Source organism: Homo sapiens, chromosome 4 (assembly GCF_000001405.40).
Source record: "Homo sapiens chromosome 4, GRCh38.p14 Primary Assembly".
Lineage (NCBI taxonomy): Eukaryota > Metazoa > Chordata > Mammalia > Primates > Hominidae > Homo > Homo sapiens.
The window spans coordinates 51,590,592-51,662,680 of NC_000004.12; the positions used below are offsets into that span (position 1 = coordinate 51,590,592).

Below are 72,089 nucleotides of genomic sequence, written 5' to 3' on the forward strand. Positions count from 1 at the left end.
TTTGGAAACATTCCTTTAGTAGAATCTGCAAGTTGATATTTAGATAGCTTTGAAGATTTCGTTGGAAACGGGAATATCTTCATAAAAAATCTAGACGGAAGCATTGTCAGAAACTGCTTTGTGATGTTTGCATTCAAGTCACAGAGTTAAATAATCTTTTACAGAGCAGGTTCGAAACACTATTTCTGCACTCCCTGGAAGTGGAGATTTCGAGCGCTTTGAGGCCTATGGTGAAAAAGGAAATATCTTCCCATAAAAACTAGATGGAAGCATTCTCAGAAACTTGTTTGTGATGTGTGTATTCAACTAACAGAGTTGAACTTTTGTTTTTACAGAGCCGTTTTAAAACACTCTTTTTGTGGAATCAGAAAGTGGATATTCGGATGGCTCTGAGGATTTCGTTGGAAGCGGGATTACGTATAAAATCTAGAGAGAAGCATTCTCAGGAACTACTTTGTGATGTTTGCATTGAAGTCACAGAATTGAACATTCACTTTGATAGAGCATGTTTGAAACACTCATTCTGTATTATCTGGAAGTGGACATTTCAAGCGCTTTCAGGCCTATGGTGAGAAAGGAAATATCTTCAAATTAAAACTAGACAGAAGCATCCTCAGAAACTTATTTGTGATGTGTGTCCTCAACTAACAGAGTTGAAACTTTGTTTTGATACAGCATTTTGGAAACACTCTTTTTGTAGAATCTGCAGGTGGATATTTGGATAGCTTAGAGGGATTCGTTGGAAAGGGGATATCTTCATATAAAATCTAGACAGAAGCATTCTCAGAAACTTATTTGTGATGTGTGTCCTCAACTAACAGAGTTGAACTTTGGTTTTGATACAGCATTTTGGAAACACTCCTTTTGTAGAATCTGCAGGTGGATATGTGGATAGCTCTGAAGATTTCGTTGGAAACGGGAATTTCTTCATATAAAATCAAACAGAAGCATTCTCAGAAACTTCTCAGTGATGTTTGCATTCAGTTCATGGAGTTGAACACTTCCCTTCATAGAGCCGGTTTGAAACACTCTTTCTGCACTACCTGGAAGAGGACATTTCGAGCGCTTTGAGTCCTATGGTGAAAAAGGAAATATCTTCTCATAGAAACCAGAAAGAAGCATTCTCAGAAACTTCTTTGTGTTGTGTGTACTCATGTAACAGTGTTGAACCATCCTTTTGACAGAGCAGTTTTGAAACACTCTTTTTGTAGAATCTGCAAGTGGATATTTGGATAGCTTTGAGGATTTCGTTGGAAACGGGATGACATATAATATCTAGAGAGAAGCATTCTCAGGAACTTCTTTGTGATGTTTGCATTCAAGTCACAGAATTGAACATTCCCTTTCATAGAGCAGGTTTGAAACACTCTTTCTCTAGTATCTGGAAGTGGGCATTTCAAGCGCTTTCAGGCCTATGGAGAGAAAGGAAATACCTTCAAATAAAAACTAGACAGAAGCATTCTCAGAAACTTATTTGTGATGTGTGTCCTCAACTAACAGAGTTGAACCTTTGTTTTGATACAGCATTTTGGAAACACTCCTTTTGTAGAATCTGCAGGTGGATATTTGGATAGCTTTGAAGATTTCGTTGGAAACCGGAATATCTTCATATAAAATCAAGACAGAAGCATTCTCAGGAACTTCTCTGTGATGTTTGCATTCAGCTCATGGAGTTGAACACTTCCTTTCATAGAGCAGGTTTGAAACACTCTTTCTGCACTACCTGGAAGTGGACATTTCGAGCGCTTTGAGGCCTATGGTGAAAAAGGAAATATCTTCTCATAAAAACCAGAAAGAAGCGTTCTCAGAAACTTCTTTGTGTTGTGTGTACTCATGTAACAGTGTTGAACCATCCTTTTGACAGAGCAGTTTTGAAACACTCTTTTTGTAGAATCTGCAAGTGGATATTTGGATAGCTTTGAGGATTTCGTTGGAAACGGGTTATCTTCATATTAAATCTAGACAGAAGCATTCTCAGGAACTTCTTTGTGATGTTTGCATTCAAGTCACAGAATTGAACATTCCCTTTCATAGAGCAGGTTTGAAACACTCTTTCTCTAGTATCTGGAAGTGGGCATTTCAAGCGCTTTCAGGCCTATGGAGAGAAAGGAAATACCTTCAAATAAAAACTAGACAGAAGCATTCTCAGAAACTTATTTGTGATGTGTGTCCTCAACTAACAGAGTTGAACCTTTGTTTTGATACAGCATTTTGGAAACACTCCTTTTGTAGAATCTGCAGGTGGATATGTGGATAGCTTTGAAGATTTCGTTGGAAACCGGAATATCTTCCTATAAAATCAAGACAGAAGCATTCTCGGAAACATCTCTGTGATGTTTGCATTCAACTCAGTAGAGTTGAACACTTCCTTTCATAGAGGAGGTTTGAAACACTCTTTCTGCACTACCTGGAAGCGGACATTTCGAGCGCTTTGAGGCCTATGGTGAAAAAGGAAATATCTTCTCATAAAAACCAGAAAGAAGCATTCTCAGAAACTTCTTTGTGTTGTGTGTACTCAAGTAACAGTGTTGAACCTTCCTTTTGACAGAGCAGTTTTGAAACACTCTTTTGGTAGAATCTGCAAGTGGATATTTGGAGAGCTTTGAGGATTTCGTTGGAAACGTGTTATCTTCATATAAAATCCAGACAGGAGCATTCTCAGAAACTTCTTTGTGCTGTATGTCCTCAATTCACAGAGCTGAACCTTTGTTTGGATACAGCATTTTGGAGACATTCCTTTAGTAGAATCTGCAAGTTGATATTTAGATAGCTTTGAAGATTTCGTTGGAAACGGGAATATCTTCATAGAAAATCTAGACGGAAGCATTCTCAGAAACTGCTTTGTGATGTTTGCATTCAAGTCACAGAGTTGAATATTCCCTTTTATAGAGTAGGTTTGAAACACTCTTTCGGCACTACCTGGAAGTGGATATTTCGAGCTCTTTGAGGCCTATGGTTAAAAGGAAATATCTTCCCATAAAAACTAGACAGAAGCCGTCTCAGAAACTTGTTTGTGATGTGTGTATTCAACTACCAGAGTTGAACATTTCTGTTACAGAGCAATTTTAAAACACTCTTTTTGTGGAATCTGAAAGTGGATAATTGGATAGCTTTGTGGATTTCGTTGGAAACGGGATGACGTATAAAATCTAGAGAGAAGCATTCTCAGGAACTTCTTTCTGATGTTTGCATTCAAGTCACAGAATTGAACATTCCTTTTCAGAGTGCAGGTTTGAAACACTCTTTCTGTAGTATCTGGAAGTGGACATTTCAAGCGCTTTCAGGCCTACGGGGAGAAAGGAAATATCTTCAAATAAAAACTAGACAGAAGGATTCTCAGAAACTTATTTGTGATGTGTGTCCTAAACGAACACAGTTGAACCTTTGTTTTGATACAGCATTTTGGAAACACTCCTTTTGTAGGATCTGCAGGTGGATATTTGGATAGATTTTAAGATTTCGTTGGAAACGGGAATTTCTTCATAGAAGCTCAAGACAGATGCATTCTCAGAAACTTCTCTGTGATGTTTGCATTCCACTCATAGAGTTGAAAACTTCCTTTCATAGAGCAGGTTTGAAACACTCTTTTTGTAATATTTGGAAGTGGACATTTGCAGCGCTTTGAGGCCTATGGTGAAAAAGGAAATATCTTCTCATAAAAACCAGAAACAAGCATTCTCAGAAACTTCTTTTTGATGTGTGTACTCAAGTAACAGAGTTGAACCTTCCTTTTGACACAGCAGTTTTGAAACAATCTTTTTGTAGAATCTGCAAGTGGATATTTGGATAGCTTTGAGGATTTCGTTGGAAACGGGATATCTTCATATAAAATCTAGACAGAAGCATTCTCAGAAACTTCTTTGTGCTGTATGTCCTCAATTAACAGAGTTGAACCATTGCCTGGATACAGCATTTTGGAAACATTCCTTGAGTAGAATCTGCAAGTTGATATTTAGATAGATTTGAAGATTTCGTTGGAAAAGGGAATATCTCCATATAAAATCTAGAGGGAAGCATTGTCAGAAACTGCTTTGTGATGTTTGCATTCAAGTCACAGAGTTAAATAGTCTTTTATAGAGCAGGTTTGAAACACTCTTTCTGCACTACCTGGAAGTGGAGATTTCGAGCGCTTTGAGGCCTATGGTGAAAAAGGAAATATCTTCCCATAAAAACTAGACGGAAGCCGTCTCAGAAACTTGTTTGTGATGTGTGCATTCAACTAACAGAGCTGAACATTTCTGTTACAGAGCAGTTTTAAAACACTCTTTTTGTGGAATCTGAAAGTGGATAATTGGGTAGCTTTGTGGATTCCATTGGAAAAGGGATGACGTATAAAATCTAGAGAGAAGCATTCTCAGGAACTTCTTTCTGATGTTTGCAATCAAGTCACAGAATTGAACATTCCTTTTCATAGTGCAGGTTTGAAACACTCTTTCTGTAGTATCTGGAAGTGGACATTTCAAGCGCTTTCAGGCCTATGGGGAGAAAGGAAATATATTCAAATTTAAAACTAGACAGAAGGATTCTCAGAAACTTATTTGTGATGTGTGTCCTAAACGAACACAGTTGAACCTTTGTTTTGATACAGCATTTTGGAAACACTCCTTTTGTAGAATCTGCAGGTGGATATTTGGATAGATTTTAAGATTTCGTTGGAAACGGGAATTTCTTCATAGAAACTCAAGACAGATGCATTCTCAGAAACTTCTCTGTGATGTTTGCATTCCACTCATAGAGTTGAAAACTTCCTTTCATAGAGCAGGTTTGAAACACTCTTTTTGTAATATTTGGAAGTGGACATTTGCAGCGCTTTGAGGCCTATGGTGAAAAAGGAAATATCTTCTCATAAAAACCAGAAACAAGCATTCTCAGAAACTTCTTTTTGATGTGTGTACTCAAGTAACAGAGTTGAACCTTCCTTTTGACACAGCAGTTTTGAAACAATCTTTTTGTAGAATCTGCAAGTGGATATTTGGATAGCTTTGAGGATTTCGTTGGAAACGGGATATCTTCATATAAAATCTAGACAGAAGCATTCTCAGAAACTTCTTTGTGCTGTATGTCCTCAATTAACAGAGTTGAACCATTGCTTGGATACAGCATTTTGGAAACATTCCTTGAGTAGAATCTGCAAGTTGATATTTAGATAGATTTGAAGATTTCGTTGGAAAAGGGAATATCTCCATATAAAATCTAGAGGGAAGCATTGTCAGAAACTGCTTTGTGATGTTTGCATTCAAGTCACAGAGTTAAATATTCTTTTACAGAGCAGGTTTGAAACACTCTTTCTGCACTCCCTGGAAGTGGAGATTTCGAGCGCTTTGAGGCCTATGGTGAAAAAGGAAATATCTTCCCATAAAAACTAGACGGAAGCCTTCTCAGAAACTTGTTTGAGATGTGTGTATTCAACTAAGAGCGTTGAACATTTCTTTTTACAGAGCAGTTTTAAAACACTCTTTTTGTGGAATCTGAAAGTGGATAATTGGATAGCTTTGTGGATTTCGTTGGAAACGTGATGACGTATAAAATCTAGAGAGAAGCATTCTCAGGAACTTCTTTCTGATGTTTGCATTCAAGTCACAGAATTGAACATTCCTTTTCATAGTGCAGGTTTGAAACACTCTTTCTGTAGTATCTGGAAGTGGACATTTCAAGCGCTTTCAGGCCTATGGGGAGAAAGGAAATATCTTCAAATAAAAACTAGACAGAAGGATTCTCAGAAACTTTTTGGTGATGTGTGTCCTAAACGAACGCAGTTGAACCTTTGTTTTGATACAGCGTTTTGGAAACACTCCTTTTGTAGAATCTGCAGGTGGATATTTGGATAGATTTTAAGATTTCGTTGGAAACGGGAATTTCTTCATATAAACTCAAGACAGATGCATTCTCAGAAACTTCTCTGTGATGTTTGCATTCCACTCATAGAGTTGAAAACTTCCTTTCATAGAGCAGGTTTGAAACACTCTTTTTGTAATATGTGGAAGTGGACATTTGCAGCGCTTTGAGGCCTATGGTGAAAAAGGAAATATCTTCTCATAAAAACCAGAAACAAGCATTCTCAGAAACTTCTTTTTGATGTGTGTACTCAAATATCAGAGTTGAACCTTCCTTTTGACACAGCAGTTTTGAAACAATCTTTTTGTAGAATCTGCAAGTGGACATTTGGATAGCTTTGATGATTTCGTTGGAAACGGGATATCTTCATATAAAATCTAGACAGAAGCATTCTCAGAAACTTCTTTGTGCTGTATGTCCTCAATTAACAGAGTTGAACCATTGCCTGGATACAGCATTTTGGAAACATTCCTTGAGTAGAATCTGCAAGTTGATATTTAGATAGATTTGAAGATTTCGTTGGAAAAGGGAATATCTCCATATAAAATCTAGAGGGAAGCATTCTCAGAAACTGCTTTGTGATGTTTCCATTCAAGTCACAGAGTTGAATATTCCCTTTTATAGAGCACGTTTGAAACACTCTTTCTGCACTATCTGGAAGTGGACATTTCGAGCGCTTTGAGGCCTATGGTGAAAAAGGAAATATCTTCCCATAAAAACTAGACAGAAGCATTCTCAGAAACTTGTTTATGATGTGTGTCTTCAACTAACAGACTTGAACATTTGTTTTTACAAAGCAGTTTTAAGACAATCTTTTTGTGGAATCAGAAAGTGGATATTCGGATGGCTTTGAGGACTTCGTTGGAAGCGGGATTACATATAAAATCTAGAGAGAAGCATTCTCAGGAACTACTTTGTGATGTTTGCATTGAAGTCACAGAATTGAACATTCACTTTGATAGAGCAGGTTTGAAACACTCATGCTGTAGTATCTGGAAGTGGACATTTCAAGCGCTTTCAGGCCTATGGGGAGAAAGGAAATATCTTCAAATTAAAACTAGACAGAAGCATCCTCAAACTTATTTGTGATGTGTGTCCTCAACTAACAGAGTTGAAACTTTGTTTTGATACAGCATTTTGGAAACACTCTTTTTGTAGAATCTGCAGGTGGATATTTGGATAGCTTAGAGGGATTCGTTGGAAAGGGGATATCTTCATATAAAATCTAGACAGAAGCATTCTCAGAAACTTATTTGTGATGTGTGTCCTCAACTAACAGAGTTGAACCTTGGTTTTGATACAGCATTTTGGAAACACTCCTTTTGTAGAATCTGCAGGTGGATAGGTGGATAGCTCTGAAGATTTCGTTGGAAACGGGAATTTCTTCATATAAAATCAAACAGAAGCATTCTCAGAAACTTCTCAGTGATGTTTGCATTCAGCTCATGGAGTTGTACACTTCCTTTCATAGAGCAGGTTTGAAACACTCTTTCGGCACTACCTGGAAGAGGACATTTCGAGCGCTTTGAGTCCTATGGTGAAAAAGGAAATATCTTCTCATAGAAACCAGAAAGAAGCATTCTCAGAAACTTCTTTGTGCTGTGTGTACTCATGTAACAGTGTTGAACCATCCTTTTGACAGAGCAGTTTTGAAACACTCTTTTTGTAGAATCTGCAAGTGGATATTTGGATAGCTTTGAGGATTTCGTTGGAAACGGGATGACATATAATATCTAGAGAGAAGCATTCTCAGGAACTTCTTTGTGATGTTTGCATTCAAGTCACAGAATTGAACATTCCCTTTCATAGAGCAGGTTTGAAACACTCTTTCTCTAGTATCTGGAAGTGGGCATTTCAAGCGCTTTCAGGCCTATGGAGAGAAAGGAAATACCTTCAAATAAAAACTAGACAGAAGCATTCTCAGAAACTTATTTGTGATGTGTGTCCTCAACTAACAGAGTTGAACCTTTGTTTTGATACAGCATTTTGGAAACACTCCTTTTGTAGAATCTGCAGGTGGATATTTGGATAGCTTTGAAGATTTCGTTGGAAACCGGAATATCTTCATATAAAATCAAGACAGAAGCATTCTCGGAAACATCTCTGTGATGTTTGCATTCAACTCAGTAGAGTTGAACACTTCCTTTCATAGAGCAGGTTTGAAACACTCTTTCTGCACTACCTGGAAGCGGACATTTCGAGCGCTTTGAGGCCTATGGTGAAAAAGGAAATATCTTCTCATAAAAACCAGAAAGAAGCATTCTCAGAAACTTCTTTGTGTTGTGTGTACTCAAGTAACAGTGTTGAACCTTCCTTTTGACAGAGCAGTTTTGAAACACTCTTTTGGTAGAATCTGCAAGTGGATATTTGGAGAGCTTTGAGGATTTCGTTGGAAACGGGTTATCTTCCTATAAAATCCAGACAGGAGCATTCTCAGAAACTTCTTTGTGCTGTATGTCCTCAATTCACAGAGTTGAACCTTTGTTTGGATACAGCATTTTAGAAACATTCCTTTAGTAGAATCTGCAAGTTGATATTTAGATAGCTTTGAAGATTTCGTTGGAAACGGGAATATCTTCATAAAAAATCTAGACGGAAGCATTGTCAGAAACTGCTCTGTGATGTTTGCATTCAAGTCACAGAGTTAAATATTCTTTTATAGAGCAGGTTTGAAACACTCTTTCTGCACTCCCTGGAAGTGGAGATTTCGAGCGCTTTGAGGCCTATGGTGAAAAAGGAAATATCTTCCTGTAAAAACTAGACGGAAGCCTTCTCAGAAACTTGTTTGAGATGTGTGTATTCAACTAAGAGCGTTGAACATTTCTTTTTACAGAGCAGTTTTAAAACACTCTTTTGGTGCAATCTGAAAGTGGATAATTGGATAGCTTTGTGGATTTCGTTGGAAACGGGATTACGTTTAAAATCTAGAGAGAAGCATTCTCAGGAACTTCTTTCTGATGTTTGCATTCAAGTCACAGAATTGAACATTCCTTTTCAGAGTGCAGGTTTGAAACACTCTTTCTGTAGTATCTGGAAGTGGACATTTCAAGCGCTTTCAGGCCTACGGGGAGAAAGGAAATATCTTCAAATAAAAACTAGACAGAAGGATTCTCAGAAACTTATTTGTGATGTGTGTCCTAAACGAACACAGTTGAACCTTTGTTTTGATACAGCATTTTGGAAACACTCCTTTTGTAGGATCTGCAGGTGGATATTTGGATAGATTTTAAGATTTCGTTGGAAACGGGAATTTCTGCATATAAACTCAAGACAGATGCATTCTCAGAAACTTCTCTGTGATGTTTGCATTCCACTCATAGAGTTGAAAACTTCCTTTCATAGAGCAGGTTTGAAACACTCTTTTTGTAATATTTGGAAGTGGACATTTGCAGCGCTTTGAGGCCTATGGTGAAAAAGGAAATATCTTCTCATAAAAACCAGAAACAAGCATTCTCAGAAACTTCTTTTTGATGTGTGTACTCAAGTAACAGAGTTGAACCTTCCTTTTGACACAGCAGTTTTGAAACAATCTTTTTGTAGAATCTGCAAGTGGATATTTGGATAGCTTTGAGGATTTCGTTGGAAACGGGATATCTTCATATAAAATCTAGACAGAAGCATTCTCAGAAACTTCTTTGTGCTGTATGTCCTCAATTAACAGAGTTGAACCATTGCCTGGATACAGCATTTTGGAAACATTCCTTGAGTAGAATCTGCAAGTTGATATTTAGATAGATTTGAAGATTTCGTTGGAAAAGGGAATATCTCCATATAAAATCTAGAGGGAAGCATTCTCAGAAACTGCTTTGTGATGTTTCCATTCAAGTCACAGAGTTGAATATTCCCTTTTATAGAGCACGTTTGAAACACTCTTTCTGCACTATCTGGAAGTGGACATTTCGAGCGCTTTGAGGCCTATGGTGAAAAAGGAAATATCTTCCCATAAAAACTAGACAGAAGCATTCTCAGAAACTTGTTTGTGATGTGTGTATTCAACTAACAGAGTTGAACTTTTGTTTTTACAGAGCCGTTTTAAAACACTCTTTTTGTGGAATCAGAAAGTGGATATTCGGATGGCTCTGAGGATTTCGTTGGAAGCGGGATTACGTATAAAATCTAGAGAGAAGCATTCTCAGGAACTTCTTTGTGATGTTTGCATTGAAGTCACAGAATTGAACATTCACTTTGATAGAGCAGGTTTGAAACACTCATTCTGTAGGATCTGGAAGTGGACATTTCAAGCGCTTTCAGGCCTATGGTGAGAAAGGAAATATCTTCGAATAAAAACTAGACAGAAGCATCCTCAAACTTATTTGTGATGTGTGTCCTCAACTAACAGAGTTGAAACTTTGTTTTGATACAGCATTTTGGAAACACTCTTTTTGTAGAATCTGCAGGTGGATATTTGGATAGCTTAGAGGGATTCGTTGGAAAGGGGATATCTTCATATAAAATCTAGACAGAAGCTTTCTCAGAAACTTATTTGTGATGTGTGTCCTCAACTAACAGAGTTGAACCTTGGTTTTGATACAGCATTTTGGAAACACTCCTTTTGAAGAATCTGCAGGTGGATATGTGGATAGCTTTGAAGATTTCGTTGGAAACGGGAATTTCTTCATATAAAATCAAACAGAAGCATTCTCAGAAACTTCTCTGTGATGTTTGCATTCAGCTCATGGAGTTGAACACTTCCTTTCATAGAGCAGGTTTGAAACACTCTTTCTGCACTACCTGGAAGTGGACCTTTCGAGCGCTTTGAGGCCTATGGTGAAAAAGGAAATATCTTCTCATAAAAACCGGAAAGAAGCGTTCTCAGAAACTTCTTTGTGTTGTGTGTACTCATGTAACAGTGTTGAACCATCCTTTTGACAGAGCAGTTTTGAAACACTCTTTTTGTAGAATCTGCAAGTGCATATTTGGATAGCTTTGAGGTTTTCGTTGGAAACGGGTTATCTTCATATTAAATCTGGACAGAAGCATTCTCAGAAACTTCTTTGTGCTGTATGTCCTCAATTCACAGAGTTGAACCTTTGTTTGGATACAGCATTTTGGAAACATTCCTTTAGTAGAATCTGCAAGTTGATATTTAGATAGCTTTGAAGATTTCGTTGGAAACGGGAATATCTTCATAAAAAATCTAGACGGAAGCATTGTCAGAAACTGCTTTGTGATGTTTGCATTCAAGTCACAGAGTTAAATATTCTTTTACAGAGCAGGTTTGAAACACTCTTTCTGCACTCCCTGGAAGTGGAGATTTCGAGCGCTTTGAGGCCTTTGGTGAAAAAGGAAATATCTTCCCATAAAAACTAGACGGAAGCCTTCTCAGAAACTTGTTTGAGATGTGTGTATTCAACTAAGAGCTTTGAACATTTCCTTCTACACAGCAGTTTTAAAACACTCTTTTTGTGGAATCTGAAAGTGGATAATTGGATAGCTTTGTGGATTTCGTTGGAAACGGGATTACGTATAAAATCTAGAGAGAAGCATTCTCAGAAACTTCTTTCTGATGTTTGCATTCAAGTCACAGAATTGAACATTCCTTTTCATAGTGCAGGTTTGAAACACTCTTTCTGTACTATCTGGAAGTGGACATTTCAAGCGCTTTCAGGCCTATGGGGAGAAAGGAAATATCTTCAAATTAAAAACTAGACAGAAGGATTCTCAGAAACTTATTTGTGATGTGTGTCCTAAACGAACAGAGTTGAACCTTTGTTTTGATACAGCATTTTGGAAACACTCCTTTTGTGGAATCTGCAGGTGGATATTTGGATAGATTTTAAGATTTCGTTGGAAACGGGAATTTCCTCATATAAAATCAAGACAGATGCATTCTCAGAAACTTCTCCGTGATGTTTGCATTCCACTCATAGAGTTGAAAACTTCCTTTCATAGAGCACGTTTGAAACACTCTTTTTGTAATATTTGGAAGTGGACATTTGCAGCGCTTTGAGGCCTATGGTGAAAAAGGAAATATCTTCTCATAAAAACCAGAAACAAGCATTCTCAGAAACTTCTTTTTGATGTGTGTACTCAAGTAACAGAGTTGAACCTTCCTTTTGACACAGCAGTTTTGAAACAATCTTTTTGTAGAATCTGCAAGTGGATATTTGGATAGCTTTGAGGATTTCGTTGCAAACGGGGTATCTTCATATAAAATCTAGACAGAATCATTCTCAGAAACTTCTTTGTGCTGTATGTCCTCAATTAACAGAGTTGAACCATTGCTTGGATACAGCATTTTGGAGACATTCCTTTAGTAGAATCTGCAAGTTGATATTTAGATACATTTGAAGATTTCGTTGGAAACGGGAATATCTTCATATAAAATCTAGACGGAAGCATTCTCAGAAACTGCTTTGTGATGTTTCCATTCAAGTCACAGGGTTGAATATTCTCTTTTATAGAGCACGTTTGAAACACTCTTTCTGCACTATCTGGAAGTGGACATTTCGAGCGCTTTGAGGCCTATGGTGAAAAAGGAAATATCTTCCCATAAAAACTAGACAGAAGCATTCTCAGAAACTTGTTTGTGATGTGTGTATTCAACTAACAGAGTTGAACTTTTGTTTTTACAGAGCAGTTTTAAAACACTCTTTTTGTGGAATCAGAAAGTGGATATTCGGATGGCTCTGAGGATTTCGTTGGAAGCGGGATTACATATAAAATCTAGAGAGAAGCATTCTCAGGAACTTCTTTGTGATGTTTGCATTGAAGTCACAGAATTGAACATTCACTTTGATAGAGCAGGTTTGAAACACTCATTCTGTAGTATCTGGATGTGGACATTTCAAGCGCTTTCAGGCCTATGGTGAGAAAGGAAATATCTTCGAATAAAAACTAGACAGAAGCATCCTCAAACTTATTTGTGATGTGTGTCCTCAACTAACAGAGTTGAAACTTTGTTTTGATACAGCATTTTGGAAACACTCTTTTTGTAGAATCTGCAGGTGGATATTTGGATAGCTTAGAGGGATTCGTTGGAAAGGGGATATCTTCATATAGAATCTAGACAGAAGCATTCTCAGAAACTTATTTGTGATGTGTGTCCTCAACTAACAGAGTTGAACTTTGGTTTTGATACAGCATTTTGGAAACACTCCTTTTGTAGAATCTGCAGGTGGATATGTGGATAGCTCTGAAGATTTCGTTGGAAACGGGAATTTCTTCATATAAAATCAAACAGAAGCATTCTCAGGAACTTCTCTGTGATGTTTGCATTCAGCTCATGGAGTTGAACACTTCCTTTCATAGAGCAGGTTTGAAACACTCTTTCTGCACTACCTGGAAGTGGACATTTCGAGCGCTTTGAGGCCTATGGTGAAAAAGGAAATATCCTCTCATAAAAACCAGAAAGAAGCGTTCTCAGAAACTTCTTTGTGTTGTGTGTACTCATGTAACAGTGTTGAACCATCCTTTTGACAGAGCAGTTTTGAAACACTCTTTTTGTAGAATCTGCCAGTGGATATTTGGATAGCTTTGAGGATTTCGTTGGAAACGGGTTATCTTCATATTAAATCTAGACAGAAGCATTCTCAGGAACTTCTTTGTGATGTTTGCATTCAAGTCACAGAATTGAACATTCCCTTTCATAGAGCAGGTTTGAAACACTCTTTCTCTAGTATCTGGAAGTGGGCATTTCAAGCGCTTTCAGGCCTATGGAGAGAAAGGAAATACCTTCAAATAAAAACTAGACAGAAGCATTCTCAGAAACTTATTTGTGATGTGTGTCCTCAACTAACAGAGTTGAACCTTTGTTTTGATACAGCATTTTGGAAACACTCCTTTTGTAGAATCTGCAGGTGGATATGTGGATAGCTTTGAAGATTTCGTTGGAAACCGGAATATCTTCCTATAAAATCAAGACAGAAGCATTCTCGGAAACATCTCTGTGATGTTTGCATTCAACTCAGTAGAGTTGAACACTTCCTTTCATAGAGCAGGTTTGAAACACTCTTTCTGCACTACCTGGAAGCGGACATTTCGAGCGCTTTGAGGCCTATGGTGAAAAAGGAAATATCTTCTCATAAAAACCAGAAAGAAGCATTCTCAGAAACTTCTTTGTGTTGTGTGTACTCAAGTAACAGTGTTGAACCTTCCTTTTGACAGAGTAGTTTTGAAACACTCTTTTGGTAGAATCTGCAAGTGGATATTTGGATAGCTTTGAGGATTTCGTTGGAAACGGGTTATCTTCCTATAAAATCCAGACAGGAGCATTCTCAGAAACTTCTTTGTGCTGTATGTCCTCAATTCACAGAGCTGAACCTTTGTTTGGATACAGCATTTTGGAGACATTCCTTTAGTAGAATCTGCAAGTTGATATTTAGATAGCTTTGAAGATTTCGTTGGAAACGGGAATATCTTCATAGAAAATCTAGACGGAAGCATTCTCAGAAACTGCTTTGTGATGTTTGCATTCAAGTCACAGAGTTGAATATTCCCTTTTATAGAGTAGGTTTGAAACACTCTTTCGGCACTACCTGGAAGTGGATATTTCGAGCTCTTTGAGGCCTATGGTTAAAAGGAAATATCTTCCCATAAAAACTAGACAGAAGCCGTCTCAGAAACTTGTTTGTGATGTGTGTATTCATCTAACAGAGTTGAACATTTCTGTTACAGAGCAATTTGAAAACACTCTTTTTGTGGAATCTGAAAGTGGATAATTGGATAGCTTTGTGGATTTCGTTGGAAACGGGATGACGTATAAAATCTAGAGAGAAGCATTCTCAGGAACTTCTTTCTGATGTTTGCATTCAAGTCACAGAATTGAACATTCCTTTTCATAGTGCAGGTTTGAAACACTCTTTCTGTAGTATCTGGAAGTGGACATTTCAAGCGCTTTCAGGCCTACGGGGAGAAAGGAAATATCTTCAAATAAAAACTAGACAGAAGGATTCTCAGAAACTTATTTGTGATGTGTGTCCTAAACGAACACAGTTGAACCTTTGTTTTGATACAGCATTTTGGAAACACTCCTTTTGTAGGATCTGCAGGTGGATATTTGGATAGATTTTAAGATTTCGTTGGAAACGGGAATTTCTTCATAGAAGCTCAAGACAGATGCATTCTCCGAAACTTCTCTGTGATGTTTGCATTCCACTCATAGAGTTGAAAACTTCCTTTCATAGAGCAGGTTTGAAACACTCTTTTTGTAATATTTGGAAGTGGACATTTGCAGCGCTTTGAGGCCTATGGTGAAAAAGGAAATATCTTCTCATAAAAACCAGAAACAAGCATTCTCAGAAACTTCTTTTTGATGTGTGTACTCAAGTAACAGAGTTGAACCTTCCTTTTGACACAGCAGTTTTGAAACAATCTTTTTGTAGAATCTGCAAGTGGATATTTGGATAGCTTTGAGGATTTCGTTGGAAACGGGATATCTTCATATAAAATCTAGACAGAAGCATTCTCAGAAACTTCTTTGTGCTGTATGTCCTCAATTAACAGAGTTGAACCATTGCCTGGATACAGCATTTTGGAAACATTCCTTGAGTAGAATCTGCAAGTTGATATTTAGATAGATTTGAAGATTTCGTTGGAAAAGGGAATATCTCCATATAAAATCTAGAGGGAAGCATTGTCAGAAACTGCTTTGTGATGTTTGCATTCAAGTCACAGAGTTAAATATTCTTTTACAGAGCAGGTTTGAAACACTCTTTCTGCACTCCCTGGAAGTGGAGATTTCAAGCGCTTTGAGGCCTATGGTGAAAAAGGAAATATCTTCCCATAAAAACTAGACGGAAGCATTCTCAGAAACTTGTTTGTGATGTGTGTATTCAACTAACAGACTTGAACTTTTGTTTTTACAGAGCAGTTTTAAGACAATCCTTTTGTGGAATCAGAAAGTGGATATTCGGATGGCTTTGAGGATTTCGTTGGAAGCGGGATTACATATAAAATCTAGAGAGAAGCATTCTCAGGAACTACTTTGTGATGTTTGCATTGAAGTCACAGAATTGAACATTCACTTTGATAGAGCAGGTTTGAAACACTCATTCTGTAGTATCTGGAAGTGGACAATTCAAGCGCTTTCAGGCCTATGGGGAGAAAGGAAATATCTTCAAATAAAAACTAGACAGAAGCATCCTCAGAAACTTATTTGTGATGTGTGTCCTCAACTAACAGAGTTGAAACTTTGTTTTGATACAGCATTTTGGAAACACTCTTTTTGTAGAATCTGCAGGTGGATATTTGGATAGCTTAGAGGGATTCGTTGGAAAGGGGATATCTTCATATAAAATCTAGACAGAAGCATTCTCAGAAACTTATTTGTGATGTGTGTCCTCAACTAACAGAGTTGAACCTTGGTTTTGATACAGCATTTTGGAAACACTCCTTTTGTAGAATCTGCAGGTGGATATGTGGATAGCTCTGAAGATTTCGTTGGAAACGGGAATTTCTTCATATAAAATCAAACAGAAGCATTCTCAGAAACTTCTCTGTGATGTTTGCATTCAGCTCATGGAGTTGAACACTTCCTTTCATAGAGCAGGTTTGAAAAACTCTTTCTGCACTACCTGGAAGTGGACATTTCGAGCGCTTTGAGGCCTATGGTGAAAAAGGAAATATCTTCTCATAAAAACCAGAAGGAAGCATTCTCAGAAACTTCTTTGTGTTGTGTGTACTCATGTAACAGTGTTGAACCATCCTTTTGACAGAGCAGTTTTGAAACAGTCTTTTTGTAGAATCTGCAAGTGGATATTTGGATAGCTTTGAGGATTTCGTTGGAAACGGGTTATCTTCATATTAAATCTAGACAGAAGCATTCTGAGAAACTTCTTTGTGCTGTATGTCCTCAATTCACAGAGTTGAACCTTTGTTTGGATACAGCATTTTGGAAACATTCCTTTAGTAGGATCTGCAAGTGGATATTTAGATAGCTTTGAAGATTTCGTTGGAAACGGGAATATCTTCATAAAAAATCTAGACGGAAGCATTGTCAGAAACTGCTTTGTGATGTTTGCATTCAAGTCACTGAGTTAAATAGTCTTTTATAGAGCAGGTTTGAAACACTCTTTCTACACTACCTGGAAGTGGAGATTTCGAGCGCTTTGAGGCCTATGGTGAAAAAGGAAATATCTTCCCATAAAAACTAGACGGAAGCATTCTCAGAAACTTGTTTGTGATGTGTGTATTCAACTAACAGAGTTGAACTTTTGTTTTTACAGAGCCGTTTTAAAACACTCTTTTTGTGGAATCAGAAAGTGGATATTCGGATGGCTCTGAGGATTTCGTTGGAAGCGGGATTACGTATAAAATCTAGAGAGAAGCATTCTCAGAAACTTCTTTCTGATGTTTGCATTGAAGTCACAGAATTGAACATTCACTTTGATAGAGCAGGTTTGAAACACTCATTCTGTAGTATCTGGAAGTGGACATTTCAAGCGCTTTCAGGCCTATGGTGAGAAAGGAAATATCTTCGAATAAAAACTAGACAGAAGCATCCTCAGAAACTTATTTGTGATGTGTGTCCTCAACTAACAGAGTTGAAACTTTGTTTTGATACAGCATTTTGGAAACACTCTTTTTGTAGAATCTGCAGGTGGATATTTGGATAGCTTAGTGGGATTCGTTGGAAAGGGGATATCTTCATATAAAATCTAGACAGAAGCATTCTCAGAAACTTATTTGTGATGTGTGTCCTCAACTAACAGAGTTGAACCTTGGTTTTGATACAGCATTTTGGAAACACTCCTTTTGTAGAATCTGCAGGTGGATATGTGGATAGCTCTGAAGATTTCGTTGGAAACGGGAATTTCTTCATATAAAATCAAACAGAAGCATTCTCAGAAACTTCTCAGTGATGTTTGCATTCAGCTCATGGAGTTGTACACTTCCTTTCATAGAGCAGGTTTGAAACACTCTTTCTGCACTACCTGGAAGAGGACATTTCGAGCGCTTTGAGTCCTATGGTGAAAAAGGAAATATCTTCTCATAGAAACCAGAAAGAAGCGTTCTCAGAAACTTCTTTGTGTTGTGTGTACTCATGTAACAGTGTTGAACCATCCTTTTGACAGAGCAGTTTTGAAACACTCTTTTTGTAGAATCTGCCAGTGGATATTTGGATAGCTTTGAGGATTTCGTTGGAAACGGGTTATCTTCATATTAAATCTAGACAGAAGCATTCTCAGGAACTTCTTTGTGATGTTTGCATTCAAGTCACAGAATTGAACATTCCCTTTCATAGAGCAGGTTTGAAACACTCTTTCTCTAGTATCTGGAAGTGGGCATTTCAAGCGCTTTCAGGCCTATGGAGAGAAAGGAAATACCTTCAAATAAAAACTAGACAGAAGCATTCTCAGAAACTTATTTGTGATGTGTGTCCTCAACTAACAGAGTTGAACCTTTGTTTTGATACAGCATTTTGGAAACACTCCTTTTGTAGAATCTGCAGGTGGATATTTGGATAGCTTTGAAGATTTCGTTGGAAACCGGAATATCTTCATATAAAATCAAGACAGAAGCATTCTCGGAAACATCTCTGTGATGTTTGCATTCAACTCAGTAGAGTTGAACACTTCCTTTCATAGAGCAGGTTTGAAACACTCTTTCTGCACTACCTGGAAGCGGACATTTCGAGCGCTTTGAGGCCTATGGTGAAAAAGGAAATATCTTCTCATAAAAACCAGAAAGAAGCATTCTCAGAAACTTCTTTGTGTTGTGTGTACTCAAGTAACAGTGTTGAACCTTCCTTTTGACAGAGCAGTTTTGAAACACTCTTTTGGTAGAATCTGCAAGTGGATATTTGGATAGCTTTGAGGATTTCGTTGGAAACGGGTTATCTTCATATAAAATCCAGACAGGAGCATTCTCAGAAACTTCTTTGTGCTGTATGTCCTCAATTCACAGAGCTGAACCTTTGTTTGGATACAGCATTTTGGAGACATTCCTTTAGTAGAATCTGCAAGTTGATATTTAGATAGCTTTGAAGATTTCGTTGGAAACGGGAATATCTTCATAGAAAATCTAGACGGAAGCATTCTCATAAACTGCTTTGTGATGTTTGCATTCAAGTCACAGAGTTGAATATTCCCTTTTATAGAGTAGGTTTGAAACACTCTTTCGGCACTACCTGGAAGTGGATATTTCGAGCTCTTTGAGGCCTATGCTTAAAAGGAAATATCTTCCCATAAAAACTAGACAGAAGCCTTCTCAGAAACTTGTTTGAGATGTGTGTATTCAACTAAGAGCGTTGAACATTTCTTTTTACAGAGCAGTTTTAAAACACTCTTTTGGTGCAATCTGAAAGTGGATAATTGGATAGCTTTGTGGATTTCGTTGGAAACGGGATTACGTTTAAAATCTAGAGAGAAGCATTCTCAGGAACTTCTTTCTGATGTTTGCATTCAAGTCACAGAATTGAACATTCCTTTTCAGAGTGCAGGTTTGAAACACTCTTTCTGTAGTATCTGGAAGTGGACATTTCAAGCGCTTTCAGGCCTACGGGGAGAAAGGAAATATCTTCAAATAAAAACTAGACAGAAGGATTCTCAGAAACTTATTGGTGATGTGTGTCCTAAACGAACACAGTTGAACCTTTGTTTTGATACAGCATTTTGGAAACACTCCCTTTGTAGAATCTGCAGGTGGATATTTGGATAGATTTTAAGATTTCGTTGGAAACGGGAATTTCTTCATATAAACTCAAGACAGATGCATTCTCAGAAACTTCTCTGTGATGTTTGCATTCCACTCATAGAGTTGAAAACTTCCTTTCATAGAGCAGGTTTGAAACACTCTTTTTGTAATATTTGGAAGTGGACATTTGCAGCGCTTTGAGGCCTATGGTGAAAAAGGAAATATCTTCTCATAAAAACCAGAAACAAGCATTCTCAGAAACTTCTTTTTGATGTGTGTACTCAAGTAACAGAGTTGAACCTTCCCTTTTGACACAGCAGTTTTGAAACAATCTTTTTGTAGAATCTGCAAGTGGATATTTGGATAGCTTTGAGGATTTCGTTGGAAACGGGATATCTTCATATAAAATCTAGACAGAAGCATTCTCAGAAACTTCTTTGTGCTGTATGACCTCAATTAACAGAGTTGAACCATTGCTTGCATACAGCATTTTGGAAACATTCCTTGAGTAGAATCTGCAAGTTGATATTTAGATAGATTTGAAGATTTCGTTCGAAAACGGAATATCTCCATATAAAATCTAGAGGGAAGCATTGTCAGAAACTGCTCTGTGATGTTTGCATTCAAGTCACAGAGTTAAATATTCTTTTATAGAGCAGGTTTGAAACACTCTTTCTGCACTCCCTGGAAGTGGAGATTTCGAGCGCTTTGAGGCCTATGGTGAAAAAGGAAATATCTTCCCATAAAAACTAGACGGAAGCATTCTCAGAAACTTGTTTGTGATGTGTGTATTCAACTAACAGAGTTGAACTTTTGTTTTTACAGAGCCGTTTTAAAACACTCTTTTTGTGGAATCAGAAAGTGGATATTCGGATGGCTCTGAGGATTTCGTTGGAAGCGGGATTACATATAAAATCTAGAGAGAAGCATTCTCAGGAACTACTTTGTGATGTTTGTATTGAAGTCACAGAATTGAACATTCACTTTGATAGAGCAGGTTTGAAACACTCATTCTGTAGTATCTGGAAGCGGACAATTCAAGCGCTTTCAGGCCTATGGGGAGAAAGGAAATATCTTCAAATAAAAACTAGAGAGAAGCATCCTCAGAAACTTATTTGTGATGTGTGTCCTCAAGTAACAGAGTTGAAACTTTGTTTTGATACAGCATTTTGGAAACACTCTTTTTGTAGAATCTGCAGGTGGATATTTGGATAGCTTAGAGGGATTCGTTGGAAAGGGGATATCTTCATATAAAATCTAGACAGAAGCATTCTCAGAAACTTATTTGTGATGTGTGTCCTCAACTAACAGAGTGGAACCTTGGTTTTGATACAGCATTTTGGAAACACTCCTTTTGTGGAATCTGCAGGTGGATATGTGGATAGCTTTGAAGATTTCGTTGGAAACGGGAATTTCTTCATACAAAATCAAACAGAAGCATTCTCAGAAACTTCTCTGTGATGTTTGCATTCAGCTCATGGAGTTGAACACTTCCTTTCATAGAGCAGCTTTGAAACACTCTTTCTGCACTACCAGGAAGTGGACATTTCGAGCACTTTGAGGCCTATGGTGAAAAAGGAAATATCTTCTCATAAAAACCAGAAAGAAGCATTCTCAGAAACTTCTTTGTGTTGTGTGTACTCATGTAACAGTGTTGAACCATCCTTTTGACAGAGCAGTTTTGAAACACTCTTTTTGTAGAATCTGCAAGTGGATATTTGGATAGCTTTGAGGATTTCGTTGGAAACGGGATGACATATAATATCTAGAGAGAAGCATTCTCAGGAACTTCTTTGTGATGTTTGCATTCAAGTCACAGAATTGAACATTCCGTTTCATAGAGCAGGTTTGAAACACTCTTTCTCTAGTATCTGGAAGTGGGCATTTCAAGCGCTTTCAGGCCTATGGAGAGAAAGGAAATACCTTCAAATAAAAACTAGACAGAAGCATTCTCAGAAACTTATTTGTGATGTGTGTCCTCAACTAACAGAGTTGAACCTTGGTTTTGATACAGCATTTTGGAAACACTCCTTTTGTAGAATCTGCAGGTGGATATTTGGATAGCTTTGAAGATTTCGTTGGAAACCGGAATATCTTCATATAAAATCAAGACAGAAGCATTCTCGGAAACATCTCTGTGATGTTTGCATTCAACTCAGTAGAGTTGAACACTTCCTTTCATAGAGGAGGTTTGAAACACTCTTTCTGCACTACCTGGAAGCGGACATTTCGAGCGCTTTGAGGCCTATGGTGAAAAAGGAAATATCTTCTCATAAAAACCAGAAAGAAGCATTCTCAGAAACTTCTTTGTGTTGTGTGTACTCAAGTAACAGTGTTGAACCTTCCTTTTGACAGAGCAGTTTTGAAACACTCTTTTGGTAGAATCTGCAAGTGGATATTTGGAGAGCTTTGAGGATTTCGTTGGAAACGGGTTATCTTCATATAAAATCCAGACAGGAGCATTCTCAGAAACTTCTTTGTGCTGTATGTCCTCAATTCACAGAGCTGAACCTTTGTTTGGATACAGCATTTTGGAGACATTCCTTTAGTAGAATCTGCAAGTTGATATTTAGATAGCTTTGAAGATTTCGTTGGAAACGGGAATATCTTCATAGAAAATCTAGATGGAAGCATTCTCAGAAACTGCTTTGTGATGTTTGCATTCAAGTCACAGAGTTGAATATTCCCTTTTATAGAGTAGGTTTGAAACACTCTTTCGGCACTACCTGGAAGTGGATATTTCGAGCTCTTTGAGGCCTATGGTTAAAAGGAAATATCTTCCCATAAAAACTAGACAGAAGCCTTCTCAGAAACTTGTTTGAGATGTGTGTATTCAACTAAGAGCGTTGAACATTTCTTTTTATAGAGCAGTTTTAAAACACTCTTTTTGTGGGATCTGAAAGTGGATAATTGGATAGCTTTGTGGATTTCGTTGGAAACGGGATGACGTATAAAATCTAGAGAGAAGCATTCTCAGGAACTTCTTTCTGATGTTTGCATTCAAGTCACAGAATTGAACATTCCTTTTCATAGTGCAGGTTTGAAACTCTCTTTCTGTATTATCTGGAAGTGGACATTTCAAGCACTTTCAGGCCTATGGGGAGAAAGGAAATATCTTCAAATAAAAACTAGACAGAAGGATTCTCAGAAACTTATTTGTGATGTGTGTCCTAAACGAACACAGTTGAACCTTTGTTTTGATACAGCATTTTGGAAACACTCCTTTTGTAGGATCTGCAGGTGGATATTTGGATAGATTTTAAGATTTCGTTGGAAACGGGAATTTCTTCATAGAAGCTCAAGACAGATGCATTCTCAGAAACTTCTCTGTGATGTTTGCATTCCACTCATAGAGTTGAAAACTTCCTTTCATAGAGCAGGTTTGAAACACTCTTTTTGTAATATGTGGAAGTGGACATTTGCAGCGCTTTGAGGCCTATGGTGAAAAAGGAAATATCTTCTCATAAAAACCAGAAACAAGCATTCTCAGAAACTGCTTTTTGATGTGTGTACTCAAGTAACAGAGTTGAACCTTCCTTTTGACACAGCAGTTTTGAAACAATCTTTCTGTAGAATCTGCAAGTGGATATTTGGATAGCTTTGAGGATTTCGTTGGAAACGGGATATCTTCATATAAAATCTAGAAAGAAGCATTCTCAGAAACTTCTTTGTGCTGTATGTCCTCAATTAACAGAGTTGAACCATTGCTTGGATACAGCATTTTGGAAACATTCCTTTAGTAGAATCTGCAAGTTGATATTTAGATAGATTTGAAGATTTCGTTGGAAACGGGAATATCTTCATATAAAATCTAGACGGAAGCATTCTCAGAAACTGCTTTGTGATGTTTCCATTCAAGTCACAGAGTTGAATATTCCCTTTTATAGAGCACGTTTGAAACACTCTTTCTGCGCTATCTGGAAGTGGACATTTCGAGCGCTTTGAGGCCTATGGTGAAAAAGGAAATATCTTCCCATAAAAACTAGACAGAAGCATTCTCAGAAACTTGTTTGTGATGTGTGTATTCAACTAACAGAGTTGAACTTTTGTTTTTACAGAGCCGTTTTAAAACACTCTTTTTGTGGAATCAGAAAGTGGATATTCGGATGGCTCTGAGGATTTCGTTGGAAGCGGGATTACGTATAAAATCTAGAGAGAAGCATTCTCAGGAACTACTTTGTGATGTTTGCATTGAAGTCACAGAATTGAACATTCACTATGATAGAGCAGGTTTGAAACACTCATGCTGTAGTATCTGGAAGTGGACATTTCAAGCGCTTTCAGGCCTATGGTGAGAAAGGAAATATCTTCAAATTAAAACTAGACAGAAGCATCCTCAGAAACTTATTTGTGATGTGTGTCCTCAACTAACAGAGTTGAAACTTTGTTTTGATACAGCATTTTGGAAACACTCTTTTTGTAGAATCTGCAGGTGGATACTTGGATAGCTTAGAGGGATTCGTTGGAAAGGGGACAAATTCATATAAAATCTAGACAGAAGCATTCTCAGAAACTTATTTGTGATGTGTGTCCTCAACTAACAGAGTTGAACCTTGGTTTTGATACAGCATTTTGGAAACACTCCTTTTGAAGAATCTGCAGGTGGATATGTGGATAGCTTTGAAGATTTCGTTGGAAACGGGAATTTCTTCATATAAAATCAAACAGAAGCATTCTCAGGAACTTCTCTGTGATGTTTGCATTCAGCTCATGGAGTTGAACACTTCCTTTCATAGAGCAGGTTTGAAACACTCTTTCTGCACTACCTGGAAGTGGACATTTCGAGCGCTTTGAGGCCTATGGTGAAAAAGGAAATATCCTCTCATAAAAACCAGAAAGAAGCGTTCTCAGAAACTTCTTTGTGTTGTGTGTACTCATGTAACAGTGTTGAACCATCCTTTTGACAGAGCAGTTTTGAAACACTCTTTTTGTAGAATCTGCAAGTGGATATTTGGATAGCTTTGAGGATTTCGTTGGAAACGGGTTATCTTCATATTAAATCTAGACAGAAGCATTCTCAGGAACTTCTTTGTGATGTTTGCATTCAAGTCACAGAATTGAACATTCCCTTTCATAGAGCAGGTTTGAAACACTCTTTCTCTAGTATCTGGAAGTGGGCATTTCAAGCGCTTTCAGGCCTATGGAGAGAAAGGAAATACCTTCAAATAAAAACTAGACAGAAGCATTCTCAGAAACTTATTTGTGATGTGTGTCCTCAACTAACAGAGTTGAACCTTTGTTTTGATACAGCATTTTGGAAACACTCCTTTTGTAGAATCTGCAGGTGGATATTTGGATAGCTTTGAAGATTTCGTTGGAAACCGGAATATCTTCATATAAAATCAAGACAGAAGCATTCTCGGAAACATCTCTGTGATGTTTGCATTCAACTCAGTAGAGTTGAACACTTCCTTTCATAGAGCAGGTTTGAAACACTCTTTCTGCACTACCTGGAAGTGGACATTTCGAGCGCTTTGAGGCCTATGGTGAAAAAGGAAATATCTTCTCATAAAAACCAGAAAGAAGCATTCTCAGAAACTTCTTTGTGTTGTGTGTACTCAAGTAACAGTGTTGAACCTTCCTTTTGACAGAGCAGTTTTGAAACACTCTTTTGGTAGAATCTGCAAGTGGATATTTGGAGAGCTTTGAGGATTTCGTTGGAAACGGGTTATCTTCCTATAAAATCCAGACAGGAGCATTCTCAGAAACTTCTTTGTGCTGTATGTCCTCAATTCACAGAGTTGAACCTTTGTTTGGATACAGCATTTTGGAAACATTCCTTTAGTAGAATCTGCAAGTTGATATTTAGATAGCTTTGAAGATTTCGTTGGAAACGGGAATATCTTCATAAAAAATCTAGACGGAAGCATTGTCAGAAACTGCTCTGTGATGTTTGCATTCAAGTCACAGAGTTAAATATTCGTTTATAGAGCAGGTTTGAAACACTCTTTCTGCACTCCCTGGAAGTGGAGATTTCGAGCGCTTTGAGGCCTATGGTGAAAAAGGAAATATCTTCCCATAAAAACTAGACGGAAGCATTCTCAGAAACTTGTTTGTGATGTGTGTATTCAACTAACAGAGTTGAACTTTTGTTTTTACAGAGCCGTTTTAAAACACTCTTTTTGTGGAATCAGAAAGTGGATATTCGGATGGCTCTGAGGATTTCGTTGGAAGCGGGATTACATATAAAATCTAGAGAGAAGCATTCTCAGGAACTTCTTTCTGATGTTTGCATTGAAGTCACGGAATTGAACATTCACTTTTATAGAGCAGGTTTGAAACACTCATTCTGTAGTATCTGGAAGTGGACATTTCAAGCGCTTTCAGGCCTATGGTGAGAAAGGAAATATCTTCGAATAAAAACTAGACAGAAGCATCCTCAGAAACTTATTTGTGATGTGTGTCCTCAACTAACAGAGTTGAAACTTTGTTTTGATACAGCATTTTGGAAACACTCTTTTTGTAGAATCTGCAGGTGGATATTTGGATAGCTTAGAGGGATTCGTTGGAAAGGGGATATCTTCATATAAAATCTAGACAGAAGCATTCTCAGAAACTTATTTGTGATGTGTGTCCTCAACTAACAGAGTTGAACCTTGGTTTTGATACAGCATTTTGGAAACACTCCTTTTGTAGAATCTGCAGGTGGATATGTGGATAGCTCTGAAGATTTCGTTGGAAACGGGAATTTCTTCATATAAAATCAAACAGAAGCATTCTCAGAAACTTCTCAGTGATGTTTGCATTCAGTTCATGGAGTTGAACACTTCCTTTCATAGAGCCGGTTTGAAACACTCTTTCTGCACTACCTGGAAGAGGACATTTCGAGCGCTTTGAGTCCTATGGTGAAAAAGGAAATATCTTCTCATAGAAACCAGAAAGAAGCATTCTCAGAAACTTATTTGTGATGTGTGTCCTCAACTAACAGAGTTGAACCTTGGTTTTGATACAGCATTTTGGAAACACTCCTTTTGTAGAATCTGCAGGTGGATATTTGGATAGCTTTGAGGATTTTTGGAAACGGGATGACATATAATATCTAGAGAGAAGCATTCTCAGGAACTTCTTTGTGATGTTTGCATTCAAGTCACAGAATTGAACATTCCCTTTCATAGAGCAGGTTTGAAACACTCTTTCTCTAGTATCTGGAAGTGGGCATTTCAAGCGCTTTCAGGCCTATGGAGAGAAAGGAAATACCTTCAAATAAAAACTAGACAGAAGCATTCTCAGAAACTTATTTGTGATGTGTGTCCTCAACTAACAGAGTTGAACCTTTGTTTTGATACAGCATTTTGGAAACACTCCTTTTGTAGAATCTGCAGGTGGATATTTGGATAGCTTTGAAGATTTCGTTGGAAACCGGAATATCTTCATATAAAATCAAGACAGAAGCATTCTCGGAAACATCTCTGTGATGTTTGCATTCAACTCAGTAGAGTTGAACACTTCCTTTCATAGAGCAGGTTTGAAACACTCTTTCTGCACTACCTGGAAGCGGACATTTCGAGCGCTTTGAGGCCTATGGTGAAAAAGGAAATATCTTCTCATAAAAACCAGAAAGAAGCATTCTCAGAAACTTCTTTGTGTTGTGTGTACTCAAGTAACAGTGTTGAACCTTCCTTTTGACAGAGCAGTTTTGAAACACTCTTTTGGTAGAATCTGCAAGTGGATATTTGGATAGCTTTGAGGATTTCGTTGGAAACGGGTTATCTTCATATAAAATCCAGACAGGAGCATTCTCAGAAACTTCTTTGTGCTGTATGTCCTCAATTCACAGTGTTGAACCTTTGTTTGGATACAGCATTTTGGAAACATTCCTTTAGTAGAATCTGCAAGTTGATATTTAGATAGATTTGAAGATTTCGTTGGAAACGGGAATATCTTCATATAAAATCTAGACGGAAGCATTGTCAGAAACTGCTTTGTGATGTTTGCATTCAAGTCACAGAGTTAAATATTCTTTTATAGAGCACGTTTGAAACACTCTTTCTGCACTCCCTGGAAGTGGAGATTTCGAGCGCTTTGAGGCCAATGGTGAAAAACAAATATCTTCCCATAAAAACTAGACGGAAGCATTCTCAGAAACTTGTTTGTGATGTGTGTATTCAACTAACAGAGTTGAACTTTTGTTTTTACAGAGCCGTTTTAAAACACTCTTTTTGTGGAATCAGAAAGTGGATATTCGGATGGCTCTGAGGATTTCGTTGGAAGCGGGATTACGTATAAAATCTAGAGAGAAGCATTCTCAGGAACTTCTTTGTGATGTTTGCATTGAAGTCACAGAATTGAACATTCACTTTGATAGAGCAGGTTTGAAACACTCATTCTGTAGTATCTGGAAGTGGACATTTCAAGCGCTTTCAGGCCTATGGTGAGAAAGGAAATATCTTCGAATAAAAACTAGACAGAAGCATCCTCAAACTTATTTGTGATGTGTGTCCTCAACTAACAGAGTTGAAACTTTGTTTTGATACAGCATTTTGGAAACACTCTTTTTGTAGAATCTGCAGGTGGATATTTGGATAGCTTAGAGGGATTCGTTGGAAAGGGGATATCTTCATATAAAATCTAGACAGAAGCATTCTCAGAAACTTATTTGTGATGTGTGTCCTCAACTAACAGAGTTGAACCTTGGTTTTGATACAGCATTTTGGAAACACTCCTTTTGTAGAATCTGCAGGTGGATATGTGGATAGCTTTGAAGATTTCGTTGGAAACGGGAATTTCCTCATATAAAATCAAACAGAAGCATTCTCAGAAACTTCTCTGTGATGTTTGCATTCAGCTCATGGAGTTGAACACTTCCTTTCATAGAGCAGGTTTGAAACACTCTTTCTGCACTACCAGGAAGTGGACATTTCGAGCGCTTTGAGGCCTATGGTGAAAAAGGAAATATCTTCTCATAAAAACCAGAAAGAAGCGTTCTCAGAAACTTCTTTGTGTTGTGTGTACTCATGTAACAGTGTTGAAGCATCCTTTTGACAGAGCAGTTTTGAAACACTCTTTTTGTAGAATCTGCAAGTGGATATTTGGATAGCTTTGAGGATTTCGTTGGAAACGGGTTATCTTCATATTAAATCTAGACAGAAGCATTCTCAGGAACTTCTTTGTGATGTTTGCATTCAAGTCACAGAATTGAACATTCCCTTTCATAGAGCAGGTTTGAAACACTCTTTCTCTAGTATCTGGAAGTGGGCATTTCAAGCGCTTTCAGGCCTATGGAGAGAAAGGAAATACCTTCAAATAAAAACTAGACAGAAGCATTCTCAGAAACTTATTTGTGATGTGTGTCCTCAACTAACAGAGTTGAACCTTTGTTTTGATACAGCATTTTGGAAACACTCCTTTTGTAGAATCTGCAGGTGGATATTTGGATAGCTTTGAAGATTTCGTTGGAAACCGGAATATCTTCATATAAAATCAAGACAGAAGCATTCTCGGAAACATCTCTGTGATGTTTGCATTCAACTCAGTAGAGTTGAACACTTCCTTTCATAGAGCAGGTTTGAAACACTCTTTCTGCACTACCTGGAAGCGGACATTTCGAGCGCTTTGAGGCCTATGGTGAAAAAGGAAATATCTTCTCATAAAAACCAGAAAGAAGCATTCTCAGAAACTTCTTTGTGTTGTGTGTACTCAAGTAACAGTGTTGAACCTTCCTTTTGACAGAGCAGTTTTGAAACACTCTTTTGGTAGAATCTGCAAGTGGATATTTGGATAGCTTTGAGGATTTCGTTGGAAACGGGTTATCTTCATATAAAATCCAGACAGGAGCATTCACAGAAACTTCTTTGTGCTGTATGTCCTCAATTCACAGAGCTGAACCTTTGTTTGGATACAGCATTTTGGAAACATTCCTTTAGTAGAATCTGCAAGTTGATATTTAGATAGCTTTGAAGATTTCATTGGAAACGGGAATATCTTCATAGAAAATCTAGACGGAAGCATTCTCAGAAACTGCTTTGTGATGTTTGCATTCAAGTCACAGAGTTGAATATTCCCTTTTATAGAGTAGGTTTGAAACACTCTTTCGGCACTACCTGGAAGTGGATATTTCGAGCTCTTTGAGGCCTATGGTTAAAAGGAAATATCTTCCCATAAAAACTAGACAGAAGCCGTCTCAGAAACTTGTTTGTGATGTGTGTATTCAACTAACAGAGTTGAACATTTCTGTTACAGAGCAATTTAAAACACTCTTTTTGTGGAATCTGAAAGTGGATAATTGGATAGCTTTGTGGATTTCGTTGGAAACGGGATGACGTATAAAATCTAGAGAGAAGCATTCTCAGGAACTTCTTTCTGATGTTTGCATTCAAGTCACAGAATTGAACATTCCTTTTCATAGTGCAGGTTTGAAACACTCTGTAGTATCTGGAAGTGGACATTTCAAGCGCTTTCAAGCCTATGGGGAGAAAGGAAATATCTTGAAATAAAAACTAGACAGAAGGATTCTCAGAAACTTATTTGTGATGTGTGTCCTAAACGAACACAGTTGAACCTTTGTTTTGATACAGCATTTTGGAAACACTCCTTTTGTAGAATCTGCAGGTGGATATTTGGAAAGATTTTAAGATTTCATTGGAAACGGGAATTTCTTCATATAAACTCAAGACAGATGCATTCTCAGAAACTTCTCTGTGATGTTTGCATTCCACTCATAGAGTTGAAAACTTCCTTTCATAGAGCAGGTTTGAAACACTCTTTTTGTAATATTTGGAAGTGGACATTTGCAGCGCTTTGAGGCCTATGGTGAAAAAGGAAATATCTTCTCATAAAAACCAGAAACAAGCATTCTCAGAAACTTCTTTTTGATGTGTGTACTCAAGTAACAGAGTTGAACCTTCCTTTTGACACAGCAGTTTTGAAACAATCTTTTTGTAGAATCTGCAAGTGGATATTTGGATAGCTTTGAGGATTTCGTTGGAAACGGGATATCTTCATATAAAATCTAGACAGAAGCATTCTCAGAAACTTCTTTGTGCTGTATGTCCTCAATTAACAGAGTTGAACCATTGCTTGGATACAGCATTTTGGAAACATTCCTTGAGTAGAATCTGCAAGTTGATATTTAGATAGATTTGAAGATTTCGTTGGAAAAGGGAATATCTCCATATAAAATCTAGAGGGAAGCATTCTCAGAAACTGCTTTGTGATGTTTCCATTCAAGTCACAGAGTTGAATATTCCCTTTTATAGAGCACGTTTGAAACACTCTTTCTGCACTATCTGGAAGCGGACATTTCGAGCGCTTTGAGGCCTATGGTGAAAAAGGAAATATCTTCCCATAAAAACTAGACAGAAGCATTCTCAGAAACTTGTTTGTGATGTGTGTATTCAACTAACAGAGTTGAACTTTTGTTTTTACAGAGCCGTTTTAAAACACTCTTTTTGTGGAATCAGAAAGTGGATATTCGGATGGCTCTGAGGATTTCGTTGGAAGCGGGATTACATATAAAATCTAGAGAGAAGCATTCTCAGGAACTTCTTTGTGATGTTTGCATTGAACTCACAGAATTGAACATTCACTTTGATAGAGCAGGTTTGAAACACTCATTCTGTAGTATCTGGAAGTGGACATTTCAAGCGCTTTCAGGCCTATGGTGAGAAAGGAAATATCTTCAAATAAAAACTAGACAGAAGCATCCTCAAACTTATTTGTGATGTGTGTCCTCAACTAACAGAGTTGAAACTTTGTTTTGATACAGCATTTTGGAAACACTCTTTTTGTAGAATCTGCAGGTGGATATTTGGATAGCTTAGAGGGATTCGTTGGAAAGGGGATATCTTCATATAGAATCTAGACAGAAGCATTCTCAGAAACTTATTTGTGATGTGTGTCTTCAACTAACAGAGTTGAACCTTGGTTTTGATACAGCATTTTGGAAACACTCCTTTTGTAGAATCTGCAGGTGGATATGTGGATAGCTTTGAAGATTTCGTTGGAAACGGGAATTTCTTCATATAAAATCAAACAGAAGCATTCTCAGCAAACTTCTCAGTGATGTTTGCATTCAGTTCATGGAGTTGAACACTTCCTTTCATAGAGCCGGTTTGAAACACTCTTTCTGCACTACCTGGAAGAGGACATTTCGAGCGCTTTGAGTCCTATGGTGAAAAAGGAAATATCTTCTCATAGAAACCAGAAAGAAGCATTCTCAGAAACTTCTTTGTGTTGTGTGTACTCATGTAACAGTGTTGAACCATCCTTTTGACAGAGCAGTTTTGAAACACTCTTTTTGTAGAATCTGCAAGTGGATATTTGGATAGCTTTGAGGATTTCGTTGGAAACGGGATGACATATAATATCTAGAGAGAAGCATTCTCAGGAACTTCTTTGTGATGTTTGCATTCAAGTCACAGAATTGAACATTCCCTTTCATAGAGCAGGTTTGAAACACTCTTTCTCTAGTATCTGGAAGTGGGCATTTCAAGCGCTTTCAGGCCTATGGAGAGAAAGGAAATACCTTCAAATAAAAACTAGACAGAAGCATTCTCAGAAACTTATTTGTGATGTGTGTCCTCAACTAACAGAGTTGAACCTTTGTTTTGATACAGCATTTTGGAAACACTCCTTTTGTAGAATCTGCAGGTGGATATTTGGATAGCTTTGAAGATTTCGTTGGAAACCGGAATATCTTCATATAAAATCAAGACAGAAGCATTCTCGGAAACATCTCTGTGATGTTTGCATTCAACTCAGTAGAGTTGAACACTTCCTTTCATAGAGCAGGTTTGAAACACTCTTTCTGCACTACCTGGAAGCGGACATTTCGAGCGCTTTGAGGCCTATGGTGAAAAAGGAAATATCTTCTCATAAAAACCAGAAAGAAGCATTCTCAGCAAACTTCTTTGTGTTGTGTGTACTCAAGTAACAGTGTTGAACCTTCCTTTTGACAGAGCAGTTTTGAAACACTCTTTTGGTAGAATCTGCAAGTGGATATTTGGATAGCTTTGAGGATTTCGTTGGAAACGGGTTATCTTCCTATAAAATCCAGACAGGAGCATTCTCAGAAACTTCTTTGTGCTGTATGTCCTCAATTCACAGAGCTGAACCTTTGTTTGGATACAGCATTTTGGAGACATTCCTTTAGTAGAATCTGCAAGTTGATATTTAGATAGCTTTGAAGATTTCGTTGGAAACGGGAATATCTTCATAGAAAATCTAGACGGAAGCATTCTCAGAAACTGCTTTGTGATGTTTGCATTCAAGTCACAGAGTTGAATATTCCCTTTTATAGAGTAGGTTTGAAACACTCTTTCGGCACTACCTGGAAGTGGATATTTCGAGCTCTTTGAGGCCTATGGTTAAAAGGAAATATCTTCCCATAAAAACTAGACAGAAGCCGTCTCAGAAACTTGTTTGTGATGTGTGTATTCAACTACCAGAGTTGAACATTTCTGTTACAGAGCAATTTTAAAACACTCTTTTTGTGGAATCTGAAAGTGGATAATTGGATAGCTTTGTGGATTTCGTTGGAAACGGGATGACGTATAAAATCTAGAGAGAAGCATTCTCAGGAACTTCTTTCTGATGTTTGCATTCAAGTCACAGAATTGAACATTCCTTTTCATAGTGCAGGTTTGAAACACTCTTTCTGTAGTATCTGGAAGTGGACTTTTCAAGCGCTTTCAGGCCTATTGGGAGAAAGGAAATATCTTCAAATAAAAACTAGACAGAAGGATTCTCAGAAACTTATTGGTGATGTGTGTCCTAAACGAACACAGTTGAACCTTTGTTTTGATACAGCATTTTGGAAACACTCCTTTTGTAGAATCTGCAGGTGGATATTTGGATAGATTTTAAGATTTCGCTGGAAACGGGAATTTCTTTATATAAACTCAAGACAGATGCATTCTCCGAAACTTCTCTGTGATGTTTCAATTCCACTCATAGAGTTGAAAACTTCCTTTCATAGAGCAGGTTTGAAACACTCTTTTTGTAATATTTGGAAGTGGACATTTGCAGCGCTTTGAGGCCTATGGTGAAAAAGGAAATATCTTCTCATAAAAACCAGAAACAAGCATTCTCAGGAAACTTCTTTTTGATGTGTGTACTCAAGTAACAGAGTTGAACCTTCCTTTTGACACAGCAGTTTTGAAACAATCTTTTTGTAGAATCTGCAAGTGGATATTTGGATAGCTTTGAGGATTTCATTGGAAACGGGATATCTTCATATAAAATCTAGACAGAAGCATTCTCAGAAACTTCTTTGTGCTGTATGACCTCAATTAACAGAGTTGAACCATTGCTTGCATACAGCATTTTGGAAACATTCCTTGAGTAGAATCTGCAAGTTGATATTTAGATAGATTTGAAGATTTCGTTCGAAAACGGAATATCTCCATATAAAATCTAGAGGGAGGCATTCTCAGAAACTGCTTTGTGATGTTTCCATTCAAGTCACAGAGTTGAATATTCTCTTTTATAGAGCACGTTTGAAACACTCTTTCTGCACTATCTGGAAGTGGACATTTCGAGCGCTTTGAGGCCTATGGTGAAAAAGGAAATATCTTCCCATAAAAACTAGACAGAAGCATTCTCAGAAACTTGTTTGTGATGTGTGTATTCAACTAACAGACTTGAACTTTTGTTTTTACAGAGCAGTTTTAAAACAATCTTTTTGTGGAATCAGAAAGTGGATATTCGGATGGCTTTGAGGATTTCGTTGGAAGCGTGATTACATATAAAATCTAGAGAGAAGCATTCTCAGGATCTACTTTGTGATGTTTGCATTGAAGTCACAGAATTGAACATTCACTTTGATAGAGCAGGTTTGAAACACTCATTCTGTAGTATCTGGAAGTGGACATTTCAAGCGCTTTCAGGCCTATGGGGAGAAAGGAAATATCTTCAAATTAAAACTAGACAGAAGCATCCTCAGAAACTTATTTGTGATGTGTGTCCTCAACTAACAGAGTTGAAACTTTGTTTTGATACAGCATTTTGGAAACACTCTTTTTGTAGAATCTGCAGGTGGATACTTGGATAGCTTAGAGGGATTCGTTGGAAAGGGGATATCTTCATATAAAATCTAGACAGAAGCATTCTCAGAAACTTATTTGTGATGTGTGTCCTCAACTAACAGAGTTGAACCTTGGTTTTGATACAGCATTTTGGAAACACTGCTTTTGAAGAATCTGCAGGTGGATATGTGGATAGCTTTGAAGATTTCGTTGGAAACGGGAATTTCTTCATATAAAATCAAACAGAAGCATTCTCAGAAACTTCTCAGTGATGTTTGCATTCAGCTCATGGAGTTGTACACTTCCTTTCATAGAGCAGGTTTGAAACACTCTTTCTGCACTACCTGGAAGAGGACATTTCGAGCGCTTTGAGTCCTATGGTGAAAAAGGAAATATCTTCTCATAGAAACCAGAAAGAAGCATTCTCAGAAACTTCTTTGTGTTGTGTGTACTCATGTAACAGTGTTGAACCATCCTTTTGACAGAGCAGTTTTGAAACACTCTTTTTGTAGAATCTGCAAGTGGATATTTGGATAGCTTTGAGGATTTCGTTGGAAACGGGATGACATATAATATCTAGAGAGAAGCATTCTCAGGAACTTCTTTGTGATGTTTGCATTCAAGTCACAGAATTGAACATTCCCTTTCATAGAGCAGGTTTGAAACACTCTTTCTCTAGTATCTGGAAGTGGGCATTTCAAGCGCTTTCAGGCCTATGGAGAGAAAGGAAATACCTTCAAATAAAAACTAGACAGAAGCATTCTCAGAAACTTATTTGTGATGTGTGTCCTCAACTAACAGAGTTGAACCTTTGTTTTGATACAGCATTTTGGAAACACTCCTTTTGTAGAATCTGCAGGTGGATATTTGGATAGCTTTGAAGATTTCGTTGGAAACCGGAATATCTTCATATAAAATCAAGACAGAAGCATTCTCGGAAACATCTCTGTGATGTTTGCATTCAACTCAGTAGAGTTGAACACTTCCTTTCATAGAGCAGGTTTGAAACACTCTTTCTGCACTACCTGGAAGCGGACATTTCGAGCGCTTTGAGGCCTATGGTGAAAAAGGAAATATCTTCTCATAAAAACCAGAAAGAAGCATTCTCAGAAACTTCTTTGTGTTGTGTGTACTCAAGTAACAGTGTTGAACCTTCCTTTTGACAGAGTAGTTTTGAAACACTCTTTTGGTAGAATCTGCAAGTGGATATTTGGATAGCTTTGAGGATTTCGTTGGAAACGGGTTATCTTCCTATAAAATCCAGACAGGAGCATTCTCAGAAACTTCTTTGTGCTGTATGTCCTCAATTCACAGAGCTGAACCTTTGTTTGGATACAGCATTTTGGAGACATTCCTTTAGTAGAATCTGCAAGTTGATATTTAGATAGCTTTGAAGATTTCGTTGGAAACGGGAATATCTTCATAGAAAATCTAGACGGAAGCATTCTCAGAAACTGCTTTGTGATGTTTGCATTCAAGTCACAGAGTTGAATATTCCCTTTTATAGAGTAGGTTTGAAACACTCTTTCGGCACTACCTGGAAGTGGATATTTCGAGCTCTTTGAGGCCTATGGTTAAAAGGAAATATCTTCCCATAAAAACTAGACAGAAGCCTTCTCAGAAACTTGTTTGAGATGTGTGTATTCAACTAAGAGCGTTGAACATTTCTTTTTACAGAGCAGTTTTGAAACAGTCTTTTGGTGGAATCTGAAAGTGGATAATTGGATAGCTTTGTGGATTTCGTTGGAAACGGGATTACGTTTAAAATCTAGAGAGAAGCATTCTCAGGAACTTCTTTCTGATGTTTGCATTCAAGTCACAGAATTGAACATTCCTTTTCATAGTGCAGGTTTGAAACACTCTGTAGTATCTGGAAGTGGACATTTCAAGCGCTTTCAAGCCTATGGGGAGAAAGGAAATATCTTGAAATAAAAACTAGACAGGAGGATTCTCAGAAACTTATTTGTGATGTGTGTCCTAAACGAACACAGTTGAACCTTTGTTTTGATACAGCATTTTGGAAACACTCCTTTTGTAGAATCTGCAGGTGGATATTTGGATAGATTTTAAGATTTCATTGGAAACGGGAATTTCTTCATATAAACTCAAGACAGATGCATTCTCCGAAACTTCTCTGTGATGTTTGCATTCCACTCATAGAGTTGAAAACTTCCTTTCATAGAGCAGGTTTGAAACACTCTTTTTGTAATATTTGGAAGTGGACATTTGCAGCGCTTTGAGGCCTATGGTGAAAAAGGAAATATCTTCTCATAAAAACCAGAAACAAGCATTCTCAGAAACTTCTTTTTGATGTGTGTACTCAAGTAACAGAGTTGAACCTTCCTTTTGACACAGCAGTTTTGAAACAATCTTTTTGTAGAATCTGCAAGTGGATATTTGGATAGCTTTGAGGATTTCGTTGGAAACGGGATATCTTCATATAAAATCTAGACAGAAGCATTCTCAGAAACTTCTTTGTGCTGTATGTCCTCAATTAACAGAGTTGAACCATTGCTTGGATACAGCATTGTGGAAACATTCCTTTAGTAGGATCTGCAAGTTGATATTTAGATAGATTTGAAGATTTCGTTGGAAACGGGAATATCTTCATATAAAATCTAGACGGAGGCATTCTCAGAAACTGCTTTGTGATGTTTCCATTCAAGTCACAGAGTTGAATATTCTCTTTTATAGAGCACGTTTGAAACACTCTTTCTGCACTATCTGGAAGTGGACATTTCGAGCGCTGTGAGGCCTATGGTGAAAAAGGAAATATCTTCCCATAAAAACTAGACAGAAGCATTCTCAGAAACTTGTTTGTGATGGGTGTATTCAACTAACAGAGTTGAAATTTGTTTTTACAGAGCCGTTTTAAAACACTCTTTTTGTGGAATCAGAAAGTGGATATTCGGATGGCATTGAGGATTTCGTTGGATGCGGGATTACATATAAAATCTAGAGAGAAGCATTCTCAGGAACTTCTTTGTGATGTTTGCATTGAAGTCACAGAATTGAACATTCACTTTTATAGAGCAGGGTTGAAACACTCATTCTGTAGTATCTGGAAGTGGACATTTCGAGCGCTTTCAGGCCTATGGTGAGAAAGGAGATATCTTCAAATAAAAACTAGAGAGAAGCATCCTTAGAAACTTATTTGTGATGTGTGTCCTCAACTAACAGAGTTGAAACTTTGTTTTGATACAGCCTTTTGGAAACACTCCTTTTGTAGAATCTGCAGGTGGCTATTTGGGTAGCTTAGAGGGATTCCTTGGAAAGGGGATATCTTCATATAAAATCTAGACAGAAGCATTCTCAGAAACTTATTTGTGATGTGTGCCCTCAACTAACAGAGTTGAACCTTGGTTTTGATACAGCATTTTGGAAACACTCCTTTTGTAGAATCTGCAGATGGATATGTGGATAGCTTTGAAGATTTCGTTGGAATCGGGAATTTCTTCCTATAAAATCAAACAGAAGCATTCTCAGAAACTTCTCTGTGATGTTTGCATTCAGCTCATGGAGTTGAACACTTCCTTTCATAGAGCAGGTTTGAAACACTCTTTCTGCACTACCTGGAAGTGGACATTTCGAGCGCTTTGAGGCCTATGGTGAAAAAGGAAATATCTTCTCATAAAAACCAGAAGGAAGCATTCTCAGAAACTTCTTTGTGTTGTGTGTACTCATGTAACAGTGTTGAACCATCCTTTTGACAGAGCAGTTTTGAAACAGTCTTTTTGTAGAATCTGCAAGTGGATATTTGGATAGCTTTGAGGATTTCGTTGGAAACGGGTTATCTTCATATTAAATCTAGACAGAAGCATTCTGAGAAACTTCTTTGTGCTGTATGTCCTCAATTCACAGAGTTGAACCTTTGTTTGGATACAGCATTTTGGAAACATTCCTTTAGTAGGATCTGCAAGTGGATATTTAGATAGCTTTGAAGATTTCGTTGGAAACGGGAATATCTTCATAAAAAATCTAGACGGAAGCATTGTCAGAAACTGCTTTGTGATGTTTGCATTCAAGTCACTGAGTTAAATAGTCTTTTATAGAGCAGGTTTGAAACACTCTTTCTACACTACCTGGAAGTGGAGATTTCGAGCGCTTTGAGGCCTATGGTGAAAAAGGAAATATCTTCCCATAAAAACTAGACGGAAGCATTCTCAGAAACTTGTTTGTGATGTGTGTATTCAACTAACAGAGTTGAACTTTTGTTTTTACAGAGCCGTTTTAAAACACTCTTTTTGTGGAATCAGAAAGTGGATATTCGGATGGCTCTGAGGATTTCGTTGGAAGCGGGATTACATATAAAATCTAGAGAGAAGCATTCTCAGGAACTTCTTTGTGATGTTTGCATTGAAGTCACAGAATTGAACATTCACTTTGATAGAGCAGGTTTGAAACACTCATTCTGTAGTATCTGGAAGTGGACATTTCAAGCGCTTTCAGGCCTATGGTGAGAAAGGAAATATCTTCGAATAAAAACTAGACAGAAGCATCCTCAGAAACTTATTTGTGATGTGTGTCCTCAACTAACAGAGTTGAAACTTTGTTTTGATACAGCATTTTGGAAACACTCTTTTTGTAGAATCTGCAGGTGGATATTTGGATAGCTTAGAGGGATTCGTTGGAAAGGGGATATCTTCATATAAAATCTAGACAGAAGCATTCTCAGAATCTTATTTGTGATGTGTGTCCTCAACTAACAGAGTTGAACTTTGGTTTTGATACAGCATTTTGGAAACACTCCTTTTGTAGAATCTGCAGGTGGATATGTGGATAGCTCTGAAGATTTCGTTGGAAACGGGAATTTCTTCATATAAAATCAAACAGAAGCATTCTCAGAAACTTCTCAGTGATGTTTGCATTCAGTTCATGGAGTTGAACACTTCCTTTCATAGAGCAGGTTTGAAACACTCTTTCTGCACTACCTGGAAGAGGACATTTCGAGCGCTTTGAGTCCTATGGTGAAAAAGGAAATATCTTCTCATAGAAACCAGAAAGAAGCATTCTCAGAAACTTCTTTGTGTTGTGTGTACTCATGTAACAGTGTTGAACCATCCTTTTGACAGAGCAGTTTAGAAACACTCTTTTTGTAGAATCTGCAAGTGGATATTTGGATAGCTTTGAGGATTTCGTTGGAAACGGGATGACATATAATATCTAGAGAGAAGCATTCTCAGGAACTTCTTTGTGATGTTTGCATTCAAGTCACAGAATTGAACATTCCCTTTCATAGAGCAGGTTTGAAACACTCTTTCTCTAGTATCTGGAAGTGGGCATTTCAAGCGCTTTCAGGCCTATGGAGAGAAAGGAAATACCTTCAAATAAAAACTAGACAGAAGCATTCTCAGAAACTTATTTGTGATGTGTGTCCTCAACTAACAGAGTTGAACCTTTGTTTTGATACAGCATTTTGGAAACACTCCTTTTGTAGAATCTGCAGGTGGATATGTGGATAGCTTTGAAGATTTCGTTGGAAACCGGAATATCTTCCTATAAAATCAAGACAGAAGCATTCTCGGAAACATCTCTGTGATGTTTGCATTCAACTCAGTAGAGTTGAACACTTCCTTTCATAGAGCAGGTTTGAAACACTCTTTCTGCACTACCTGGAAGCGGACATTTCGAGCGCTTTGAGGCCTATGGTGAAAAAGGAAATATCTTCTCATAAAAACCAGAAAGAAGCATTCTCAGAAACTTCTTTGTGTTGTGTGTACTCAAGTAACAGTGTTGAACCTTCCTTTTGACAGAGCAGTTTTGAAACACTCTTTTGGTAGAATCTGCAAGTGGATATTTGGATAGCTTTGAGGATTTCGTTGGAAACGGGTTATCTTCATATAAAATCCAGACAGGAGCATTCTCAGAAACTTCTTTGTGCTGTATGTCCTCAATTCACAGAGCTGAACCTTTGTTTGGATACAGCATTTTGGAGACATTCCTTTAGTAGAATCTGCAAGTTGATATTTAGATAGCTTTGAAGATTTCGTTGGAAACGGGAATATCTTCATAGAAAATCTAGACGGAAGCATTCTCAGAAACTGCTTTGTGATGTTTGCATTCAAGTCACAGAGTTGAATATTCCCTTTTATAGAGTAGGTTTGAAACACTCTTTCGGCACTACCTGGAAGTGGATATTTCGAGCTCTTTGAGGCCTATGGTTAAAAGGAAATATCTTCCCATAAAAACTAGACAGAAGCCGTCTCAGAAACTTGTTTGTGATGTGTGTATTCAACTACCAGAGTTGAACATTTCTGTTACAGAGCAATTTTAAAACACTCTTTCTGTGGAATCTGAAAGTGGATAATTGGATAGCTTTGTGGATTTCGTTGGAAACGGGATGACGTATAAAATCTAGAGAGAAGCATTCTCAGGAACTTCTTTCTGATGTTTGCATTCAAGTCACAGAATTGAACATTCCTTTTCAGAGTGCAGGTTTGAAACACACTCTTTCTGTAGTATCTGGAAGTGGACATTTCAAGCGCTTTCAGGCCTACGGGGAGAAAGGAAATATCTTCAAATAAAAACTAGACAGAAGGATTCTCAGAAACTTATTTGTGATGTGTGTCCTAAACGAACACAGTTGAACCTTTGTTTTGATACAGCATTTTGGAAACACTCCTTTTGTAGGATCTGCAGGTGGATATTTGGATAGATTTTAAAATTTCGTTGGAAACGGGAATTTCTTCATAGAAGCTCAAGACAGATGCATTCTCAGAAACTTCTCTGTGATGTTTGCATTCCACTCATAGAGTTGAAAACTTCCTTTCATAGAGCACGTTTGAAACACTCTTTTTGTAATATTTGGAAGTGGACCTTTGCAGCGCTTTGAGGCCTGTGGTGAAAAAGGAAATATCTTCTCATAAAAACCAGAAACAAGCATTCTCAGAAACTTCTTTTTGATGTGTGTACTCAAGTAACAGAGTTGAACCTTCCTTTTGACACAGCAGTTTTGAAACAATCTTTTTGTAGAATCTGCAAGTGGATATTTGGATAGCTTTGAGGATTTCGTTGGAAACGGGATATCTTCATATAAAATCTAGACAGAAGCATTCTCAGAAACTTCTTTGTGCTGTATGACCTCAATTAACAGAGTTGAACCATTGCTTGCATACAGCATTTTGGAAACATTCCTTGAGTAGAATCTGCAAGTTGATATTTAGATAGATTTGAAGATTTCGTTCGAAAACGGAATATCTCCATATAAAATCTAGAGGGAGGCATTCTCAGAAACTGCTTTGTGATGTTTCCATTCAAGTCACAGAGTTGAATATTCCCTTTTATAGAGCAGGTTTGAAACACTCTTTCGGCACTATCTGGAAGTGGACATTTCGAGCGCTTTGAGGCCTATGGTGAAAAAGGAAATATCTTCCCATAAAAACTAGACAGAAGCATTCTCAGAAACTTGTTTGTGATGTGTGTATTCAACTAACAGAGTTGAACTTTTGTTTTTACAGAGCCGTTTTAAAACACTCTTTTTGTGGAATCAGAAAGTGGATATTCGGATGGCTCTGAGGATTTCGTTGGAAGCGGGATTACGTATAAAATCTAGAGAGAAGCATTCTCAGGAACTACTTTGTGATGTTTGCATTGAAGTCACAGAATTGAACATTCACTATGATAGAGCAGGTTTGAAACACTCATGCTGTAGTATCTGGAAGTGGACATTTCAAGCGCTTTCAGGCCTATGGTGAGAAAGGAAATATCTTCAAATTAAAACTAGACAGAAGCATCGTCAGAAACTTATTTGTGATGTGTGTCCTCAACTAACAGAGTTGAAACTTTGTTTTGATACAGCCTTTTGGAAACACTCTTTTTGTAGAATCTGCAGGTGCATATTTGGATAGCTTAGAGGGATTCGTTGGAAAGGGGATATCTTCATATAAAATCTAGACAGAAGCATTCTCAGAAACTTATTTGTGATGTGTGTCCTCAACTAACAGAGTTGAACCTTGGTTTTGATACAGCATTTTGGAAACACTCCTTTTGTAGAATCTGCAGGTGGATATGTGGATAGCTTTGAAGATTTCGTTGGAAACGGGAATTTCTTCATATAAAATCAAACAGAAGCATTCTCAGAAACTTCTCTGTGATGTTTGCATTCAGCTCATGGAGTTGAACACTTCCTTTCATAGAGCAGGTTTGAAACACTCTTTCTGCACTACCAGGAAGTGGACATTTTGAGCGCTTTGAGGCCTATGGTGAAAAAGGAAATATCTTCTCATAAAAACCAGAAAGTAGCGTTCTCAGAAACTTCTTTGTGTTGTGTGTACTCATGTAACAGTGTTGAACCATCCTTTTGACAGAGCAGTTTTGAAACACTCTTTTTGTAGAATCTGCAAGTGGATATTTGGATAGCTTTGAGGATTTCGTTGGAAACGGGTTATCTTCATATTAAATCTAGACAGAAGCATTCTCAGGAACTTCTTTGTGATGTTTGCATTCAAGTCACAGAATTGAACATTCCCTTTCATAGAGCAGGTTTGAAACACTCTTTCTCTAGTATCTGGAAGTGGGCATTTCAAGCGCTTTCAGGCCTATGGAGAGAAAGGAAATACCTTCAAATAAAAACTAGACAGAAGCATTCTCAGAAACTTATTTGTGATGTGTGTCCTCAACTAACAGTGTTGAACCTTTGTTTTGATACAGCATTTTGGAAACACTCCTTTTGTAGAATCTGCAGGTGGATATTTGGATAGCTTTGAAGATTTCGTTGGAAACCGGAATATCTTCATATAAAATCAAGACAGAAGCATTCTCGGGAAACATCTCTGTGATGTTTGCATTCAACTCAGTAGAGTTGAACACTTCCTTTCATAGAGCAGGTTTGAAACACTCTTTCTGCACTACCTGGAAGCGGACATTTCGAGCGCTTTGAGGCCTATGGTGAAAAAGGAAATATCTTCTCATAAAAACCAGAAAGAAGCATTCTCAGAAACTTCTTCGTGTTGTGTGTACTCAAGTAACAGTGTTGAACCTTCCTTTTGACAGAGCAGTTTTGAAACACTCTTTTGGTAGAATCTTCAAGTGGATATTTGGATAGCTTTGAGGATTTCGTTGGAAACGGGTTATCTTCATATAAAATCCAGACAGGAGCATTCTCAGGAAACTTCTTTGTGCTGTATGTCCTCAATTCACAGAGCTGAACCTTTGTTTGGATACAGCATTTTGGAGACATTCCTTTAGTAGAATCTGCAAGTTGATATTTAGATAGCTTTGAAGATTTCGATGGAAACGGGAATATCTTCATAGAAAATCTAGACGGAAGCATTCTCAGAAACTGCTTTGTGATGTTTGCATTCAAGTCACAGAGTTGAATATTCCCTTTTATAGAGTAGGTTTGAAACACTCTTTCGGCACTACCTGGAAGTGGATATTTCGAGCTCTTTGAGGCCTATGGTTAAAAGGAAATATCTTCCCATAAAAACTAGACAGAAGCCGTCTCAGAAACTTGTTTGTGATGTGTGTATTCAACTACCAGAGTTGAACATTTCTGTTACAGAGCAATTTTAAAACACTCTTTCTGTGGAATCTGAAAGTGGATAATTGGATAGCTTTGTGGATTTCGTTGGAAACGGGATGACGTATAAAATCTAGAGAGAAGCATTCTCAGGAACTTCTTTCTGATGTTTGCATTCAAGTCACAGAATTGAACATTCCTTTTCATAGTGCAGGTTTGAAACACTCTTTCTGTAGTATCTGGAAGTGGACATTTCAAGCGCTTTCAGGCCTATGGGGAGAAAGGAAATATCTTCAAATAAAAACTAGACAGAAGGATTCTCAGAAACTTATTTGTGATGTGTGTTCTCAACGAACACAGTTGAACCTTTGTTTTGATATAGCATTTTGGAAGCACTCTTTTGTAGAATCTGCAGGTGGATATTTGGATAGATTTTAAGATTTCATTGGAAACGGGAATTTCTTCATATAAACTCAAGACAGATGCATTCTCAGAAACTTCTCTGTGATGTTTGCATTCCACTCATAGAGTTGAAAACTTCCTTTCATAGAGCAGGTTTGAAACACTCTTTTTGTAATATTTGGAAGTGGACATTTGCAGCGCTTTGAGGCCTATGGTGAAAAAGGAAATATCTTCTCATAAAAACCAGAAACAAGCATTCTCAGAAACTTCTTTTTGATGTGTGTACTCAAGTAACAGAGTTGAACCTTCCTTTTGACACAGCAGTTTTGAAACAATCTTTTTGTAGAATCTGCAAGTGGATATTTGGATAGCTTTGAGGATTTCGTTGGAAACGGGATATCTTCATATAAAATCTAGACAGAAGCATTCTCAGAAACTTCTTTGTGCTGTATGACCTCAATTAACAGAGTTGAACCATTGCTTGCATACAGCATTTTGGAAACATTCCTTGAGTAGAATCTGCAAGTTGATATTTAGATAGATTTGAAGATTTCGTTCGAAAACGGAATATCTCCATATAAAATCTAGAGGGAAGCATTGTCAGAAACTGCTCTGTGATGTTTGCATTCAAGTCACAGAGTTAAATATTCTTTTATAGAGCAGGTTTGAAGCACTCTTTCTGCACTCCCTGGAAGTGGAGATTTCGAGCGCTTTGAGGCCTATGGTGAAAAAGGAAATATCTTCCCATAAAAACTAGACGGAAGCATTCTCAGAAACTTGTTTGTGATGTGTGTATTCAACTAACAGAGTTGAACTTTTGTTTTTACAGAGCCGTTTTAAAACACTCTTTTTGTGGAATCAGAAAGTGGATATTCGGATGGCTCTGAGGATTTCGTTGGAAGCGGGATTACATATAAAATCTAGAGAGAAGCATTCTCAGGAACTTCTTTTTGATGTTTGCATTGAAGTCACAGAATTGAACATTCACTTTTATAGAGCAGGTTTGAAACACTCATTCTGTAGTATCTGGAAGTGGACATTTCAAGCGCTTTCAGGCCTATGGTGAGAAAGGAAATATCTTCGAATAAAAACTAGACAGAAGCATCCTCAGAAACTTATTTGTGATGTGTGTCCTCAACTAACAGAGTTGAAACTTTGTTTTGATACAGCATTTTGGAAACACTCTTTTTGTAGAATCTGCAGGTGGATATTTGGATAGCTTAGAGGGATTCGTTGGAAAGGGGATATCTTCATATAAAATCTAGACAGAAGCATTCTCAGAAACTTATTTGTGATGTGTGTCCTCAACTAACAGAGTTGAACCTTGGTTTTGATACAGCATTTTGGAAACTCTCCTTTTGTAGAATCTGCAGGTGGATATGTGGATAGCTCTGAAGATTTCGTTGGAAACGGGAATTTCTTCATATAAAATCAAACAGAAGCATTCTCAGAAACTTCTCAGTGATGTTTGCATTCAGCTCATGGAGTTGTACACTTCCTTTCATAGAGCAGGTTTGAAACACTCTTTCTGCACTACCTGGAAGAGGACATTTCGAGCGCTTTGAGTCCTATGGTGAAAAAGGAAATATCTTCTCATAGAAACCAGAAAGAAGCGTTCTCAGTAAACTTCTTTGTGTTGTGTGTACTCATGTAACAGTGTTGAACCATCCTTTTGACAGAGCAGTTTTGAAACACTCTTTTTGTAGAATCTGCAAGTGGATATTTGGATAGCTTTGAGGATTTCGTTGGAAACGGGTTATCTTCATATTAAATCTAGACAGAAGCATTCTCAGGAACTTCTTTGTGATGTTTGCATTCAAGTCACAGAATTGAACATTCCCTTTCATAGAGCAGGTTTGAAACACTCTTTCTCTAGTATCTGGAAGTGGGCATTTCAAGCGCTTTCAGGCCTATGGAGAGAAAGGAAATACCTTCAAATAAAAACTAGACAGAAGCATTCTCAGAAACTTATTTGTGATGTGTGTCCTCAACTAACAGAGTTGAACCTTTGTTTTGATACAGCATTTTGGAAACACTCCTTTTGTAGAATCTGCAGGTGGATATTTGGATAGCTTTGAAGATTTCGTTGGAAACCGGAATATCTTCATATAAAATCAAGACAGAAGCATTCTCGGAAACATCTCTGTGATGTTTGCATTCAACTCAGTAGAGTTGAACACTTCCTTTCATAGAGCAGGTTTGAAACACTCTTTCTGCACTACCTGGAAGCGGACATTTCGAGCGCTTTGAGGCCTATGGTGAAAAAGGAAATGTCTTCTCATAAAAACCAGAAAGAAGCATTCTCAGAAACTTCTTTGTGTTGTGTGTACTCAAGTAACAGTGTTGAACCTTCCTTTTGACAGAGCAGTTTTGAAACACTCTTTTGGTAGAATCTGCAAGTGGATATTTGGATAGCTTTGAGGATTTCGTTGGAAACGGGTTATCTTCCTATAAAATCCAGACAGGAGCATTCTCAGAAACTTCTTTGTGCTGTATGTCCTCAATTCACAGAGCTGAACCTTTGTTTGGATACAGCATTTTGGAGACATTCCTTTAGTAGAATCTGCAAGTTGATATTTAGATAGCTTTGAAGATTTCGTTGGAAACGGGAATATCTTCATAGAAAATCTAGACGGAAGCATTCTCAGAAACTGCTTTGTGATGTTTGCATTCAAGTCACAGAGTTGAATATTCCCTTTTATAGAGTAGGTTTGAAACACTCTTTCGGCACTACCTGGAAGTGGATATTTCGAGCTCTTTGAGGCCTATGGTTAAAAGGAAATATCTTCCCATAAAAACTAGACAGAAGCTGTCTCAGAAACTTGTTTGTGATGTGTGTATTCAACTAACAGAGTTGAACATTTCTGTTACAGAGCAATTTTAAAACACTCTTTTTGTGGAATCTGAAAGTGGATAATTGGATAGCTTTGTGGATTTCGTTGGAAACGGGATGACGTATAAAATCTAGAGAGAAGCATTCTCAGGAACTTCTTTCTGATGTTTGCATTCAAGTCACAGAATTGAACATTCCTTTTCATAGTGCATGTTTGAAACACTCTTTCTGTAGTATCTGGAAGTGGACATTTCAAGCGCTTTCAGGCCTATGGGGAGAAAGGAAATATCTTCAAATAAAAACTAGAGAGAAGGATTCTCAGAAACTTATTTGTGATGTGTGTCCTAAACGAACACAGTTGAACCTTTGTTTTGATACAGCATTTTGGAAACACTCCTTTTGTAGGATCTGCAGGTGGATATTTGGATAGATTTTAAGATTTCGTTGGAAACGGGAATTTCTGCATAGAAACTCAAGACAGATGCATTCTCAGAAACTTCTCTGTGATGTGTGCATTCCACTCATAGAGTTGAAAACTTCCTTTCATAGAGCAGGTTTGAAACACTCTTTTTGTAATATTTGGAAGTGGACATTTGCAGCGCTTTGAGGCCTATGGTGAAAAAGGAAATATCTTCTCATAAAAACCAGAAACAAGCATTCTCAGAAACTTCTTTTTGATGTGTGTACTCAAGTAACAGAGTTGAACCTTCCTTTTGACACAGCAGTTTTGAAACAATCTTTTTGTAGAATCTGCAAGTGGATATTTGGATAGCTTTGAGGATTTCGTTGGAAACGGGATATCTTCATATAAAATCTAGACAGAAGCATTCTCAGAAACTTCTTTGTGCTGTATGACCTCAATTAACAGAGTTGAACCATTGCTTGCATACAGCATTTTGGAAACATTCCTTGAGTAGAATCTGCAAGTTGATATTTAGATAGATTTGAAGATTTCGTTCGAAAACGGAATATCTCCGATATAAAATCTAGAGGGAAGCATTGTCAGAAACTGCTTTGTGATGTTTGCATTCAAGTCACAGAGTTAAATATTCTTTTACAGAGCAGGTTTGAAACACTCTTTCTGCACTCCCTGGAAGTGGAGATTTCGAGCGCTTTGAGGCCTATGGTGAAAAAGGAAATATCTTCCCATAAAAACTAGACGGAAGCCTTCTCAGAAACTTGTTTGAGATGTGTGTATTCAACTAAGAGCGTTGAACATTTCTTTTTACAGAGCAGTTTTAAAACACTCTTTTTGTGGAATCTGAAAGTGGATAATTGGATAGCTTTGTGGATTTCGTTGGAAACGGGATGACGTATAAAATCTAGAGAGAAGCATTCTCAGGAACTTCTTTCTGATGTTTGCATTCAAGTCACAGAATTGAACATTCCTTTTCAGAGTGCAGGTTTGAAACACACTCTTTCTGTAGTATCTGGAAGTGGACATTTCAAGCGCTTTCAGGCCTACGGGGAGAAAGGAAATATCTTCAAATAAAAACTAGACAGAAGGCTTCTCAGAAACTTATTTGTGATGTGTGTCCTAAACGAACACAGTTGAACCTTTGTTTTGATACAGCATTTTGGAAACACTCCTTTTGTAGAATCTGCAGGTGGATATTTGGATAGATTTTAAGATTTCTTTGGAAACGGGAATTTCTTCATATAAACTCAAGACAGATGCATTCTCAGAAACTTCTCTGTGATGTTTACATTCCACTCATAGAGTTGAAAACTTCCTTTCATAGAGCAGGTTTGAAACACTCTTTCTGTAATATTTGAAAGTGGACATTTGCAGCGCTTTGAGGCCTATGGTGAAATAGGAAATATCTTCTCATAAAAACCAGAAACGAGCATTCTCAGAAACTTCTTTTTGATGTGTGTACTCAAGTAACAGAGTTGAACCTTCCTATTGACACAGCAGTTTTGAAACAATCTTTTTGTAGAATCTGCAAGTAGATATTTGGATAGCTTTGAGGAGTTCGTTGGAAACGGGATATCTTCATATAAAATCCAGACAGGAGCATTCTCAGAAACTTCTTTGTGCTGTATGTCCTCAATTAACAGAGTTGAACCATTGCTTGGATACAACATTTTTGAAACATTCCTTTAGTAGAATCTGCAAGTTGATATTTAGATAGCTTTGAAGATTTCGTTGGAAACGGGAATATCTTCATATAAAATCTAGATCGGAAGCATTCTCAGAAACTGCTTTGTGATGTTTGCATTCAAGTCACAGAGTTGAATATTCGCTTTTATAGAGCAGGTTTGAAACACTCTTTCCGGACTTCCTGGAAGTGGACATTTCGAGCGTTTTGAGGCCTATGGTGAAAAAGGAAATATCTTCCCATAAAAACTAGACGGAAGCCTTCTCAGAAACTTGTTTGAGATGTGTGTATTCAACCTAGGAGAGTTGAACATTTCTTTTTACAGAGCAGTTTTAAAACACTCTTTTTGTGGAATCTGAAAGTGGAAGTTTGGATAGCTTTGAGGATTTCGTTGGAAGCGGGATGACATATAAAATCTAGAGAGAAGCATTCTCAGGAACTTCTTTGTGATGTTTGCATTCAAGTCACAGAATTGAACATTCCCTTTCATAGAGCAGGTTTGAAACACTCTTTCTCTAGTATCTGGAAGTGGGCATTTCAAGCGCTTTCAGGCCTATGGAGAGAAAGGAAATACCTTCAAATAAAAACTAGACAGAAGCATTCTCAGAAACTTATTTGTGATGTGTGTCCTCAACTAACAGAGTTGAACCTTTGTTTTGATACAGCATTTTGGAAACACTCCTTTTGTAGAATCTGCAGGTGGATATTTGGATAGCTTTGAAGATTTCGTTGGAAACCGGAATATCTTCATATAAAATCAAGACAGAAGCATTCTCGGAAACATCTCTGTGATGTTTGCATTCAACTCAGTAGAGTTGAACACTTCCTTTCATAGAGCAGGTTTGAAACACTCTTTCTGCACTACCTGGAAGCGGACATTTCGAGCGCTTTGAGGCCTATGGTGAAAAAGGAAATATCTTCTCATAAAAACCAGAAAGAAGCATTCTCAGAAACTTCTTTGTGTTGTGTATACTCATGTAACAGTGTTGAACCTTCCTTTTGACAGAGCAGTTTTGAAACACTCTTTTTGTAGAATCTGCAAGTGGATATTTGGATAGCATTGAGGATTTCGTTGGAAACGGGATATCTTCATATTAAATCTAGACAGGAGCATTCTCAGAAACTTCTTTGTGCTGTATGTCCTCAATTCACAGGAGTTGAACCTTTGTTTGGATACAGCATTTTGGAAACATTCCTTTAGTAGAATCTGCAAGTTGATATTGAGATAGCTTTGAAGATTTCGTTGGAAACGGGAATATCTTCATAAAAAATCTAGACGGAAGCATTCTCAGAAACTGCTTTGTGATGTTTGCATTCAAGTCACAGAGTTGAATATTCCCTTTTATAGAGTAGGTTTGAAACACTCTTTCGGCACTACCTGGAAGTGGATATTTCGAGCTCTTTGAGGCCTATGGTTAAAAGGAAATATCTTCCCATAAAAACTAGACAGAAGCCTTCTCAGAAACTTGTTTGAGATGTGTGTATTCAACTAAGAGCGTTGAACATTTCTTTTTACAGAGCAATTTTAAAACACTCTTTTTGTGGAACCTGAAAGTGGATAATTGGATAGCTTTGTGGATTTCGTTGGAAACGGGATGACGTATAAAATCTAGAGAGAAGCATTCTCAGGAACTTCTTTCTGATGTTTGCATTCAAGTCACAGAATTGAACATTCCTTTTCATAGTGCAGGTTTGAAACACTCTTTCTGTAGTATCTGGAAGTGGACATTTCAAGCGCTTTCAGGCCTATGGGGAGAAAGGAAATATCTTCAAATAAAAACTAGACAGAAGGATTCTCAGAAACTTATTTGTGATGTGTGTCCTAAACGAACACAGTTGAACCTTTGTTTTGATACAGCATTTTGGAAACACTCCTTTTGTAGGATCTGCAGGTGGATATTTGGATAGATTTTAAGATTTCGTTGGAAACGGGAATTTCTTCATAGAAGCTCAAGACAGATGCATTCTCAGAAACTTCTCTGTGATGTTTGCATTCCACTCATAGAGTTGAAAACTTCCTTTCATAGAGCAGGTTTGAAACACTCTTTTTGTAATATTTGGAAGTGGACATTTGCAGCACTTTGAGGCCTATGGTGAAAAAGGAAATATCTTCTCATAAAAACCAGAAACAAGCATTCTCAGAAACTTCTTTTTGATGTGTGTACTCAAGTAACAGAGTTGAACCTTCCTTTTGACACAGCAGTTTTGAAACAATCTTTTTGTAGAATCTGCAAGTGGATATTTGGATAGCTTTGAGGATTTCGTTGGAAACGGGATATCTTCATATAAAATCTAGACAGAAGCATTCTCAGAAACTTCTTTGTGCTGTATGTCCTCAATTAACAGAGTTGAACCATTGCTTGGATACAGCATTTTGGAAACATTCCTTGAGTAGAATCTGCAAGTTGATATTTAGATAGATTTGAAGATTTCGTTGGAAAAGGGAATATCTCCATATAAAATCTAGAGGGAAGCATTCTCAGAAACTGCTTTGTGATGTTTCCATTCAAGTCACAGAGTTGAATATTCCCTTTTATAGAGCACGTTTGAAACACTCTTTCTGCACTATCTGGAAGCGGACATTTCGAGCGCTTTGAGGCCTATGGTGAAAAAGGAAATATCTTCCCATAAAAACTAGACAGAAGCATTCTCAGAAACTTGTTTGTGATGTGTGTATTCAACTAACAGAGTTGAACTTTTGTTTTTACAGAGCCGTTTTAAAACACTCTTTTTGTGGAATCAGAAAGTGGATATTGGGATGGCTCTGAGGATTTCGTTGGAAGCGGGATTACGTATAAAATCTAGAGAGAAGCATTCTCAGGAACTTCTTTGTGATGTTTGCATTGAAGTCACAGAATTGAACATTCACTTTGATAGAGCAGGTTTGAAACACTCATTCTGTAGGATCTGGAAGTGGACATTTCAAGCGCTTTCAGGCCTATGGTGAGAAAGGAAATATCTTCGAATAAAAACTAGACAGAAGCATCCTCAGAAACTTATTTGTGATGTGTGTCCTCAACTAACAGAGTTGAAACTTTGTTTTGATACAGCATTTTGGAAACACTCTTTTTGTAGAATCTGCAGGTGGATATTTTGATAGCTTAGAGGGATTCGTTGGAAAGGGGATATCTTCATATAAAATCTAGACAGAAGCATTCTCAGAAACTTATTTGTGATGTGTGTCCTCAACTAACAGAGTGGAACCTTGGTTTTGATACAGCATTTTGGAAACACTCCTTTTGTAGAATCTGCAGGTGGATATGTGGATAGCTTTGAAGATTTCGTTGGAAACGGGAATTTCTTCATATAAAATCAAACAGAAGCATTCTCAGAAACTTCTCAGTGATGTTTGCATTCAGCTCATGGAGTTGTACACTTCCTTTCATAGAGCAGGTTTGAAACACTCTTTCTGCACTACCTGGAAGAGGACATTTCGAGCGCTTTGAGTCCTATGGTGAAAAAGGAAATATCTTCTCATAGAAACCAGAAAGAAGCGTTCTCAGAAACTTCTTTGTGTTGTGTGTACTCATGTAACAGTGTTGAACCATCCTTTTGACAGAGCAGTTTTGAAACACTCTTTTTGTAGAATCTGCAAGTGGATATTTGGATAGCTTTGAGGATTTCGTTGGAAACGGGTTATCTTCATATTAAATCTAGACAGAAGCATTCTCAGGAACTTCTTTGTGATGTTTGCATTCAAGTCACAGAATTGAACATTCCCTTTCATAGAGCAGGTTTGAAACACTCTTTCTCTAGTATCTGGAAGTGGGCATTTCAAGCGCTTTCAGGCCTATGGAGAGAAAGGAAATACCTTCAAATAAAAACTAGACAGAAGCATTCTCAGAAACTTATTTGTGATGTGTGTCCTCAACTAACAGAGTTGAACCTTTGTTTTGATACAGCATTTTGGAAACACTCCTTTTGTAGAATCTGCAGGTGGATATTTGGATAGCTTTGAAGATTTCGTTGGAAACCGGAATATCTTCATATAAAATCAAGACAGAAGCATTCTCGGAAACATCTCTGTGATGTTTGCATTCAACTCAGTAGAGTTGAACACTTCCTTTCATAGAGCAGGTTTGAAACACTCTTTCTGCACTACCTGGAAGTGGACATTTCGAGCGCTTTGAGGCCTATGGTGAAAAAGGAAATATCTTCTCATAAAAACCAGAAAGAAGCATTCTCAGAAACTTCTTTGTGTTGTGTGTACTCAAGTAACAGTGTTGAACCTTCCTTTTGACAGAGTAGTTTTGAAACACTCTTTTGGTAGAATCTGCAAGTGGATATTTGGATAGCTTTGAGGATTTCGTTGGAAACGGGTTATCTTCCTATAAAATCCAGACAGGAGCATTCTCAGAAACTTCTTTGTGCTGTATGTCCTCAATTCACAGAGCTGAACCTTTGTTTGGATACAGCATTTTGGAGACATTCCTTTAGTAGAATCTGCAAGTTGATATTTAGATAGCTTTGAAGATTTCGTTGGAAACGGGAATATCTTCATAGAAAATCTAGACGGAAGCATTGTCAGAAACTGCTTTGTGATGTTTGCATTCAAGTCACAGAGTTAAATATTCTTTTACAGAGCAGGTTTGAAACACTCTTTCTGCACTCCCTGGAAGTGGAGATTTCGAGCGCTTTGAGGCCTATGGTTAAAAGGAAATATCTTCCCATAAAAACTAGACGGAAGCCGTCTCAGAAACTTGTTTGTGATGTGTGTATTCAACTACCAGAGTTGAACATTTCTGTTACAGAGCAATTTTAAAACACTCTTTCTGTGGAATCTGAAAGTGGATAATTGGATAGCTTTGTGGATTTCGTTGGAAACGGGATGACGTATAAAATCTAGAGAGAAGCATTCTCAGGAACTTCTTTCTGATGTTTGCATTCAAGTCACAGAATTGAACATTCCTTTTCATAGTGCAGGTTTGAAACACTCTGTAGTATCTGGAAGTGGACATTTCAAGCGCTTTCAGGCCTATGGGGAGAAAGGAAATATCTTGAAATAAAAACTAGACAGAAGGATTCTCATTAACTTACTTGTGATGTGTGTCCTAAACGAACACAGTTGAACCTTTGTTTTGATACAGCATTTTGGAAAAACTCCTTTTGTAGAATCTGCAGGTGGATATTTGGATAGATTTTAAGATTTCGTTGGAAATGGGAATTTCTTCATATAAACTCAAGACAGATGCATTCTCAGAAACTTCTCTGTGATGTTTGCATTCCACTCATAGAGTTGAAAACTTCCTTTCATAGAGCAGGTTTGAAACACTCTTTTTGTAATATTTGGAAGTGGACATTTGCAGCGCTTTGAGGCCTATGGTGAAAAAGGAAATATCTTCTCATAAAAACCAGAAACAAGCATTCTCAGAAACTGCTTTTTGATGTGTGTACTCAAGTAACAGAGTTGAACCTTCCTTTTGACACAGCAGTTTTGAAACAATCTTTTTGTAGAATCTGCAAGTGGATATTTGGATAGCTTTGAGGATTTCGTTGGAAACGGGATATCTTCATATAAAATCTAGACAGAAGCATTCTCAGAAACTTCTTTGTGCTGTATGTCCTCAATTAACAGAGTTGAACCATTGCCTGGATACAGCATTTTGGAAACATTCCTTGAGTAGAATCTGCAAGTTGATATTTAGATAGATTTGAAGATTTCGTTGGAAAAGGGAATATCTCCATATAAAATCTAGAGGGAAGCATTCTCAGAAACTGCTTTGTGATGTTTCCATTCAAGTCACAGAGTTGAATATTCCCTTTTATAGAGCACGTTTGAAACACTCTTTCTGCACTATCTGGAAGCGGACATTTCGAGCGCTTTGAGGCCTATGGTGAAAAAGGAAATATCTTCCCATAAAAACTAGACAGAAGCATTCTCAGAAACTTGTTTGTGATGTGTGTATTCAACTAACAGAGTTGAACTTTTGTTTTTACAGAGCCGTTTTAAAACACTCTTTTTGTGGAATCAGAAAGTGGATATTCGGATGGCTCTGAGGATTTCGTTGGAAGCGGGATTACGTATAAAATCTAGAGAGAAGCATTCTCAGGAACTTCTTTGTGATGTTTGCATTGAAGTCACAGAATTGAACATTCACTTTGATAGAGCAGGTTTGAAACACTCATTCTGTAGTATCTGGAAGTGGACATTTCAAGCGCTTTCAGGCCTATGGTGAGAAAGGAAATATCTTCGAATAAAAACTAGACAGAAGCATCCTCAGAAACTTATTTGTGATGTGTGTCCTCAACTAACAGAGTTGAAACTTTGTTTTGATACAGCATTTTGGAAACACTCTTTTTGTAGAATCTGCAGGTGGATATTTGGATAGCTTAGAGGGATTCGTTGGAAAGGGGATATCTTCATATAAAATCTAGACAGAAGCATTCTCAGAAACTTATTTGTGATGTGTGTCCTCAACTAACAGAGTTGAACCTTGGTTTTGATACAGCATTTTGGAAACACTCCTTTTGTAGAATCTGCAGGTGGATATGTGGATAGCTCTGAAGATTTCGTTGGAAACGGGAATTTCTTCATATAAAATCAAACAGAAGCATTCTCAGAAACTTCTCAGTGATGTTTGCATTCAGTTCATGGAGTTGAACACTTCCTTTCATAGAGCCGGTTTGAAACACTCTTTCTGCACTACCTGGAAGAGGACATTTCGAGCGCTTTGAGTCCTATGGTGAAAAAGGAAATATCTTCTCATAGAAACCAGAAAGAAGCATTCTCAGAAACTTCTTTGTGTTGTGTGTACTCATGTAACAGTGTTGAACCATCCTTTTGACAGAGCAGTTTTGAAACACTCTTTTTGTAGAATCTGCAAGTGGATATTTGGATAGCTTTGAGGATTTCGTTGGAAACGGGATGACATATAATATCTAGAGAGAAGCATTCTCAGGAACTTCTTTGTGATGTTTGCATTCAAGTCACAGAATTGAACATTCCCTTTCATAGAGCAGGTTTGAAACACTCTTTCTCTAGTATCTGGAAGTGGGCATTTCAAGCGCTTTCAGGCCTATGGAGAGAAAGGAAATACCTTCAAATAAAAACTAGACAGAAGCATTCTCAGAAACTTATTTGTGATGTGTGTCCTCAACTAACAGAGTTGAACCTTTGTTTTGATACAGCATTTTGGAAACACTCCTTTTGTAGAATCTGCAGGTGGATATTTGGATAGCTTTGAAGATTTCGTTGGAAACCGGAATATCTTCATATAAAATCAAGACAGAAGCATTCTCGGAAACATCTCTGTGATGTTTGCATTCAACTCAGTAGAGTTGAACACTTCCTTTCATAGAGCAGGTTTGAAACACTCTTTCTGCACTACCTGGAAGCGGACATTTCGAGCGCTTTGAGGCCTATGGTGAAAAAGGAAATATCTTCTCATAAAAACCAGAAAGAAGCATTCTCAGAAACTTCTTTGTGTTGTGTGTACTCAAGTAACAGTGTTGAACCTTCCTTTTGACAGAGCAGTTTTGAAACACTCTTTTGGTAGAATCTGCAAGTGGATATTTGGATAGCTTTGAGGATTTCGTTGGAAACGGGTTATCTTCATATAAAATCCAGACAGGAGCATTCTCAGAAACTTCTTTGTGCTGTATGTCCTCAATTCACAGAGCTGAACCTTTGTTTGGATACAGCATTTTGGAGACATTCCTTTAGTAGAATCTGCAAGTTGATATTTAGATAGCTTTGAAGATTTCGTTGGAAACGGGAATATCTTCATAGAAAATCTAGACGGAAGCATTCTCAGAAACTGCTTTGTGATGTTTGCATTCAAGTCACAGAGTTGAATATTCCCTTTTATAGAGTAGGTTTGAAACACTCTTTCGGCACTACCTGGAAGTGGATATTTCGAGCTCTTTGAGGCCTATGGTTAAAAGGAAATATCTTCCCATAAAAACTAGACAGACAAGCCGTCTCAGAAACTTGTTTGTGATGTGTGTATTCAACTACCAGAGTTGAACATTTCTGTTACAGAGCAATTTTAAAACACTCTTTTTGTGGAATCTGAAAGTGGATAATTGGATAGCTTTGTGGATTTCGTTGGAAACGGGATGACGTATAAAATCTAGAGAGAAGCATTCTCAGGAACTTCTTTCTGATGTTTGCATTCAAGTCACAGAATTGAACATTCCTTTTCAGAGTGCAGGTTTGAAACACTCTTTCTGTAGTATCTGGAAGTGGACATTTCAAGCGCTTTCAGGCCTACGGGGAGAAAGGAAATATCTTCAAATAAAAACTAGACAGAAGGCTTTTCAGAAACTTATTTGGGATGTGTGTCCTAAACGAACACAGTTGAACCTTTGTTTTGATACAGCATTTTGGAAACACTCCTTTTGTAGAATCTGCAGGTGGATATTTGGATAGATTTTAAGATTTCGTTGGAAACGGGAATTTCTTCATAGAAACTCAAGACAGATGCATTCTCAGAATCTTCTCTGTGATGTTTGCATTCCACTCATAGAGTTGAAAACTTCCTTTCATAGAGTAGGTTTGAAACACTCTTTTTGTAATATTTGGAAGTGGACATTTGCAGCGCTTTGAGGCCTATGGTGAAAAAGGAAATATCTTCTCATAAAAACCAGAAACGAGCATTCTCAGAAACTTCTTTTTGATGTGTGTACTCAAGTAACAGAGTTGAACCTTCCTATTGACACAGCAGTTTTGAAACAATCTTTTTGTAGAATCTGCAAGTGGATATTTGGATTGCTTTGAGGATTTCGTTGGAAACGGGATATCTTCATATAAAATCCAGACAGGAGCATTCTCAGAAACTTCTTTGTGCTCTATGTCCTCAATTAACAGAGTTGAACCATTGCTTGGATACAACATTTTGGAAACATTCCTTTAGTAGAATCTGCAAGTTGATATGTAGATAGCTTTGAAGATTTCGTTGGAAACGGGAATATCTTCATATAAAATCTAGACGGAGAGCATTCTCAGAACTGCTTTGTGATGTTTGCATTCAAGTCACAGAGTTGAATATTCCCTTTTATAGAGTAGGTTTGAAACACTCTTTCGGCACTACCTGGAAGTGGATATTTCGAGCTCTTTGAGGCCTATGGTTAAAAGGAAATATCTTCCCATAAAAACTAGACAGAGCCGTCTCAGAAACTTGTTTGTGATGTGTGTATTCAACTACCAGAGTGGAACATTTGTGTTACAGAGCAATTTTAAAACACTCTTTTTGTGGAATCTGAAAGTGGATAATTGGATAGCTTTGTGGATTTCGTTGGAAACGGGATGACGTATAAAATCTAGAGAGAAGCATTCTCAGGAACTTCTTTCTGATGTTTGCATTCAAGTCACAGAATTGACATTCCTTTTCAGAGTGCAGGTTTGAAACACTCTTTCTGTAGTTTCTGGAAGTGGACATTTCAAGCGCTTTCAGGCCTATGGGGAGAAAGGAAATATCTTCAAATAAAAACTAGACAGAAGGATTCTCAGAAACTTATTTGTGATGTGTGTCCTAAACGAACACAGTTGAACCTTTGTTTTGATACAGCATTTTGGAAACACTCCTTTTGTAGGATCTGCAGGTGGATATTTGGATAGATTTTAAGATTTCGTTGGAAACGGGAATTTCTTCATAGAAGCTCAAGACAGATGCATTCTCAGAAACTTCTCTGTGATGTTTGCATTCCACTCATAGAGTTGAAAACTTCCTTTCATAGAGCAGGTTTGAAACACTCTTTTTGTAATATTTGGAAGTGGACATTTGCAGCGCTTTGAGGCCTATGGTGAAAAAGGAAATATCTTCTCATAAAAACCAGAAACAAGCATTCTCAGAAACTTCTTTTCGATGTGTGTACTCAAGTAACAGAGTTGAACCTTCCTTTTGACACAGCAGTTTTGAAACAATCTTTTTGTAGAATCTGCAAGTGGATATTTGGATAGCTTTGAGGATTTCGTTGGAAACGGGATATCTTCATATAAAATCTAGACAGAAGCATTCTCAGAAACTTCTTTGTGCTGTATGTCCTCAATTAACAGAGTTGAACCATGGCTTGGATACAGCATTTTGGAAACATTCCTTGAGTAGAATCTGCAAGTTGATATGTAGATAGCTTTGAAGATTTCGTTGGAAACGGGAATATCTTCATATAAAATCTAGACGGAAGCATTCTCAGAAACTGCTTTGTGATGTTTCCATTCAAGTCACAGAGTTGAATATTCCCTTTTATAGAGCACGTTTGAAACACTCTTTCTGCGCTATCTGGAAGTGGACATTTCGAGCGCTTTGAGGCCTATGGTGAAAAAGGAAATATCTTCCCATAAAAACTAGACAGAAGCATTCTCAGAAACTTGTTTGTGATGTGTGTATTCAACTAACAGAGTTGAACTTTTGTTTTTACAGAGCCGTTTTAAAACACTCTTTTTGTGGAATCAGAAAGTGGATATTCGGATGGCTCTGAGGATTTCGTTGGAAGCGGGATTACGTATAAAATCTAGAGAGAAGCATTCTCAGGAACTTCTTTCTGATGTTTGCATTGAAGGCACGGAATTGAACATTCACTTTTATAGAGCAGGTTTGAAACACTCATTCTGTAGTATCTGGAAGTGGACATTTCAAGCGCTTTCAGGCCTATGGTGAGAAAGGAAATATCTTCGAATAAAAACTAGACAGAAGCATCCTCAGAAACTTATTTGTGATGTGTGTCCTCAACTAACAGAGTTGAAACTTTGTTTTGATACAGCATTTTGGAAACACTCTTTTTGTAGAATCTGCAGGTGGATATTTGGATAGCTTAGAGGGATTCGTTGGAAAGGGGATATCTTCATATAAAATCTAGACAGAAGCATTCTCAGAAACTTATTTGTGATGTGTGTCCTCAACTAACAGAGTTGATCCTTGGTTTAGATACAGCATTTTGGAAACACTCCTTTTGTAGAATCTGCAGGTGGATATGTGGATAGCTTTGAAGATTTCGTTGGAAACGGGAATTTCTTCATATAAAATCAAAGAGAAGCATTCTCAGAAACTTCTCAGTGATGTTTGCATTCAGCTCATGGAGTTGTACACTTCCTTTCATAGAGCAGGTTTGAAACACTCTTTCTGCACTACCTGGAAGAGGACATTTCGAGCGCTTTGAGTCCTATGGTGAAAAAGGAAATATCTTCTCATAGAAACCAGAAAGAAGCATTCTCAGAAACTTCTTTGTGTTGTGTGTACTCATGTAACAGTGTTGAACCATCCTTTTGACAGAGCAGTTTTGAAACACTCTTTTTGTAGAATCTGCAAGTGGATATTTGGATAGCTTTGAGGATTTCGTTGGAAACGGGATGACATATAATATCTAGAGAGAAGCATTCTCAGGAACTTCTTTGTGATGTTTGCATTCAAGTCACAGAATTGAACATTCCCTTTCATAGAGCAGGTTTGAAACACTCTTTCTCTAGTGTCTGGAAGTGGGCATTTCAAGCGCTTTCAGGCCTATGGAGAGAAAGGAAATACCTTCAAATAAAAACTAGACAGAAGCATTCTCAGAAACTTATTTGTGATGTGTGTCCTCAACTAACAGAGTTGAACCTTTGTTTTGATACAGCATTTTGGAAACACTCCTTTTGTAGAATCTGCAGGTGGATATTTGGATAGCTTTGAAGATTTCGTTGGAAACCGGAATATCTTCATATAAAATCAAGACAGAAGCATTCTCGGAAACATCTCTGTGATGTTTGCATTCAACTCAGTAGAGTTGAACACTTCCTTTCATAGAGCAGGTTTGAAACACTCTTTCTGCACTACCTGGAAGCGGACATTTCGAGCGCTTTGAGGCCTATGGTGAAAAAGGAAATATCTTCTCATAAAAACCAGAAAGAAGCATTCTCAGAAACTTCTTTGTGTTGTGTGTACTCAAGTAACAGTGTTGAACCTTCCTTTTGACAGAGCAGTTTTGAAACACTCTTTTGGTAGAATCTGCAAGTGGATATTTGGAGAGCTTTGAGGATTTCGTTGGAAACGGGTTATCTTCATATAAAATCCAGACAGGAGCATTCTCAGAAACTTCTTTGTGCTGTATGTCCTCAATTCACAGAGCTGAACCTTTGTTTGGATACAGCATTTTGGAGACATTCCTTTAGTAGAATCTGCAAGTTGATATTTAGATAGCTTTGAAGATTTCGTTGGAAACGGGAATATCTTCATAGAAAATCTAGACGGAAGCATTCTCAGAAACTGCTTTGTGATGTTTGCATTCAAGTCACAGAGTTGAATATTCCCTTTTATAGAGTAGGTTTGAAACACTCTTTCGGCACTACCTGGAAGTGGATATTTCGAGCTCTTTGAGGCCTATGGTTAAAAGGAAATATCTTCCCATAAAAACTAGACAGAAGCCGTCTCAGAAACTTGTTTGTGATGTGTGTATTCAACTACCAGAGTTGAACATTTCTGTTACAGAGCAATTTTAAAACACTCTTTTTGTGGAATCTGAAAGTGGATAATTGGATAGCTTTGTGGATTTCGTTGGAAACGGGATGACGTATAAAATCTAGAGAGAAGCATTCTCAGGAACTTCTTTCTGATGTTTGCATTCAAGTCACAGAATTGAACATTCCTTTTCAGAGTGCAGGTTTGAAACACACTCTTTCTGTAGTATCTGGAAGTGGACATTTCAAGCGCTTTCAGGCCTACGGGGAGAAAGGAAATATCTTCAAATAAAAACTAGACAGAAGGATTCTCAGAAACTTATTTGTGATGTGTGTCCTAAACGAACACAGTTGAACCTTTGTTTTGATACAGCATTTTGGAAACACTCCTTTTGTAGGATCTGCAGGTGGATATTTGGATAGATTTTAAGATTTCGTTGGAAACGGGAATTTCTGCATATAAACTCAAGACAGATGCATTCTCAGAAACTTCTCTGTGATGTTTGCATTCCACTCATAGAGTTGAAAACTTCCTTTCATAGAGCAGGTTTGAAACACTCTTTTTGTAATATTTGGAAGTGGACATTTGCAGCGCTTTGAGGCCTATGGTGAAAAAGGAAATATCTTCTCATAAAAACCAGAAACAAGCATTCTCAGAAACTTCTTTTTGATGTGTGTACTCAAGTAACAGAGTTGAACCTTCCTTTTGACACAGCAGTTTTGAAACAATCTTTTTGTAGAATCTGCAAGTGGATATTTGGATAGCTTTGAGGATTTCGTTGGAAACGGGATATCTTCATATAAAATCTAGACAGAAGCATTCTCAGAAACTTCTTTGTGCTGTATGTCCTCAATTAACAGAGTTGAACCATTGCCTGGATACAGCATTTTGGAAACATTCCTTGAGTAGAATCTGCAAGTTGATATTTAGATAGATTTGAAGATTTCGTTGGAAAAGGGAATATCTCCATATAAAATCTAGAGGGAAGCATTCTCAGAAACTGCTTTATGATGTTTCCATTCAAGTCACAGAGTTGAATATTCCCTTTTATAGAGCACGTTTGAAACACTCTTTCTGCGCTATCTGGAAGTGGACATTTCGAGCGCTTTGAGGCCTATGGTGAAAAAGGAAATATCTTCCCATAAAAACTAGACAGAAGCATTCTCAGAAACTTGTTTGTGATGTGTGTATTCAACTAACAGAGTTGAACTTTTGTTTTTACAGAGCCGTTTTAAAACACTCTTTTTGTGGAATCAGAAAGTGGATATTCGGATGGCTCTGAGGATTTCGTTGGAAGCGGGATTACATATAAAATCTAGAGAGAAGCATTCTCAGGAACTTCTTTGTGATGTTTGCATTGAAGTCACAGAATTGAACATTCACTTTGATAGAGCAGGTTTGAAACACTCATTCTGTAGGATCTGGAAGTGGACATTTCAAGCGCTTTCAGGCCTATGGTGAGAAAGGAAATATCTTCGAATAAAAACTAGACAGAAGCATCCTCAGAAACTTATTTGTGATGTGTGTCCTCAACTAACAGAGTTGAAACTTTGTTTTGATACAGCATTTTGGAAACACTCTTTTTGTAGAATCTGCAGGTGGATATTTGGATAGCTTAGAGGGATTCGTTGGAAAGGGGATATCTTCATATAAAATCTAGACAGAAGCATTCTCAGAAACTTATTTGTGATTTGTGTCCTCAACTAACAGAGTTGAACCTTGGTTTTGATACAGCATTTTGGAAACACTCCTTTTGTACAATCTGCAGGTGGATATGTGGATAGCTTTGAAGATTTCGTTGGAAACGGGAATTTCTTCATATAAAATCAAACAGAAGCATTCTCAGAAACTTCTCAGTGATGTTTGCATTCAGCTCATGGAGTTGTACACTTCCTTTCATAGAGCAGGTTTGAAACACTCTTTCTGCACTACCTGGAAGAGGACATTTCGAGCGCTTTGAGGCCTATGGTGAAAAAGGAAATATCTTCTCATAGAAACCAGAAAGAAGCGTTCTCAGAAACTTCTTTGTGTTGTGTGTACTCATGTAACAGTGTTGAACCATCCTTTTGACAGAGCAGTTTTGAAACACTCTTTTTGTAGAATCTGCAACTGGATATTTGGATAGCTTTGAGGATTTCGTTGGAAACGGGTTATCTTCATATTAAATCTAGACAGAAGCATTCTCAGAAACTTCTTTGTGCTGTATGTCCTCAATTCACAGAGTTGAACCTTTGTTTGGATACAGCATTTTGGAAACATTCCTTTAGTAGAATCTGCAAGTTGATATTTAGACAGCTTTGAAGATTTCGTTGGAAACGGGAATATCTTCATAAAAAATCTAGACGGAAGCATTGTCAGAAACTGCTCTGTGATGTTTGCATTCAAGTCACAGAGTTAAATATTCTTTTACAGAGCAGGTTTGAAACAGTCTTTCTGCACTCCCTGGAAGTGGAGATTTCGAGCGCTTTGAGGCCTATGGTGAAAAAGGAAATATCTTCCCATAAAAACTAGACGGAAGCCTTCTTAGAAACTTGTTTGAGATGTGTGTATTCAACTAAGAGCGTTGAACATTTCTTTTTACAGAGCAGTTTTAAAACACTCTTTTGGTGGAATCTGAAAGTGGATAATTGGATAGCTTTGTGTATTTCGTTGGAAACGGGATGACGTTTAAAATCTAGAGAGAAGCATTCTCAGGAACTTCTTTCTGATGTTTGCATTCAAGTCACAGAATTGAACATTCCTTTTCAGAGTGCAGGTTTGAAACACTCTTTCTGTAGTATCTGGAAGTGGACATTTCAAGCGCTTTCAGGCCTACGGGGAGAAAGGAAATATCTTCAAATAAAAACTAGACAGAAGGATTCTCAGAAACTTATTTGTGATGTGTGTCCTAAACGAACACAGTTGAACCTTTGTTTTGATACAGCATTTTGGAAACACTCCTTTTGTAGGATCTGCAGGTGGATATTTGGATAGATTTTAAGATTTCGTTGGAAACGGGAATTTCTGCATATAAACTCAAGACAGATGCATTCTCAGAAACTTCTCTGTGATGTTTGCATTCCACTCATAGAGTTGAAAACTTCCTTTCATAGAGCAGGTTTGAAACACTCTTTTTGTAATATTTGGAAGTGGACATTTGCAGCGCTTTGAGGCCTATGGTGAAAAAGGAAATATCTTCTCATAAAAACCAGAAACAAGCATTCTCAGAAACTTCTTTTTGATGTGTGTACTCAAGTAACATAGTTGAACCTTCCTTCTGACACAGCAGTTTTGAAACAATCTTTTTGTAGAATCTGCAAGTGGATATTTGGATAGCTTTGAGGATTTCGTTGGAAACGGGATATCTTCATATAAAATCTAGACAGAAGCATTCTCAGAAACTTCTTTGTGCTGTATGTCCTCAATTAACAGAGTTGAACCATTGCTTGGATACAGCATTTTGGAAACATTCCTTTAGTAGAATCTGCAAGTTGATATTTAGATAGATTTGAAGATTTCGTTGGAAACGGCAATATCTTCATATAAAATCTAGACGGAGGCATTCTCAGAAACTGCTTTGTGATGTTTCCATTCAAGTCACAGAGTTGAATATTCTCTTTTGTAGAGCACGTTTGAAACACTCTTTCTGTACTATCTGTTAGTGGACATTTCGAGCGCTGTGAGGCCTATGGTTAAAAAGGAAATATCTTCCCATAAAAACTAGACAGAAGCATTCTCAGAAACTTGTTTGTGATGTGTGTATTCAACTAACAGAGTTGAACTTTTGTTTTTACAGAGCCGTTTTAAAACACTCTTTTTGTGGAATCAGAAAGTGGATATTCGGATGGCTCTGAGGATTTCGTTGGAAGCGGGATTACGTATAAAATCTAGAGAGAAGCATTCTCAGGAACTTCTTTGTGATGTTTGCATTGAAGTCACAGAATTGAACATTCACTTTGATAGAGCAGGTTTGGAACACTCATTCTGTAGTATCTGGAAGTGGACATTTCAAGCGCTTTCAGGCCTATGGTGAGAAAGGAAATATCTTCGAATAAAAACTAGACAGAAGCATCCTCAGAAACTTATTTGTGATGTGTGTCCTCAACTAACAGAGTTGAAACTTTGTTTTGATACAGCATTTTGGAAACACTCTTTTTGTAGAATCTGCAGGTGGATATTTGGATAGCTTAGAGGGATTCGTTGGAAAGGGGATATCTTCATATAAAATCTAGACAGAAGCATTCACAGAAACTTATTTGTGATGTGTGCCCTCAACTAACAGAGTTGAACCTTGGTTTTGATACAGCATTTTGGAAACACTCCTTTTGTAGAATCTGCAGGTGGATATGTGGATAGCTTTGAAGATTTCGTTGGAATCGGGAATTTCTTCATATAAAATCAAACAGAAGCATTCTCAGAAACTTCTCAGTGATGTTTGCATTCAGCTCATGGAGTTGTACACTTCCTTTCATAGAGCAGGTTTGAAACACTCTTTCTGCACTACCTGGAAGAGGACATTTCGAGCGCTTTGAGTCCTATGGTGAAAAAGGAAATATCTTCTCATAGAAACCAGAAAGAAGCATTCTCAGAAACTTCTTTGTGTTGTGTGTACTCATGTAACAGTGTTGAACCATCCTTTTGACAGAGGAGTTTTGAAACACTCTTTTTGTAGAATCTGCAAGTGGATATTTGGATAGCTTTGAGGATTTCGTTGGAAACGGGATGACATATAATATCTAGAGAGAAGCATTCTCAGGAACTTCTTTGTGATGTTTGCATTCAAGTCACAGAATTGAACATTCCCTTTCATAGAGCAGGTTTGAAACACTCTTTCTCTAGTATCTGGAAGTGGGCATTTCAAGCGCTTTCAGGCCTATGGAGAGAAAGGAAATACCTTCAAATAAAAAGTAGACAGAAGCATTCTCAGAAACTTATTTGTGATGTGTGTCCTCAACTAACAGAGTTGAACCTTTGTTTTGATACAGCATTTTGGAAACACTCCTTTTGTAGAATCTGCAGGTGGATATGTGGATAGCTTTGAAGATTTCGTTGGAAACCGGAATATCTTCATATAAAATCAAGACAGAACCATTCTCGGAAACATCTCTGTGATGTTTGCATTCAACTCAGTAGAGTTGAACACTTCCTTTCATAGAGCAGGTTTGAAACACTCTTTCTGCCCTACCTGGAAGCGGACATTTCGAGCTCTTTGAGGCCTATGGTGAAAAAGGAAATATCTTCTCATAAAAACCAGAAAGAAGCATTCTCAGAAACTTCTTTGTGTTGTGTGTACTCAAGTAACAGTGTTGAACCTTCCTTTTGACAGAGCAGTTTTGAAACACTCTTTTGGTAGAATCTGCAAGTGGATATTTGGATAGCTTTGAGGATTTCGTTGGAAACGGGTTATCTTCATATAAAATCCAGACAGGAGCATTCTCAGAAACTTCTTTGTGCTGTATGTCCTCAATTCACAGAGCTGAACCTTTGTTTGGATACAGCATTTTGGAGACATTCCTTTAGTAGAATCTGCAAGTTGATATTTAGATAGCTTCGAAGATTTCGTTGGAAACGGGAATATCTTCATAGAAAATCTAGACGGAAGCATTCTCAGAAACTGCTTTGTGATGTTTGCATTCAAGTCACAGAGTTGAATATTCCCTTTTATAGAGTAGGTTTGAAACACTCTTTCGACACTACCTGGAAGTGGATATTTCGAGCTCTTTGAGGCCTATGGTTAAAAGGAAATATCTTCCCATAAAAACTAGACAGAAGCCGTCTCAGAAACTAGTTTGTGATGTGTGTATTCAACTAACAGAGTTGAACATTTCTGTTACAGAGCAATTTTAAAACACTCTTTTTGTGGAATCTGAAAGTGGATAATTGGATAGCTTTGTGGATTTCGTTGGAAACGGGATGACGTATAAAATCTAGAGAGAAGCATTCTCAGGAACTTCTTTCTGATGTTTGCATTCAAGTCACAGAATTGAACATTCCTTTTCATAGTGCAGGTTTGAAACACTCTTTCTGTAGTATCTGGAAGGGGACATTTCAAGCGCTTTCAGGCCCTCTGGGGAGGAAGGAAATATCTTCAAATAAAAACTAGACAGAAGGCTTCTCAGAAACTTATTTGTGATGTGTGTCCTAAACGAACACAGTTGAACCTTTGTTTTGATACAGCATTTTGGAAACACTCCTTTTGTAGAATCTGCAGGTGGATATTTGGATAGATTTTAAGATTTCGTTGGAAACGGGAATTTCTTCATATAAACTCAAGACAGATGCATTCTCAGAAACTTCTCTGTGATGTTTGCATTCCACTCATAGAGTTGAAAACTTCCTTTCATAGAGCAGGTTTGAAACACTCTTTCTGTAGTATTTGGAAGTGGACATTTGCAGCGCTTTGAGGCCTATGGTGAAAAAGGAAATATCTTCTCATAAAAACCAGAAACAAGCATTCTCAGAAAGTTCTTTTTGATGTGTGTACTCAAGTAACAGAGTTGAACCTTCCTTTTGACACAGCAGTTTTGAAACAATCTTTTTGTAGAATCTGCAAGTGGATATTTGGATAGCTTTGAGGATTTCATTGGAAACGGGATATCTTCATATAAAATCTAGACAGAAGCATTCTCAGAAACTTCTTTGTGCTGTATGTCCTCAATTAACAGAGTTGAACCATTGCCTGGATACAGCATTTTGGAAACATTCCTTGAGTAGAATCTGCAAGTTGATATTTAGATAGATTTGAAGATTTCGTTGGAAAAGGGAATATCTCCATATAAAATCTAGAGGGAAGCATTGTCAGAAACTGCTCTGTGATGTTTGCATTCAAGTCACAGAGTTAAATATTCTTTTACAGAGCAGGTTTGAAACACTCTTTCTGCACTCCCTGGAAGTGGAGATTTCGAGCGCTTTGAGGCCTATGGTGAAAAAGGAAATATCTTCCCATAAAAACTAGACGGAAGCATTCTCAGAAACTTGTTTGTGATGTGTGTATTCAACTAACAGAGTTGAACTTTTGTTTTTACAGAGCCGTTTTAAAACACTCTTTTTGTGGAATCAGAAAGTGGATATTCGGATGGCTCTGAGGATTTCGTTGGAAGCGGGATTACATATAAAATCTAGAGAGAAGCATTCTCAGAAACTTCTTTCTGATGTTTGCATTGAAGTCACAGAATTGAACATTCACTTTGATAGAGCAGGTTTGAAACACTCATTCTGTAGTATCTGGAAGTGGACATTTCAAGCGCTTTCAGGCCTATGGTGAGAAAGGAAATATCTTCGAATAAAAACTAGACAGAAGCATCCTCAGAAACTTATTTGTGATGTGTGTCCTCAAGTAACAGAGTTGAAACTTTGTTTTGATACAGCATTTTGGAAACACTCTTTTTGTAGAATCTGCAGGTGGATATTTGGATAGCTTCTAGGGATTCGTTGGAAAAGGGATATCTTCATATAAAATCTAGACAGAAGCATTCTCAGAAACTTATTTGTGATGTGTGTCCTCAACTAACAGAGTTGAACCTTGGTTTTGATACAGCATTTCGGAAACACTCCTTTTGTGGAATCTGCAGGTGGATATGTGGATAGCTTTGAAGATTTCGTTGGAAACGGGAATTTCTTCATATAAAATCAAACAGAAGCATTCTCAGAAACTTCTCTGTGATGTTTGCATTCAGCTCATGGAGTTGAACACTTCCTTTCATAGAGCAGGTTTGAAAAACTCTTTCTGCACTACCAGGAAGTGGACATTTCGAGCGCTTTGAGGCTTATGGTGAAAAAGGAAATATCTTCTCATAAAAACCAGAAAGAAGCATTCTCAGAAACTTCTTTGTGTTGTGTGTACTCATGTAACAGTGTTGAACCATCCTTTTGACAGAGGAGTTTTGAAACACTCTTTTTGTAGAATCTGCAAGTGGATATTTGGATAGCTTTGAGGATTTCGTTGGAAACGGGATGACATATAATATCTAGAGAGAAGCATTCTCAGGAACTTCTTTGTGATGTTTGCATTCAAGTCACAGAATTGAACATTCCCTTTCATAGAGCAGGTTTGAAACACTCTTTCTCTAGTATCTGGAAGTGGGCATTTCAAGCGCTTTCAGGCCTATGGAGAGAAAGGAAATACCTTCAAATAAAAACTAGACAGAAGCATTCTCAGAAACTTATTTGTGATGTGTGTCCTCAACTAACAGAGTTGAACCTTTGTTTTGATACAGCATTTTGGAAACACTCCTTTTGTAGAATCTGCAGGTGGATATTTGGATAGCTTTGAAGATTTCGTTGGAAACCGGAATATCTTCCTATAAAATCAAGACAGAAGCATTCTCGGAAACATCTCTGTGATGTTTGCATTCAACTCAGTAGAGTTGAACACTTCCTTTCATAGAGCAGGTTTGAAACACTCTTTCTGCACTACCTGGAAGCGGACATTTCGAGCGCTTTGAGGCCTATGGTGAAAAAGGAAATATCTTCTCATAAAAACCAGAAAGAAGCATTCTCAGAAACTTCTTTGTGTTGTGTGTACTCAAGTAACAGTGTTGAACCTTCCTTTTGACAGAGCAGTTTTGAAACACTCTTTTGGTAGAATCTGCAAGTGGATATTTGGATAGCTTTGAGGATTTCGTTGGAAACGGGTTATCTTCCTATAAAATCCAGACAGGAGCATTCTCAGAAACTTCTTTGTGCTGTATGTCCTCAATTCACAGAGTTGAACCTTTGTTTGGATACAGCATTTTGGAAACATTCCTTTAGTAGAATCTGCAAGTTGATATTTAGATAGCTTTGAAGATTTCGTTGGAAACGGGAATATCTTCATAAAAAATCTAGACGGAAGCATTGTCAGAAACTGCTCTGTGATGTTTGCATTCAAGTCACAGAGTTAAATATTCTTTTATAGAGCAGGTTTGAAACACTCTTTCTGCACTCCCTGGAAGTGGAGATTTCGAGCGCTTTGAGGCCTATGGTGAAAAAGGAAATATCTTCCTGTAAAAACTAGACGGAAGCCTTCTCAGAAACTTGTTTGAGATGTGTGTATTCAACTAAGAGCGTTGAACATTTCTTTTTACAGAGCAGTTTTAAAACACTCTTTTGGTGCAATCTGAAAGTGGATAATTGGATAGCTTTGTGGATTTCGTTGGAAACGGGATTACGTTTAAAATCTAGAGAGAAGCATTCTCAGGAACTTCTTTCTGATGTTTGCATTCAAGTCACAGAATTGACATTCCTTTTCAGAGTGCAGGTTTGAAACACTCTTTCTGTAGTATCTGGAAGTGGACATTTCAAGCGCTTTCAGGCCTATGGGGAGAAAGGAAATATCTTCAAATAAAAACTAGACAGAAGGATTCTCAGAAACTTATTTGTGATGTGTGTCCTAAACGAACACAGTTGAACCTTTGTTTTGATACAGCATTTTGGAAACACTCCTTTTGTAGGATCTGCAGGTGGATATTTGGATAGATTTTAAGATTTCGTTGGAAACGGGAATTTCTGCATAGAAACTCAAGACAGATGCATTCTCAGAAACTTCTCTGTGATGTTTGCATTCCACTCACAGAGTTGAAAACTTCCTTTCATAGAGCAGGTTTGAAACACTCTTTTTGTAATATTTGGAAGTGGACATTTGCAGCGCTTTGAGGCCTATGGTGAAAAAGGAAATATCTTCTCATAAAAACCAGAAACAAGCATTCTCAGAAACTTCTTTTTGATGTGTGTACTCAAGTAACAGAGTTGAACCTTCCTTTTGACACAGCAGTTTTGAAACAATCTTTTTGTAGAATCTGCAAGTGGATATTTGGATAGCTTTGAGGATTTCGTTGGAAACGGGATATCTTCATATAAAATCTAGACAGAAGCATTCTCAGAAACTTCTTTGTGCTGTATGTCCTCAATTAACAGAGTTGAACCATTGCTTCGATACAGCATTTTGGAAACATTCCTTTAGTAGAATCTGCAAGTTGATATTTAGATAGATTTGAAGATTTCGTTGGAAACGGGAATATCTTCATATAAAATCTAGACGGAGGCATTCTCAGAAACTGCTTTGTGATGTTTCCATTCAAGTCACAGAGTTGAATATTCTCTTTTATAGAGCACGTTTGAAACACTCTTTCTGCACTATCTGGAAGTGGACATTTCGAGCGCTGTGAGGCCTATGGTGAAAAAGGAAATATCTTCCCATAAAAACTAGACAGAAGCATTCTCAGAAACTTGTTTGTGATGTGTGTATTCAACTAACAGAGTTGAACTTTTGTTTTTACAGAGCCGTTTTAAAACACTCTTTTTGTGGAATCAGAAAGTGGATATTCGGATGGCTCTGAGGATTTCGTTGGAAGCGGGATTACGTATAAAATCTAGAGAGAAGCATTCTCAGGAACTACTTTGTGATGTTTGCATTGAAGTCACAGAATTGAACATTCACTTTGATAGAGCAGGTTTGAAACACTCATTCTGTAGTATCTGGAAGCGGATAATTCAAGCGCTTTCAGGCCTATGGGGAGAAAGGAAATATCTTCAAATAAAAACTAGACAGAAGCATCCTCAGAAACTTATTTGTGATGTGTGTCCTCAACT

General features: G+C 37.6%; 1 annotated feature.

The window, feature by feature from the left end:
* Positions 1 to 72,089: part of a centromere (Linear centromere model derived predominantly from reads generated in PMID: 17803354. This region does not represent an actual centromere sequence, as long-range ordering of repeats and unmapped WGS contigs is not provided by the model. For details of model production, see http://arxiv.org/abs/1307.0035.) that runs on past both edges of the window.